The following is a 72,089-nucleotide window of genomic DNA, read 5'->3' on the forward strand; positions in this document are numbered from 1 at the left end:
CAAAGATAACTAAAACACTCATGGAAAACACACATTTGACACTGCACACACATGTTCTCGAATGCACATAGACAAAAAGAAAGAAAGCTGAAAACTGATGACAGCATTGTTTCTTTTCATTGATTTCACCACAGTGTTGCAGTCTGTAAGGCAGGACTATTGTGTTGGAATGTTTGGCTTTCTTTTATTAAATTTGGTTTTCCGCTCCAAGCACGCTGATAATAATTTGCAAGAATTAAAAAGTTTCAATGTGATATTCACTTTTAATCAGAGTGAAAAATCACAACACTTACAGCAGCTAAAGTTAGAACTGGGAATTTAATGGTTGATGGACAGAAATATCTGAAAATAGGAAAAAACAGGACACAATCAGAACAATCCATTAAAATAAAAAAACATTAAATTTTATTTCTGAAAGCTTGAATTATGTGTCTTTGTTCTTGTTTGAGATAGAAAGAGACAAAGCGGGTGAGAGAATTAGGCAGAGAGGCAGAGATAGGCTCACTCTGATGCTTGGCTGTCCTGTTTGTCCTTGTCAACGCCTGACACTCCCCTAATCCCCACTCCCGGCCACCACCATCACGACCCCCATCTCAGCTGGCCCAGTTTGGCTCAGAGACAAAGCTGTCACCCAGTCAGAGATCTGGGACCTATCCAAACCTGGTCCAGATGTAAGCATCAGAATTTGCACAGGCTCCTTCAGTCCTATGCATATGTTTACCTGCCTCCTGAGACAAATCCTCAGACAACATTGGCTCCTGAGCATTTGAGGTGCCTAATGCTTTTTTAAAGAAAAATCCTGAGCAAGTATTTACTTATGACCTTATTCATTTCAGTTTTAAACTGGGAGCAGGTTTCACAGGAGAGGAGCCTGGTAGCTGAAGGCTATGCCTCCCATTCCTCTTTTGGATAGTTTAGGAAGTGAGTACTGTAAGTTTATTAGTTTATTAGGAAAACATGTCACTATGAGGCTTTTAAGATATGATGGGGCCTGAGTGTTAATTTTAAATTCAAGTCTGGATCTAATAGAAAGCCAGTAAAGAGAAGCTACTGTGGGAAAACTATTTTTAGTCTCATTTAATACTCCTGTTGTTGTGTTTTGGATCAAAACAGCTTCAATAACTTCAATAACTAGAACTAATAAATGCAGGAACTATTTTTTTTTTTTGTGATAGTACCGTGCATATGAAAGGATGCAGTCATGGAGTTTTATTGTATTTAATTACAAGCACCACAAAAGCTTGTGTACACTTAATGAGATTTAATATTGAAGCATTACTTAATGGTAAGATTTCTTATATGGATGGGGTCTAATAAACACATGCATGGTCTGGATGAAGTCATTATTGAGGTAAACTCAGATCAATAAGAGAAAAGCAGTCAAAATAAATTGTAAATAGTCTTAGATTTATGGATTTAAAAAAAAAAAAAATAGTAAATGATCTTTCCGGAGTAGCTGAAATGTATGTGAATCTGTGGATTTCCTTTTCGGCTTATGTGTTATCTTCTTTAAGGGTCATTTCTGCTGTAATGCTGTTTAGTCAGCTATTTTCAATTAAAATATTTATTTAAATAAATATTTAAATATTACTAAGAAATGTTCAGAATGGATAGAATAGGGGTCTACTACTATTAAAGGTTTATATGTCATATGGGAGAATGAGATTGAGAACATTATTGGAATGGTGAGTTGACTTATTTGCATTTTGAGAGAAGCCAGTTGGGTCTAATAATGAATTTAGTGCACTGTTGTGACCGCCATGCACATCAAAATCCCTTTTATTATCAGAACTAAGTACCACATCACACAAAATCTCTTAGAATTCAAATAAAACTTTAAAAAATCGATGCCATTTATCATCCTCCTCAGCTTGTGCTTTGAGGATTCAACTCTTGCTTTCAGCTACTTCCTTTAGGGGTCACCACAGCAGGGGTCATCTGCCTCTATTTCACCCTTTCACTAGCATCCTCCTCTGCCACACCAACCATCTGCATGCCCTCCTTCTTACATCCATGAAACTTCTCTTTTCCTTTTTCCTGGCAGCTCCATGTTCAACATCCACTGTGCATTATATTCACTATTCCTCCTCCTGTACTTGGCTTTGAGGGTTCGGGTCAGTATAAATCAGGAGGTCACGCTTTTTCATTTTCTTTTGAAGACCACATGTACTCAAAACATCAGAGTTTTCATGGCACGATAAATAGTTAAAAAGCTGCTGATTTATTTTTCATTCACTCATTTTTGCCCCAGAACCTTCTCCAGTCTTGGTTTGGATGTTTCTGTATTACTTCTAGTTTTTTTGTCAAATTATCTGTGAGTCACATTGAGGCTATAGTGATTAACACCGTCACCTCACAGTGAGGTTGTTGGTTTGAACCCTGACTGGGGTTTTCCTGTTTGAGGTTGCATGTTCTCTCTGTGCCCATGTCAGGTCAACTAGTGATACCAAACTGGCTGTGGATGTGAGATTTAAAAGAAATTGCTTAAAACGTTTAGAGTAAAGCATTGTATCAGTGTGTGGTCAAATGATAAAACTACATTTTAATCAAAACTCCATTTAATAAAGAAGTTACCTCATACTTCCATTGCCTGTGTTCCTTGATTGTCCATTAAAATTTCTCTGAACATCAAGAGTGTGAGACATCAACAGCAGCTCTATGGGACTATAAAAGCAATATATTCTTGATTATCACTTGCAGTATATTTTCTCAGTGATACTCTGCACACAGAGAGCTCATCTACTTTGTCATGCCTATTGTTTACCAGCCCTTGCATTTTAAATGTAAAAAGTTCTGTGATGAGCAAGTTCTTCCGGAGCTGCATTGGCAGAAAGAAGTGGGCGGTGTGCCCTTTGAATTTAATTTATTCTAGACATTTAGCTCTTATCATGAAATTGATATGCCACTGTCAGATTTCTTAAAATATGCATTGTTCTGTTTTGTAAGAAACGTATACAAAAAGAAATCACACATTCATATCGTCTGGCACAGTAAATGTAATCCTGAAAACCAACAAAACATAAAGCGTGCTATAAATTTAACACCTATTTCAGGGAAACTGGAAGAAACATTGCTATCTGTGCACCTGCTGAGAGCTGACTTCTCATAAAAGTGGAAAATGTGAGGTCAAGCAGTTACTGTTCACAGTTGGTTTATTTACCATTAACAGTACACAACTCATTAACAGTAACCAGAGGAGGCAGCTGGGTCCACATGCCTACAGCTGTTCTTGAGTTTCAAAGTCAAACACATAAAAGCTATGTAAAGGCCCAGCCAGGATGTTTTTAGCATATAAATCAAGGTCCAGTCTACTCACATAACTAAAATGTAAAATAATTTTTTTTATGCATTTGTCCAAGTGAAACACGATAGATCTCCTTTACTCATCTTTTATCAGAGAGCATGTATAAATTAGATTTTTCTGAGTAGGCGGAGACTCTATGTGCTAAAAGAGTTTTCCCCTGAAGCACTGCGTGTCTGTAACAGTCACACCCAAAATACATGAAAACTGATTCAGCTGAACTAAATATTACATTTCCTATACTGTAACCAGAAGACGTTTATTACATTTTGTATCCTGATGTGTTTCTTTCCTCAATGAGAGGTGCAAAAAGTTTTTAGACGCAACCTTTCACTTCAGTGTTTGTGTGTGTTTTCAAAAAATGTTAAAGTGTGAGTGTTGTCCAATATCACAAGCTGTTTTCCTCTCCTAGTGCCATTAGCATTTCATACTCGCTGTGGATACCTTTTGATCCCAAATTGAATTGATTGTGATCATCCCACAGAACACAGGCCCTTTATTAGGCACACGAGCTGTGCAGATTGCAATCCTGTTTTTAAACAAGATTAAAAAACAGAGACTGAACACAAAACTAAAATTTGTGCAACTATAAAGGAAGGTTGGTGCAAAACAATTTTGGCTTCACTAGAAGCTCATTTTTGTATTTTTTTCTCTTCTTTGCACAGCTTTATAATAATAAGATAAACATGTATTTTCTCAGAGGAATACGGGGGATAATCAGATTCTGGAATCACCGACTCCCTGATCTCCTGTGTTTCTGTCGCAGTATGTGGTTGCATTAACGAGGACATAACAAGTTTGGATCTTGCAGCTGAGAAGAGCCATCTGAAATTACATCAAAACCACACATGCACATATATTCACTCCTAATGTCTAAAATTATTTCCTCAGAAGTTGGTTTATGAGAACACACACACTCAAACAGATGTACACCGAGGGGGTGTGCATGACTCATTCCGTGTTCATTAGCAAGGAAGAGAAAAATGCATCACCAGCGCTAGCTGAAGGCTGGATGTGTAGCGTTAGATGCATGTTTACTTAATGATTACATTTCTAAAGTGTAACATTGCACCCCTTGTTGAAAGTTGAGGTGCTCCGTTTCCTTACAATCACACAAAGAAAGGGAGGTGTGGTGTGTTGCCTTCATTTTATACGTTCTGAGATCTGTTATATGAGTGTGGACTTGATACATACTGCTAAAAAAAATGAAAAGAACACTTTGAAAACACATCAGATCTCAATGGGGGGAAAAAACATCACGCTGCATATCTGATATTGACTGGATAATGTGTTAGGAATGAAATGCTGCAACATCGCTTGATGGAAATGAATGTTATCAACCTGCAGAGGGAGAATTTAACGACACCTCAAAAATCAAAGTGAAAAAATGATGCAGCAACCTAGTCCATTTTGCTGAAATTTCATAGCAGCAGGTCAAAATGGTACTGGAGTTTGTAGAGTGCATGCGTGCATGCCTGACAACATGGGAGCATGCTCTTAATGAGACCGCAGATGGTGTCCTGAAATTCTTCCATATCCAGACCGGAGCATCACTAAGATCCTGTATAGTGGTCTTCTATTGGATTTAGCTCAGGTCAGCGCAGAACCAGTAATAATATCGGTTTCTTCGTATTCTCAGCACATGACGACAACCATTGTCATGCACCACGAGAAAATCAGGACCCACTCCACCAGCATAGTGTGTGACATTTCATCCTGATAACTAATGGCAGTCAAGGTGCTGTTGCCTTAAGAGGTCCTTCCATGGATATATCTGCCAAGACCATCACTGACCCACCACCAAACCAGTCATAGGCAACCCCAGAAAGTTGCTTCCGTTTATCTGTGGACGCATTTAGTCAGTCATCGAAGTGACTCCTTCAGTCTCAGCTGACTGCAGGTTTCCCCAACCTTAAAAACAGCACATTTGCTTAAAGAAAGAAAGAACACTTTATTGATCCCCGTGGGGAAATTCCTCTCTGCATTTAAACCATTCACTCAGTGAAGCAGCGGGCAGCCGTTGGGCGCCCGGGGAGCAGTGTGTAGGGACGGTACCTTGCTCAGGGGTACCTCAGGGTAGCCGTTCAGTGGATTCGAACCACCGACCTTCCGATCGTGGGGCCACCACTCTACCTACTGAGCTATCCCTGCCCCCTTAATGACCAAAAGGAGCACCACTAACTAACAATAGGCCACGAGGTCAGTTTCATGATCATTGATATGAAAATTGTCATGAACATTGATCAGTAGCCATAAGTACATGTATATATCATGGCAATCCTTCTGGCACTTAACAGCATACTATATTACTTGATTTTTAACACAGGACCAGATCCTTGGGGTAGATCAATTTTCAGTGCAGCTTGTTTTGGGGTTTGAAAGCCACAGAGACGCGGTGTTTAGAGAAAATGTCAGCTGACACATAAGGGATCACTAAGGTTTTTTGCTAAGGCTGCAGTCTTTTCTTCTGGACCGCCTGGAGCTTTCTTTAGGTGCCTTCCCAGCTTTGAAAAATGTCCAGGTGGGATAACCACATTTACTCAGGGCCTTCTTGATATGTTCTTCTGCTTCCCTGGCCGCTGTGTCTGTGGAGAGGGTGTTCGCTGTGTGTTGTAGTATCCTGATGACACCCAGTTTGTGCTCTAGTGGATGATGAGAGTCAAACCTTAAAAATACTAATCCGTATGCATTGGCTCATGGTACACATCGTCTTTTAAATGTCCCTCATGTCACTGTCACTTTTGTCACTTTTCATATCCTCCCTGGGAAACTTGATGTGTTTGTAAACCAGGGATAATGTGATCAGTGAATTGTGGTACCACCATGAAGCCAGTCGGGCTTCATGGTGCCGGTCAGTGAGCACAGGCACAGTGAGGTTTCTTTGTGTTTTAATGATCATCACTACATTAATAAATTCAGCAGTTAACAACCAACCAGACCACTTGTGTTTTAAGTGTTTCATATAGACATTTACTCTGGTTTAGCTTGTAATGAACTGCTGGCATCTGGGGTTTGAGCACATGGTTTTGCAGGTTTTCTCAATTTCTCAACAAAATTCTCAGCACAGAACTTAAAAGTCAGACATGTCAATAAGCCAATGAAATTTGACCACATATAATTTCATTGTTAATATAGGTAATGTTGACCTGCACTCTATTAAAAAGAGAACTTGGCCTAAACATTCAGTATAACAGCTGCTGGGGCTTTTATACTGGACCAGAAACTAGATGTGTTGGAATTAAAAAACCGATGACCACATGACACACTGGATTTAAAGGTTTTGAGGTGTGTTTTTGTAGGAGAGATTTAAGAGGTCTTGTGTCATGGCAGCATCTTTTTTATGATGCAGATAAATCAGTGCCACTGCCGCTCACAGACTGTATATCCACAGCATCATCTTAATAATTAAACTTCAAAATAACTGTCAGAAATGCGGATGCAGTCATCCCTGATGGGTATAAATATATTGAAAAATATTGGTATTTAAACCTTTTCAGTGGAATAGATGTGAGGTTAGATTCTGCAGGATAAATGCCTGTTGTTTATTTGGTGACATTTCAGTGTCTAGCTGAATATCAAGCCTTTTATTGAACAGCCCGCATAAAAACCGGTGTCATGAAACACTGAACACACACAGACAAAACAAACACACCATCAGCTAACCTAGAACACCATATCAGCTTTTTGTTAATTAAAAGCAGAGCAATAAATTTTCCACGCTTTGTCCTCCCCAGGAGTAAAATACTTCCTGGAATAATGAGTCAGTACAAATCACTTAACATGCTACTTAGTGGTGTTAGTGTATATGTGTGTTTGTTAGCGTGTGTTAATGTGAAAAATCGTGTATGTGTTATTGATTCACATTCGCTGTCTTTTGAACTTCTGCTTCCTGTTTTCAAGCAGATGAAAGAAATAGCTGTTGGCCAAGATGAATGAGATTATAGATCTCTATGTTTCTCTAAAAGCTGCCCTGCAGTGTAAACCTGAGGGAAACATGACCACTTCCTTTTCATCATTAAAGGCAGAAATTCACATATTTATCCTGTGGACTCTTTTGAGATAACAGTGAGAGGTGTTTGCTAATGTTATTACGTATAGTTCAGTGCAATATTGTAAGGAAATTTAAGGCCTACGGCATTTCAATATTTATTTTTCTGACCCAATAACAGACGATTTTAAACAATTCTATGTTTTCTTAACAGTTGTTTAACAGGAATGAATGAGACTGAAAATGATCCCAAATTAAATGGTTGTGGGGGTCAGAGTATTTATTTATTTATTAGCAATTGTGATGGAAAGATTGACAGATGAAGTCAGGCAGGAGTCTTTGGGGACGTTAATTGTTAATTAACAGCACTGTGAACTGTAGTGAAACACATGTGTGTAAATGAGAGGGAGTCAAGTAGAGGCAGTTAAGGTGAACAAGTTTAAATATCTGGGATCAGCTATCCAAAGCAATGGACAGTAGTGGTGAGTGATACTGCAAATGTTATAATCCATCCAATACTGAATAAATAAAGGGCCAGTACTGCTGATACAAATATTGATGCTGATAATTTGAACTCACAAAGTCAATTTATGTAGTGGAGATCAGTGTGTCGTGATTTATGAATCATTATCAATTTGTATATTCTGAACACATTAATGACTATAAAATAACAGATTTTTACTTTAATAATGAGTTAACACAGTAAAAGAAACTTTTTGGCTTAATGTACTTTAGAAATAAACATGACAGTCAACACTGACATTTTTCCTGGTGCACGTTTGATGTATTTTTTCATTTCCAGAAACGAACATTTGTTTAACACAATTCAGTGGTCTACTTAGAGAATAGAAACAATGTAACAATCCTATCAAGCTAGTATCAATCCGATACCATTACCAGCGTTGGTATCAATACTATTGATATTTGGATCAATATGCCCATAATGGACAGTGCACAAGAGAGGTGAAGAAGAGAGTGCCGGCAGGGTGCAATGGCTGGAGACAAGTGTCAGGAGTGATTTGTGACAGAAAGATAGCAGAAAGAGTGAAAGGGAACGTTTACAATATGGCCTGCTTTGATGTACAGTATGGTTAGGAGACAGTGGTACTAAGAAAAGACAGGAGGAAGAGCTGGGGGTGAGATAGCTGAAGATGTTATCATTTTCACTGTGAGTTACCAGAATGGACAATGTTAGTAATGAAAAGAGGAAGATTTAAAACTGATACTTAAACTGATCTTAGTATAAATAGCCACATCAAATAGCCTACAGTTAGGCAATGAAATGTAATGTACCGCCGTTTCACTGTGTTTAGTATATGCATACTTTTGTGCTTGATGTATGCAAGCCATGCCTAAAATGTCAAAAACACAAACTCTTTGATAGGTTACATATTGCTTTCAGTCTGTTGTGGTACAATGTTACACAATGGATTGTTAATTTTACCATTTTTGGAATGGCAGATGGTAGGCAACACAAAGCAGCCAGGCTAGAGGCTACTGGAGAAGTTCTGGTCCTTACCAGGTGATTTAAGGTCCCATTGATTGGATGTGAGAATTTGTTAATCAGGGCAAGGCTGGCAACTGAAAACAACAGATGCATGTAAATTAATCTGGGATTAACTGTATTACTTCTCAGAACACATTCAGTCCAAAGACTGGTCCAAGCACCATAATTATGGAACAGCAGTGAGACAGAGAGTGTGAAATCTGCCCGTGAAGGTTAGGCCAATATATCAACACACATTGGGAATCTGACAGGTCTCTGAGCACTTTAGTTGAGTTTATTTTCCCCCTTTCATCACATTTTTTTGGTACCTCAGTTGGCTAATGTCTGACCTGGCCTGCAGGAATTTGGGATTGATAGACTACAAGCTTGTCTGGTGTCAGAGTTCTTTTTATGAATTTATGAAACAGGTATGAACTCACCATTCAACACAAATATGGTTTTTCAAATGCTATGAATAAGAAAGGAAACGTGATTTATGAGCATTTTCTTTTCACTTTTATAAAAAATAGAATTCCAAGGTGTGACTGACCAAGATATGAATCATTACTGCTCTCATAAAAACTGGGAACTGTTATTTTAATGATTGCATAATGGCTGTGACACATCTAATGCTGAAAAAGGAACATGAAAAGCATCAAGACATCATTTGGAAATCATTTTTATATAAATTATATATGTCATAACATTTTAATGAAAATGTGACGAATGCATCAGCAATATCTTCTTCTCTGATGCCAGTTTCATGCTAATTGCTTCAGTTAAGGTTAAGTTTAATGCAGAAACATGATAAAGTTGTAAAGCAGTTGGAGAAGTTATATAAATCTATCGTTTATATACACTTTTATGTTCAATAGGTGATATCTGGAAAAGAAAAGTGAGTTTAATGCAATGACCTCCTTCAACATGTAATGAATGGTAAGCTAATGAAGTTAGAGCTCGCAAAGCACTGCACCGTGTAATGAAAGAATACTGGATGACTATGAGAGAAAAGAAAAGCAAACTTTAATGATACAACAGATGATTTCAGTGAAAATTTCAAACCAACATTTAAAGTAGAATTACACAAGAATCACTCATGGGCAGAGTTGTGCCTTTGTGACACACACACACACACACACACACACACACACACACACACACACACGTGCGCGCGATTTTGATTAGCTGACATGAGATTTTGTGACATTTCACAATTTTCTCATGGGTACAAATTAAATCCATGAGTGCTCCAGATAGAGTCTTGCCATATGAGTCATGAAGAGAGTCAGCCTTTCTCTGCAGTCTTAAGATTATCACCAAAATGCCTGAAGATAAATTCAATTTGAGTAAAGAATTAGTTACTAAAATAAACCCCCAAAAAATCACACAAGTGAAGCAAACTTAATGTAAATTTAACCAACTTCTACTCAAACCATTTAGTCCAAATGTAACTTCACAGCACTATATTTCTCTGTTGGTATGCAGTCGGCAGTGCCTACTGGCAATATTTATGAGACAGAAAACAGATAACAGCTATTCAGGGGTTTATAATATTCCCATCATATGAGCTCTGGGTAGAGTTACTTGTCATTATGGATGTGGCTTAGACCTCACAGGGTTATCACAGGTATATTTTGATGTGATTTCCAACATTGCAAAAGGGTTTTTTTGTTTTGGGGGTTTTTGTGTGCTTGTTTTAACACTGATATTTTTATGATTAAAACAACCAAAATGTTTCTGGGCTTCATGAATCTAACTTTCTGAACAAGTCTTCCAGCTCAGCAATGAACAATAAAATCGTTCATGATCTCCACTGATTTTACAAAAACAAAAAAAAAGAGCAGAAGTTAAACAGTGCACTTTGTAAAAAGCTTCCTACGCGAAGGACTGACATTTTAAAGCATATGGCACCTCTTTAAGTCTGCGGTAAAGAACAGCCGGTTGAGCACTTTCCTCTTGACTCCATCAGAAAGAAAAGAAAGCAACCACTGAATATTCATGACCATATTCATGACAGCATAAGGTTTCTGCTGGGATGTCGGAGGGGCAGGTCACGGCTTTGAACGTACTTAACTCGGCGAGGATTCTCTTAGATAGCAGCCCACAAGAGATTTCTGTAAGAGCCCAAATTCTCTGAGCCTCCATGTTGTGCCAGAAGTCAATGATCCGTTGACCCCGGCAGGTGGGAGGCTGCTGGGAGCCAAAGGCCAATCAAATCAATTCCACCTAGCCAAGACTGAGGTCAAAGGTCCTGTTTGTGTATGTGTGCATAGGTCAATGTCAGTATTCAGTCACACAAATTAAGGGCACTGAATCTTCATAAATCCCACACCAATAGCCCATTAGCTGCATTGTATTCGCTTGTTACCATTCAGTCTCTCAGTAAAACCTTGTGAGGAATTTTTGTCCCAAAGAATCTGCTCCCTCACCCCCTCTTCTCTTTTCACTTTGTATGAGTCAAGACAACAGACTAATTGGTGCATTAAAACAGCCTGAAGCCTGAAATGAAGCAAGGCAGGGAGTACAGTCTCTGAGGCACACAAGGACTTGAAGAGAGAAAAGAGTTGAAGAGAAAAAGAAATAAGGAAGCGGAGATAATGAACAGAGACAAAAAAGACAGAAAATTGCATCCAAAACAAAATAAAACAAAAAAAGAGAGATGATAAGAACACAAACAAGCAAACAAGCAGAATGAAAGACACAGCCAGATTTCAAGCTTGTACAGAGATTTGTGAGTGCATGTGTTAAATTTTTCTTCTTGCTGGAGACAAATTGCAGCACAGACTGAGTGTCTGAGCCAGGATCAGACACCAAAAGAAAAGATGGGGGAGGCCAGACCTGCATTTCCACCAGAACTGGCAGGAACCCCACGTGTTTGAAATACGAGGCTCTCATATCCAGCTTGTTTGTCTACTTTTCTATTTTCATCCTCTTTTCATCAACACAGTATCTTGGCTTATACATCCCATCCTTGTTGATCCTCAACTATAATTTTTGTTTTCCCCGTGACTTCATGTTGCTGTAAGCTACTCTGTGTTTTGTGGACAATGATAAATTGTTTCAAAATTAAACAGATCTGATGCATCTGCTGTTGTTTATAATTTGCAATGCCTCCACTGCACTGCACTCAAATCTTAATAGTCTATGTGTGACCGAAAGATGCGAGCCTTTGCTGCCTGAAACCACTAAACCATTTTTAAAGTGTTTGTCAGCAAGTTTAGTGGAGTCAAATTAGATTTAAAAAAGGGGCAAAGGGCGGTCAAAAATCATACTGTTCTGTCAGTCTGATCTATTTAGTGGTTTCCTACCCACTTTACTGTGCCATAAGGTAGTTTTTCTTAAGAAAAAAAGCAAATCTTCCCTTTGGTCATCTCAATTCAAATTCAAAGGACAGACAGATAATGGGGCAAAATGACTGAGCGGCAATCGTGGTTGATTATAGTCATCCTCCTTCTTTGTAATAAAACTGATGTTCTGATGTTAGCATTTAGCTGAAAATGACAGCTGTGTTCTAGTACAGGCCTTTATCATTCAAATGTGTACTTCATACTAATTCTGTAATGTGTTTGGTATGGATTTTTGGTTGCTTTATACCTTGCATGCTTTTATTTTGAAATGTAGTAACTTACTTCCAACCTACATCTCCTCTAATGAATTACATCTCCCTTGTGCGGCACTTTAAAGAATGGAGACAGGAGGCCAACACAGGGGGTCGCGGGCACAGCAGAGCAAAGGGGAAGGAGCTAAATGAACATCAAGGAAATGTGGGACTGGGAAACTGTGGGGTTGCTCTTTGGAACCAGGGCTAGACATGGAGGGGGAGCCAGACCCAGCAGTAACAGTTGATTTACAGTTTAAAAAAGACCCTAATGAAGCTAATAAAGATATATCTTTAGCAAATTCCTGGAATGGTTTCTATAGTATTTGTGTTAAGGCTGCCAGCCATGGGCACAATATATTGTTTGACTACCAATTGTGTTCTGTGCAGTTCTGGTTTCGATATTGTTTTTACTGCCTTGAGATTGTTTTGATTGATTTTTAGAGTTTTAATTTGGTAAAACTCATATTTCTCTTGATTTTAGGATTTAGGACTTTGGTAATTTTTTGTTTAATTGGTACTGTGGTTATTGCAAATTCATTGGTTACAGTCCGTCTTTTAACTGCTGTCTGCCAAATGAAGGGAAGTCCTATACATAGTCCTATACACAATAGCTTGAAACATGTTTTATATTTCAGAATCCTCAAAATAGCCACTCTTTGCTTTGATAACTGCTTTGCACAGTCTTGGCATTCTCTCAGTGAATGTCATGAGGTAGTCACCGGCTGAGCATTTGTTGGCTCTTTTGCCTTCACTCTGCGATGCATCTCATCCCAAAGAATCTTGATTGGGTTTTGGGCAGGTGACTGTGGAAGCCAGGCCATCTAGAGCAGCACTCCATCACTCTCCTTCTTGGTCAAACAGCCCTTACCCAGTTTGGAGGTGTGTTTGGGGGTCATTGTCCTGTTGAAAAATAAATGGTGGTCCAACTAAATGTAAACCGGATGGGATGGCATGTCACTGCAGGATGCTGTTGTAGCCATGCTGGTTCAGTGTGACAGTGTCACCAGCAAAGGCCCCCCACACCATCCCACTTACTCCTCCATGCTTCATGGTAGAACCATACATGTAGAGATATTCCGTGTCTTTCTGCTGTGTCATTATACTGTGTCTTTGTGCAACGCAGAAAGACACGGTAGGTGGAACCAAAGATCTCAAATTTCGACTCATCAGACAAAAGCACAAATTTCCACTGGTCTAATGTCCATTTCTTATGTTTCTTGGCCCAAAAAAATCTCTTCTGCTTGTTGCTTTTCCATAGTAATGGTTTCTTAGCAGCACAAAGGCCTGATTCCCGCAGTCTCCTCTGAACAGTTGATGTAGAGATGTGTCTGTTCCTCTAACTCTGTGCGGCATGTCTCTAATCTGAGGTGCTGTTAACTTGCTAACTTTGTGAGGCTGGAGACTTGAATGAATTTACCCTCAGCAGCAGACGTGACTCTTGGTCTTTCTTCAGACCAGAGGCGGAGCCAGACATTTGAAACACCCGGGGCTTAGCCCTAAAGGGTAGTATGCATGTGGGATTTTTTTTTTTTTTTTTTTTTGGAAGAAATGACTGAAAGATTAATTGGCTCTGTTTTGAGTTTTGTTCAAAAAAGAATGACTTCATATAGGGAAAAATATATATCACATATGCAGGACACCTTAAACTAGTTTTTTAATTAAGCAGCAAGGCAGAACAAAGTCGGGGCTGTATCAAGACACGAGGACTAAACCCCAATTCAACCAGACCCAGGACTGATCCGGAATTAAAACAGGACTACAACAGTTCAAAATCAGGACTACTTAGAACTTAACCAAGACAGAACCAGAATCAGAACTAGATGATAGTAGCACTAAAAATCATCATAGACCTGAACTACACTTATTTTTTTAATTCTACCAAAGTACACTATTTAGATTGAGAAAAGTTTATATAATCATTTAGCCTTGTTGTGCAAACAAGCCTGCATAACTTAATAAATGTAGAATTTGAAAAATAGCAAACCTAAAAAAGAAACACCAGGTACGAGATACATGAGTACCTATGATACGGTGATACTTTTGGTAAACAACCATTTGACTAACATGTGTGTCTCACCTGCTCTTGTTCCATCTCTGTTCTGTCCTCATTCTCCTCTCTCTCCCTCTTTGTGCTGACCAGTGTTGGTCAAGTTACTTGAAAAAAGTAATCAGTAACTAATTACTGATTACTTCCCCAAAAAAGTAATCCCGTTACTTTACTGATTACTTATTTTCAAAAGTAATTAATTACTTAGTTACTTAGTTACTTTTTAAAAACACTATTTACAACCTGAATAGGTGATAAAGCGATAGATCTTTCAGCCCAATTCTACTTTTTCTGCATAATCCATCATACAAAATGTAATCAAATGGAAAAGTCTCTTTTTAAAACTTGTTTTGTTAGTTTTAATCTTTTAACTTTATGCATCAAGCAAAAATTTAATTATATGCAACATTCTCTGACTTGAATAAATTAGTTTAACATTTAAACCTATTTTCTGCACATTCCAGCATATAAAATATTTTTTGTGTGTGTTTACACTCACTCTTTCAAATAGATGCAAGTAAAACACAGCAGAAAATAAATAAAGTCACAGACTAGCGGTCCTGTTGCTCTATTTTCACCTGTAAAGCAGGAGTAGGGTAGGCGGAGGTTTACCCTGGTGCAGGTGAGCCGCAGCAGTCAGTGGAAGAATCCGCGAGTTTCTCTGTAAATTTCCCATTACGTCATAGCGCACTCGGTGCTTGCTTGGAAGTTTAGGGGTTTTTTTCGCTGTAAAAAGAAGTTTTCTTCCCACGCACAACGGACACTAATGTTTTTGTCACTTTTTATGGAATCAAACTCAAAATAAGGTCAGTACGTCCACGCTTTAAACGCTGCATGCTCATACTCTCTCCCGTACTCGATATATGATCCATTGTTGATCTGTACACAGCTGTTGCCACGAACGTTGCACTTGCTTACGTCACTGTCATGAGACATTCTCGCAAAAAAATCACGGTTTTAGTAACGCAGTAACGCAGCGTTCCTACGGGAAAGTAACGGTAATCTAATTACCGTTTTTGCAATAGTAATCCCTTACTTTACTTGTTACTTGAAAAAAGTAATCGGATTACAGTAACGCGTTACTGTAATCCGATTACTTTTTTGAGCCCATCCGATTAATCCGATTACTTTTTTGAGCCCATCAGTTAAACAATATTGTTTGCTCTGGGTCTAAACAGCGCGTTGTGTGTGGCATCCTCTTTTGCGCATGCGGGCCGCTTTGAGGGTTCACACTAGAGCGCGTTTGCTGTCGCATTTTATTTGTAGTGTGAACAAGCAGACAAAAAAATCGGATTTGATAAAAAAAAATCGGAATTGAGCATTAAGACCTGCAGTGTGAACGTAGCCTAAGTCTGTGTCCTTGCATGTGTAAGTTCCTGTTTTATTTTGTAGGTCTGTGTCTCTCGTCAGTGTTTCTAGTTTCACTCCCCTTGTCTTGTTATATCCAATTACTCCCAGCTGTGCCTCCCTCCTGTTTCCCATTTCCTGATTGCCCTGTGTGTATTTAAGCCCTGTGTTTTCTTGTGTGTGTTGCTGGTTCGTCTGTGTATCTTCCTCCGTCTTCCTGTAAATTCTCCCCGCGTTGTTCTCCCTGCATCTCTATTTCATGTTTCAAGGTTTCAGGTTACTCTTAGGTTTTGGTTTTGTCCACCACGTTCCTGTTTGTTTCACCTTCATGTTAATAAAGCTCGTTCACTTCCGAAGCAGTCTGCATCTTGGTCCTTTAACAATTCACACGCGGCTTGCCCCGGCAACCCGTGACACCATCAGACATATGAGAAGGGAAAGGGCATTTGTTGAAGGTTTTAAGGGGGCCAGGTATGACGTTATTTTCTTATTACTCAGCCTTTACCTACATGGAGTCACCGGAAGCAACTGCAGGCTGCAGCATGTGAAAAATTAACCAATTCATTAGTAATATGCAGAAACCCGCATATCTGATTTAATTACTCATTAACTGAAGCTGTTGGTATGATGTTCCAGATCATGGTTACACTTACATAAACTCCACAGAAAGACCAAAGCTGACCGGGTGACTTGAATCATGAACCTTCTTCCTTTCAGGTGACAGAACTTTAACAATAATCATATTAAAAGTAATATTATATTAACATTGCCATTAAAACAACTGTAATATTAAGAATAACATTCTCACAGCAAGAATGTTAGTTGGAATTCTTAATTCATATACAGTGTAGTACAGACCTTCACCTCAGTCCCTCTAGAATTTCCCATGTGAGGACAGTCTGGCAGCTGGCATCTCGGCAACTGTCTTGCATCGTCTGGCATTCACCCTGCCTGCAACAGCTGGAAGGGAGCAGACTGACAGTCACAGACAGCAAAGATCAAAGAGACGTAAAGATGGAGGGACAGAGCCCATCTGTCAACCTAAGCAGTCACATCCTGTTCAGTGCTGTACAATGACATCTGGCCACAGCCTTCTGCTGCAGCTTGGCATAAACTCAACAAATGTTTTAAAACTGATTATTAGCAATTACCAATGCGAGGTCTAACAGTAATTCAAGACAAGAGAGCCAAAAGAAAAATCCCTTTATTCTTAAAGTGACTGTAAAGAAAGATAACTTGGGACATCACTTGCTCAAATGTGCTTTGCACTGAATAAAGGTGCAAGTCTGATAAAAGAATGTGCACAAGCACTGCAAAAGTTAGAACCCAATCTGATACCTGTAGCTTTATTTGAATTTCTAACTAAATTATATAGATTCCTAAACTGTAAACTCTCTCTCTCTCTCTCAAAAGTAATTTATGGTATGGAGTGTGTGTGTGTGTGTGTGTTTCAGCAAATCCTCATTTACAGGATATCATCTAACCTTCGCCTTTTCAGGGAAAACATTGACATTTATTTACTGGCAACTTATTTTTTTTGTACAGACTACTAAACAAGAAAACATACTCAAAAAGTTTTTGTCAAATATTTGCAGGTTTATAGAAGCGACACCCTAGTCTGTGGATTAATTTTTGAGCATATCTTTGCACTTCCCTACATGCAACACACGCTGCTATAGTAGCCATCAACCATGCCTGCTGAGATGTAGCTGCCTCCATCTACCTGGCCTTTCCGTTGCATCTGTGTTACATGGATGTATGACAGCCCTGAAGCAGTCCACTGCCACCAACTCGAATCACTTGACGTCTTCATGTATTTATGACTCTATTAAAAATCTGCACAAGGACAACAGGGTGGTGTTCTAGGACATTTCCATCGTCCTTCTTGTGCTCCCATCTTACTCCCTCGGTCTCTTCACAGCCTCCCCGTCATTAACTGAGATTTATGTAACCACCCGCTGATGGGAAGTAGATAAATGTGTGGTTAATGTAAAAATTAGTTGGACAATTTGTGGTCAACATGGAAATTTTCTGTCTTTTTTCATTTTTAGATGGCATGTATGTCACTTATCACTGACATTTGCTGGATGAATTATTGCAGGTTGGAGTCTGTCTTCCTTTAACCTGACATTTTAATGAACTGTCTTATGATAGCAATGAAAGGGGAATGTTTGAGGATTCATTACATCCCAAGAACAATTATATATTTGTAAGCATTTCGGAGTAGGTTAACAACACAGAGCATATGTTAAGCTGCAGTATTCTTCACAAAGCCGTTTTCCTCGCTGTCGACAATTCTCTAAAAAACAAAAAAACAACAACACCGTCATGTGAAACGCTCAGCCTACGCTCAAAGTTGCTGAGTTGATGACCTTTTCACACCAGAGCTAAAGTATGTGAACAAAATAGTTTTCATGAGGTCAAAGCGGTTACAAATTCATGCCTCTCACATGTACACAAATACATCAGTGCAGCTTTTTGTTGCACACTGAGTTCAAATGTGCCATTTCACCTTCAGTCATGCTTAAGAAGCTGCTGAAAGCAGATGTTTCAGTTAGTGTTGTAAATCTAAAGCTTTTTTTTTTTAAGATTTCCTGCTTGAATTTATTTTAATGTCTACATCCAGCTTTCTCATTTGATACAGATAGCGCCTGCTTGAGTTGACACAAAGTACTGTCCGCAAGTCTTTATCAGCCCCTCATTTCTTTATATTTTTCTTCCAAGGAGCCAAACTTTCTTGTAATTTTAAAAAAATGGACTACAGGAATACTTGTCTAAGCTTTCTGGAGGTCTTTCGAAGTTTGTCTTTACACATCAGGTACTTTTTCACTCATTTTAAGAAGAATGAAATCTTTTAGTTTATTAATCCATTTAACACTGACCTACGAATCATTCAAGCATAAAAAAGCACTAAACTCGTGATAAACCAGTCTTCTGTCTACACATAACTGACAGCTTAGAAAAGAAATCAGAATCAGAATCAGAATCAGAATACTTTATTAATCCCTGGGGGAAATTATTTTTTGTTACAGTGCTCCATTATAAACCAACATTAAGACAAGACAGACAATACGCTAACTAAGAATAGTACAATATATACATATATATACATACATAAGTCACTCATAAATAAATAGCTGGAAAAGAAACGTGTAGTTGTAGCAGTAACCAGTGTGTTAAGTGGATGCGTTGTACAGGGAGATGGCCACAGGCAGGAAAGATTTCCTGTGTCGTTCAGTGGTGCTTTTCGGTAATCTCAGTCTCTCACTGAACGAGCTCCTGTGACTGACCAGCATGTCATGGAGTGGGTGGGAGGTGTTATCCAACATTGTCTTTATCTTGGACAGCATCCGCCTCTCCGACACCACCTTGAGGGAGTCCAGCTCCATCCCCACAACATTACTGGCCTTACGCATTAGTTTATTAAGTCTGTTGGCATCTGTGACCCTCAGCCTGCTCCCCCAGCATGCAACAGCATAGAGGATCGCACTGGCCACAACAGACTCATAGAAAATCCTGAGCATTTTCTGGCAGATGTTGAAGGACCTCAGTCGCCTCAAAAAATAGAGACGACTCTGGCCCTTCCTGTAAAGTGCTGTGGTGTTTTTAGCCCAGTCCAGTTTATTGTCAATGTGTACTCCAAGGTATTTATAGTCCTCCACAATGTCAACACTGACCCCCTGGATTGAAACAGGGGTCAAGTGTTTCCTGGTCTTCCTGAAGTCCACGATCAGTTCCTTGGTCTTTGCCACGTTGAGCTGCAGATGATTCTGCTCACACCACGTGACAAAGGAGTCGACCACAGCCCGGTACTCTGTCTCATCATCCCTGCTGATGCATCCAACCACTGCAGAGTCATCAGAAAACTTCTGAAGATGGCAGGTCTCTGTGCAGTGGCTGAAGTCTGTGGTGTAGAGGGTGAAGAGGAAGGGGGAGAGGACAGTCCCCTGTGGTGCCCCTGTGTTGCTGATCACCTTGTCAGACACACACTGTGGGAGACGTACATATTGTGGTCTTCCTATCAGGTAATCAACAATCCAGGACACCAGAAAAGCATCCACCTGCATCGCTGCTAACTTATCACCCAGGAGGGTCGGCCTGATGGTATTGAAAGCACTAGAAAAGTCAAAAAACATGACCCTCACAGTGCTCGCCGGCTGGTCCAGATGGGTGTAGACACGATTGAGCAGGTAGATGATGGCGTCCTCAGTTCCAAGACGAGGCTGATAAGCAAACTGAAGGGGATCCAGGTGTGGTCTTACTATGGGTCGCAGCTGGTCTAGCAGCCTGTCACAAAAACATATCATTTGTTCTGATTATTTTAGTTGAATCTTTAAAAATACCAAAGATAACACAGTTTGACAGATGTAAAACAGTATTTTTCACAAACAAAAGTATTGCGTTCAAAAGAGCTATTAGAAAATATCTCAGTAATGTGTGCAGTGGCTTGTTAACAAAATCTATGGAAACCAGACAAATGGAGGCCAAAAGAAGAAGTGGCAGGCCTAAAATCTATCAACAGCAGATAAACGGTGGCTGAAAATCATGTCCTTAAAAAATATCCTCACACAGGATCTGAGAGTGTCACAGTCCTGGGTCTTTAACACGTTGTGCTGAATGTTTGGACTTTCAAGTTCTGTTTTTAATGAAATATTTTCTGTTTCATTATTGGTTTTGTTGCTTACATTTTTCATATTGTTCTTTAATATTTTCAGGCTTGAGTGTTTACTGTTACTGTTACAGTTACTGTTTGTGTTATCTTTTTAACTGCCATAAATGTAAATTATGTCAGTTTGTTTAATTTATTTTCTTTATTTATTGTTGTTCCTTTTGGGGTAGGAACTAAGGTTCATTCTGTGTTGCGCACAGGCCTTTTTTAAGTGACGTAAAGGGAAGTAAAAAGCATGTGCAAAGAAGCTAAGTTAATAAGTTAACTAAGGCAGAAGAAGGAATAAATAAGCAGTTTAAAGTAAAAGAAAGCTGCAAAGAAGAAGAAATTGGGAATTATTTTCGTTAAGTTTTTGTTCCTGAAGCGTACTCATTCCCTCACGGTTACGTGCAGCCAGCGAGGTACGTTAACTGTGTTTGTTTATCGCGTATTTTGTTAACTTGGGTTTAAATGTTTATTTGTAATATTTATGTTTGGTCATTCTGTACTTTTTTGTAATAACAGTTTGACGGTGGATTTTATGGTGTTTCGGAGGAGAAGTGTGACGGAAGAATAAATCCATCTGTGAATGAAGAACCGTGGTGTCGTGTATTAACTGGAGGGAGTGATAGTCAAACTCGGACCTGCCCAGACTCGCCCTATCAGCGCAATTTCGACAGCTCATCAAGACGGGACACAGATAAGCCACTGTTTAGGACACACAGGTTCATAAGGTTTTCATGAAGACGTCTATAAGTCAGACTCTAAAGTTTTTGGTCTGAAAAGTGACACAAGAGTTGGAAACTAAAAGGGACTGTGTATAGCCTGGCAGCCACGGTGTTTCACGTATATGAATGTGCATTTACGTAAGAGATGTAAATTCATGTTCAGCTGAATAATTATAATTGGCTCTGAAAGGGCAGAAGTAAACTTTGTACATTTTGACAGAAATTCAGTTTGTATTTATGGTTCAGTGTCTTTTAAGAACTCTGTTAAGTGTACTTACTCTGTAATATTCTACATGTATGGGCTAATTTGAATGAGAGTGACTTCATTTAGTTAAGCTCATTCTTTCAGTATTCACAAATGTTGTTGCAGCTTGCTCTTGTATGCTGTCTGTGTATATCTATGTCTAAATAATCAAAATGTCACATACAAGTAAAGAAGCTCAGGGTGCAGCAGCTGCTCTGGAAGAAGAGACAGAGTTAGAGCAGACAGGTGAATCAAATATCGGGCAAAATATAGCACCACCTGAAGAGCCTCGTAGAAGTGAAAGAGCCCGGACATTAACAGAGAAAGGAAAGGAGTTTCAGAAAGAGCAAATCAAAGGGCTATTGCTTCGCTTTGACAGCAAATATGAACGATGGAAAGCTCTGATTAAGGTAGCTAAAAGATCTGTGTTAAAACAGGATCCTAGTGACATCCTACAAGAGCACATCACCAGTATTCAAAGGGAATTATCTGAGTTGAACATTGCTTATGATGATTACAGAAGAATTGATCAACCAGCCCATGACATGCGTCGCAAGATGGATAACTGCATCTCGATCACAAAGACTGTAGTGCAAAATGCTCAATCTGAAATGCAGGGAACAGCGGAGGAGTTGATTTGGCCAGATCATAGTTCTGTATTCTCATCCTCAGCCTCCAGTGTTTCACGTCCTGCCTCTAATGGTTCTAAAGCTTCTTCTATTCACTCAAGTGTATCTTCACTTAGAAGACAAGAAGCTGCTGCCGAGTATGCAGCTACACAGGCTGTACTGCAGATTATGGCTGAACAAGAGGGCCACCAAGAGAAACTGCAAAACCTTGAAGCTGAAGAGAGGTTGATCATTGCAGACCAAGAAGCAGCAGCATTAGCTCGTCGTCTTGAAGGAGAAAGGGAAGAAACTGAACGTAGGCTAGAAAGAGAGAAACAAGAGGCTGCTCTCTTAAAGAAACAGCAAGAAGAGAATGCTGCAAGAAGAAGGTCTGTAGAAAACCTAAAGAGAGAACTTGAGCGTTTGGAAAATTTGAAAAGGCTGAATGCAGCCAAAGCAAGGCTTCAAGTATATGATGAGAGTGAGCTCAGTCCAGCCCAAGGGAATGCTCCACAGAGCCTGGATCTACATAAGGTTATGCAGCCACTCAATCTGGTGAAGCCTGAGGACCAGCACTCACAACCACCAAAGGATGCAGTGCTAACACATGTGCTTCAAGATAGCACAGGAGAGCTTGTGAAGGTCTTAGCTGAGGCTATATCAGCAAATAGGCTACCCATTCCAGAGCCCACAGTTTTTAGTGGTGATCCACTCAAGTTTAACCATTGGAAGTCATCCTTCCAAACTCTTATTGAAAAGAAAAACATTCCAAGCTCAGAGAAAATATTCTTCCTCCAGAAATATGTTGGAGGAGCAGCTAGAGAGGCGTTAGAAGGTTATTTTCTGATTGGTTCAGATACTGCATATGTTGCTGCATGGGAACTCCTCAATGAGCGATACGGCCAGCTTTTTATGATTGCCAAAGCCTGCCGAGACAAATTACATGCCTGGCCAAAGATAGCGTCAAGAGAGAGCGCTGACTTAAGGAAATTTGTGGACTTTTTACGCAGTTGTGAATGTGCCATGGCTCACAATGAGAGTCTGCGTATTCTTGATGATGGCATTGAAAACCAAAAACTGACAGCCAAGTTGCCTGATTGGTTAAGCAGCAGATGGAACCGAAAAGCCACACAGTATCAGCTGGAGCATGGAAGGTTCCCAGATTTCAAGTATTTTGTAACTTTCCTGACCTTGGAGGCTAGTATTGCTTGTAACCCTGTTACATCTTACTATGCTTTGCGGCAAGGGGAGCCGGAAAGGACAAGATCTAAACCTCAGAATGTAGTGACCTCTAAGAACCAAGCAGCAAGTGCAAGGATTTTTACAACTAACACCACTGAGAAGAACATAAGCACATGTATGTTTTGTAAGAAAACAGGGCATGTCTTGCACAAGTGCCGTAGACTAACTGCAAGGCCAGTTGCTGACCGAGTGAAGTTCATACAAGGTGAGAAACTGTGCTTTGGCTGTTTGAGTCCTGGCCATCAATCCAAGAATTGCAGCAACCGGATGGTCTGCGACACCTGCTCAAAGCGCCACCCCACATGCTTACATGAGGATCGCTCAAAGCAAAAGGAAAATGACGAGACAAGTTGCAGTAAGGAAAGAAAGCCACAATCGCCGCAAGACACCACTCAAGAAACCACATCCAATAGAGTTGTGCATGATGGTAACAGTGCTCAGACTTCAGCAATAGTTCCTGTTTATGCATCAATGCCAAGTGATTCAAACAAAGAAGTCCTCGTCTATGCTCTGTTAGATTCACAAAGTGACTCTTCATTCATTCTTGAAGAAGTGGCAGATGCTCTTGATGTTAATGCAGAGCCAGTCAAGTTGAAGCTGTCCACAATGTCTTCCAAGGAGACAATTGTACCATGCAAAAGACTCAAAGGTCTACAAATAAGAGGGTTATCTTCTTCTAAGAAGATCACAGTGCCAATGGTCTACACTCGTGAATTCATACCTGCCAATCGTACACACATTCCAACACCAGAGACTGCAAGGGCATGGCCTCATTTAGAGCATCTTGCGGAACACATTGCCCCGCCAAAGAAATGTGAAATCGGTCTTCTTATCGGGTATAACTGTCCACAAGCACTAATGCCTAGAGAAGTTGTATGTGGTGAGGACAACCAGCCCTTCGCACAGAAAACTGACGTAGGCTGGAGCATAGTGAGCTATGGTGATCCAGGCGAACACTACAGTGATGCAATAGGAGTAAGTCACCGCATCATTGTAAAGCAAGTGACTCCTGAACCCAAAGTAACAAGTAAGTTGAAGAGCGAAGTTCATTATGTTTGCAAAACAAGAATTAAGGAGATGACTGCTCCAGAAGACATACTTAAGGTGCTGGAATCTGACTTCAGTGAAAGGCTTGGAGAAGAGGCAAATCTCTCGCAAGAAGATCTCCGGTTTTTGACTAAAATGAAAGAAGAAATTAAGCACAAAGAAGACGGACATCTTGAAATGCCTCTGCCTTTTAAACAGAGCAGGCCAGAGCTACCAAATAACAAGCCATGTGCTGTTCAACGCCTCATGTGCTTGGAAAAGAAGCTCAAGAGAGACCAGAAATATCAGACAGATTACATGAACTTCATGAAAGACATTATCAGTCGTGGTGAAGCAGAAAAGGTCCCAGAAGAAGAGCTTGATAAACAATCAGCTTGGTATATTCCCCACCATGGCGTATACCACCCTCAAAAGCCAGAGAAACTGCGAGTGGTCTTTGATTGCTCGGCAAGATTTCAAGACATGTCAATGAATGACTATCTTCTTACAGGACCAGAGCTCACAAACACCTTGGTGGGAGTTCTTTGTAGATTTCGAAAGGGCCCAGTCGCTATTATGTGTGATGTGGAACGAATGTTTCATCAATTCCATGTAAAGCCTGAAGACCAAGACTACTTGAGGTTCTTATGGTGGGAGAATGGTGATCTTGAGTCTCCGCCATCAGTTTTTCGGATGAAAGTCCATTTGTTTGGAGCAGCTTCCTCACCTGGCTGTGCCAATTTTGGACTTAAACATCTAGCCACAGAAGGTCAGGATCGATTTAACCAAAGCACTGTCAAGTTCATCCGAGGAAATTTTTATGTTGATGATGGACTGGTGAGTGTAAGGTCTGATGCTGAGGCAATCGAGCTGATCAAGGAAGCAAGAGAGCTTTGCAGCGTAGGCAAGCTTAGACTACACAAGTTCATTTCCAACAGCAAGAAGGTATTGGAGTCAATACCAAAGGAAGAGTGTGCAGACAGTGTCAAAGAACTGGACATAGATTTAGGGGAGCCACTCCTAGAAAGAGCACTGCGCGTGCAATGGTGCGTATCCTCTGACGACTTTCAGTTCAGAGTAACTGTCAAGAAACACCCAATGACGAGAAGGGGAGTGCTATCCACAGTAGCTTCCATCTACGATCCTTTGGGTTTCGTAGCACCGTTTGTTTTACGTGGGAAGTTGATCTTGCAACAGTTGAGTCGAGCGAAAGCTAGTTGGGATGAACCACTTTCAGAGGAGTGCAGATCACAGTGGCAGTCATGGTTACAAGATCTCCATAACTTGTGTCAAGTAAAGATTAAGAGGTGCTACATACCAGCAAGCTTCATAGATGTCAAGCAGTACGAGTTGCATCACTTCTCAGATGCTAGCTTCACAGGTTATGGGGAGTGCACTTATCTAAGAGCAGTGAACTCTAATGGCAGTGTACACTGCTCACTTGTCATGGGGAAAGCGCGTGTTGCCCCCACTAAGGTCACAACAGTTCCAAGGCTTGAGCTGTCTGCAGCAGTGGTTGCTGCAAAGATGGGTGCCATGTTAAAACATGAGCTTGAAATAGACAACCTTAAGGAATATTATTGGACTGATTCAAAAGTTGTTCTCGGGTACATTAATAATGATGCCAGACACTTTCATGTTTTCGTGGCAAATAGGATCCAGAGAATCAAAGCCACCACAGATGTCAACCAATGGTATCATGTGCAGTCCGAAGACAATCCGGCGGACCATGCTTCGAGAGGGTTATCGGCAGATCGGCTCGTTGCTTCGAATTGGTTCACTGGCCCAGACTTTCTGTGGGAAAGGGAGCTACCCACAAGAGATGCTAAGGTGGGAGAGGTTAGTGATAATGATCCAGAACTTCGAAGGGCTCAGGTGCTCAACACCAGCGCAAGGATAAATAGAACATTGTTGGACCGCTTGACTAAGTTTTCTGACTGGGAAAGAGTTGTTAAGGCTATTGCTTGTCTTAAACGTCATGCTAAGCAAGTTAAGGGTCTTAGTCCCAAACTCAATGGAAGTACAAGTGTTGAGGAAAGACAACAAGCTGAACTTTTCCTAATCAGATTGGTCCAAACAGAAGTATTCAGCAGTGAAATCAAGAATTTACAGCAATGCAAGGACGTAAAATCCAAAGACAAAGTAAACAAGCTATGCAAATTAAGTCCATTTTTGGATGAGCAGGGTGTGCTGAGAGTAGGCGGGCGCTTAACAAGAAGTGATCTTCATACACATGTTAAACATCCTGCTATTCTGCCAAAAACAAGTCACGTGTCTTCTTTATTGATCAAGCATTATCATGAGAAAGTACAGCATCAAGGAAGAGGTATGACTGTAAATGAGTTGCGATCTAATGGGATATGGGTCATTGGATGCAGCAGTGCAGTTGCCTCACATATCTTTAAGTGCGTCACATGCAGAAAGTATAGAAGGAACACACAAGATCCAAAAATGGCAGATTTGCCAGAGGACAGAATGGAAATGACCCCTCCATTCACATATTGTGGCATGGATTGCTTTGGACCATTCTATGTGAGGGATGCAAGAAAGGAACTGAAGAAGTATGGTCTTCTCTTCACTTGTATGTGTTGCAGAGCTGTACATATCGAAATGCTTGATGACCTCAGTTCAGATGCTTTCATCAATGCATTGCGCGTATTTATTGCAATACGTGGGAATGTAAGACAGTTGAGATGTGATCAAGGTACCAACTTTGTGGGTGCAAAAAGAGAGTTCATGGACTCAATGAAGAACTGGGATCATGAGCAGGTGAAGAAATATGGCTGTGAGTTTGTAATGAATCCCCCATCATCAAGCCATATGGGAGGAATTTGGGAGAGGCAAATAAGGACAATCAGAAGTGTTCTAACAGCAATTCTTGATCAGTCTGCTAAAAGACTTGACACCGCCTCACTTAGGACTTTTTTGTATGAAGTGATGGCTATTATAAATAGCAGACCGCTGACAACAGAACACCTGAATGATCCAACAAGTCTTGAACCGCTCACACCAAATCACATTCTTCTGATGAAGTCTAACATCATATTGCCACCTCCGGGTCAGTTCGTGAGTCAAGATTTATACCTGCGTAAGAGATGGCGTCAGGTGCAGTTCTTGGCGAATGAGTTTTGGACAAGGTGGAGGAGGGAGTATCTTCTTAATCTCCAGCAAAGACAGATATGGCATGGGGATAAAAGGAACACCAATGTCAATGACATTGTTATTCTTCAAGAGGACAGTGCTCCGCGAAATCACTGGAGACTAGCAAGAGTCACAGAGGTGTACCCCAGCTCTGATGGAAGGGTCAGAAAGGTAAAGCTGTTGGTTAGTGACTCAACTTTGGACAAACAGGGAAAACGCACAACTAGGCCAGTTTATCTTGAAAGGCCAGTGCAAAAAATAGTTCTACTTGTTGAAGCAGAATAAGCATGTGTTAAACTGTTGTAAATGCTTATAACTTGTAGATTCAAATCTGCGAGGAAATCTCAAGTTGAGATTTGGTGGGAGTTTAACTGCCATAAATGTAAATTATGTCAGTTTGTTTAATTTATTTTCTTTATTTATTGTTGTTCCTTTTGGGGTAGGAACTAAGGTTCATTCTGTGTTGCGCACAGGCCTTTTTTAAGTGACGTAAAGGGAAGTAAAAAGCATGTGCAAAGAAGCTAAGTTAATAAGTTAACTAAGGCAGAAGAAGGAATAAATAAGCAGTTTAAAGTAAAAGAAAGCTGCAAAGAAGAAGAAATTGGGAATTATTTTCGTTAAGTTTTTGTTCCTGAAGCGTACTCATTCCCTCACGGTTACGTGCAGCCAGCGAGGTACGTTAACTGTGTTTGTTTATCGCGTATTTTGTTAACTTGGGTTTAAATGTTTATTTGTAATATTTATGTTTGGTCATTCTGTACTTTTTTGTAATAACAGTTTGACGGTGGATTTTATGGTGTTTCGGAGGAGAAGTGTGACGGAAGAATAAATCCATCTGTGAATGAAGAACCGTGGTGTCGTGTATTAACTGGAGGGAGTGATAATCTTGATTTATTGTGTGGATGCTTTAAGGCATCCACACTATTGTTTTCCTGTTTCTCTTTATTCTTTATCTTTATTATTATTCCGGGTGTTTCCGTACACTTTTCGCCGTGGAACTACTTCCACAATTTTCAGCCGATTTTCACCGTTCAAATTTTAAACTATTCTGCTATTTTTGCTAATGCCGGCTATATCTTTTGGTATTTTTCACTATTATACTTTTTAAAATATTCCACTTTTTTCCTTTAATTTGTCCCATTGAAATGAATGGGAAACTTCCGCAATTCTGCTAAAACTTTCTTGTTTTTGCAACTTAACTACTTCCTCATATTTTCACGTAGAACAACCATTCAAACTTTAAAATGTTAACAAATTATTGGGCTATTCAGGTATAAATCAGCTTTTTCAAATCTTTTACCGTTTTACTTTTATGCCTCTTAAAGTTTTGAGTTGCAAAATTTAGATTTTTCACAAAATACATGCGTTGTTATGGTTGCTATGCACTTGGCTTCCAGTGTGCCACTCTAGGTTTTGCAGTCTTCTCTTCATGTCCAAACAACTGTTTGCTACTTGCTGAATTTTCACTCAACTTCCACAAATTATACATCAAAATGTAGGTATTTTTGCTGGCTTTCAGAAAATGTCACTATCATTGTTGTGGGATTTATAGAATTTTGGCAAATCTCCTCAGACCAACACAAAGTCTCAAAACTCTCCATAGAAAGTCAATGGAGAGTTTGTTCAAAATCACCGCTGGATTTCTGTAATGAGAGGCATATTCGAATCGTCATATCTCCTTAACGAAGCGAAGTTAAAACATGAAGCTTGTCCCCGTATATCTTCAGACACTCCTGACGCTCACAATTCAAGAATGTTTTTCTCACCTATTACCGTTCTGAAATGAGTTGGACTTGTTTGAGGGTAGGAAATTCGTCCTTCGCTCAGATTTCTTCAGATTTCAAACTCTGGAAATGAACCACTTTTTTCTCTCGTCATATCTTTTTAATGGATTTCCACAGAGACCTGAAAATTTCCATGACTGTTCACCAAAGCCTGCTGTCTCTTACGGTGAAAGAATGATATCGATACTCCAAATAGATTTAGAGTTACAAAGCGTTGTTTGAGGGCAGGTCAAGGCAGTTTTTGCTTCGCTCTACTCAGTTATGGTGCATTAGAAGTCAAATATCTTTAATAATTCATATTTTAATGATAAATTGTCAACACTGAAAGATTCCCCCATCTCTTCTGAACAAAACGGTGTAAGAATGACCGTGCTAGCGCCTACGGTTAGGAAATTATGGTCATTTGTTTGAGGGGAGTCGTCACTATGAGAAATAGACTGCAAAAGTCCTGTGTCTCTCTGTGCTGCATGCACCTGTTTTGGCGGGAAAAAGTGCACAGGCTCTCTGATTGGTGGATTCAAATTCAGCAGCTCCCAGGCTTTGACCTAGAAACATACTTCTCTCTCCCTGTGTGTGTGTGAGTGTGTGTGTGTGTGTGTGTGAGTGAGTGTGAGTGTGTGTGTGTGTGTGTGTGTGTGTGTGTGTGTGTGTGTGTGACAGAGAGAGAGAGAGAGAGAGAGAGAGTCTTTTTATGGGATGATCTCATTGTAAGATTCAAATTCAATATATTTAGACTGGTTGACTGAATTGGATCTTGTGTGTGTGTGTGTGTGTGTGTGTGTGTGTGTGTGTGACAGAGAGAGAGAGAGAGAGAGAGAGAGAGAGAGAGAGAGAGAGAGACTTTTTATGGGATGATCTCATTGTAAGATTCAAATTCAATATATTTAGACTGGTTGACTGAATTGGATCTTGTGTGTGTGTGTGTGTGTGTGTGTTTGTGTGTTTGTGTGACAGAGAGAGAGAGAGAGAGAGAGAGAGAGACTTTTTATGGGATGATCTCATTGTAAGATTCAAATTCAATATATTTAGACTGGTTGACTGAATTGGATCTTGTGTGTGTGTGTGTGTGTGTGTGTTTGTGTGACAGAGAGAGAGAGAGAGAGAGAGAGAGAGACTTTTTATGGGATGATCTCATTGTAAGATTCAAATTCAATATATTTAGACTGGTTGACTGAATTGGATCTTGTGTGTGTGTGTGTGTGTGTGTGTGTGTGTGTGTTTGTGTGACAGAGAGAGAGAGAGAGAGAGAGAGAGAGAGAGAGAGAGAGACTTTTTATGGGATGATCTCATTGTAAGATTCTAATTCAATATATTTAGACTGGTTGACTGAATTGGATCTTGTGTTTGTGTGTGTGTGTGTGTGTGTGTGTGACAGAGAGAGAGAGAGACAGAGAGAGAGAGAGAGAGAGACAGAGAGAGAGAGAGAGCCTTTTTATGGGATGATCTCATTGTAAGATTCAAATTCAATATATTTAGACTGGTTGACTGAATTGGATCTTGTGTTTGTGTGTGTGTGTGTGTGTGTGTGTGACAGAGAGAGAGAGAGACAGAGAGACAGAGAGAGAGAGAGCCTTTTTATGGGATGATCTCATTGTAAGATTTAAATTCAATATATTTAGACTGGTTGACTGAATTGGATCTTGTGTGTGTGTGTGTGTGTGTGTGTGTGACAGAGAGAGAGAGAGAGAGAGAGAGAGAGAGAGAGAGAGAGAGAGAGAGACTTTTTATGGGATGATCTCATTGTAAGATTCAAATTCAATATATTTAGACTGGTTGACTGAATTGGATCTTGTGTTTGTGTGTGTGTGTGTGTGTGTGTGTGTTTGTGTGACAGAGAGAGAGAGAGAGAGAGAGAGAGAGAGACTTTTTATGGGATGATCTCATTGTAAGATTCAAATTCAATATATTTAGACTGGTTGACTGAATTGGATCTTGTGTGTGTGTGTGTGTGTGTGTGTGTGTGTGTGTGTGTGTGTGTGTGACAGAGAGAGAGAGAGAGAGAGAGAGAGAGAGAGAGAGAGAGAGAGACTTTTTATGGGATGATCTCATTGTAAGATTCAAATTCAATATATTTAGACTGGTTGACTGAATTGGATCTTGTGTGTGTGTGTGTGTGTGTGTGTGTGTGTGTGTGTGTGTGTGTGTGTGTGACAGAGAGAGAGAGAGAGAGAGAGAGAGAGAGAGACTTTTTATGGGATGATCTCATTGTAAGATTCAAATTCAATATATTTAGACGGGTTGACTGAATTGGATCTTGTGTGTGTGTCTCTCTGTGCATGCGTGTTTGCATGTGTGTCCATATTTGTGATTCTGTGGCTGTTATATTTTTTTTGCCGATTTTTTTCATTTAACAAGTATATTTTAGGGACCCTCAGCATGTTCAGCATTTTTTCAGCTGTCCATTTTGCTTTTCCAATTTTTCTGTTTAAGTTATCACTATTGTGCTAAATCATACTATTTCTGCTATTTTATAAGATTTGTGTTAATTTAGTATTTCTGCCAAATATAGTATTTCTTATTAATTATAGTTTTTCTACCAAATCATAGTACAGTATTTTTGCCTTTTATAGGATTTTTATAGGATATTTATATTGCTTAATATAGTATTTTTGCTTTTTATTGGATTTGTGCTTAATATAGTATTTGTACTTTTTATAGGATTTGTGCTTAATATAGTATTTCTGCTTTTTATAGGATTTGTGCTTAATATAGTATTTCTGCTTTTTATAGGATTTGTGCTTAATATAGTATTTCTGCTAAATGTAGTATTTATGCTTAATCATACTATTTCTATATATTTCTGCCAGGCAGCCAATCCTCTGTGAGGACTCAGACATTCAAATGCACATATCAGGGCCTGCACGGCTTCCCAGCAGCCAATCATGTCTGAGGTCTTCCGTTTCTTCTCTCGTCATATCTCAGCGACGGATGTACAGAGAGCAATGAAAACGCGGTCAAAGTACACCAAAGTCCGCTGATTCAGCCAGTACAAGAATTATGCTTCTAGTCCACCTAGTTTTTGAGTTGCACAACGTTTTGTAACTCCAAAAAACGGCGCTTTTTGCCTCTCACTGTGATCTAATTCTGACTGCTCATCACCCTGTTTTTCAAGGCGCCAGCTCTCTTTCCCAGTGGCGCAGTTGGTAATGACACGGGTCTCCAAGCCAAACGTCGTGGGTTCGATTCCACCTTAGTCAACAGGTTTTTTCCCTACAAATTAATACACTATCACAGACCAGTAATTCATATTCATCATTTATTACAATTATGCAAACTTTTAGCATTTTACCAGCTTTTCTAATATGGACCTCACATTCTTGTTAACACTCCATGGCACAAATACTCTTCCCTTTAGGCTCTGTGTATGTGTGTGTGTATCAATATTTCTCCCATTTTAAAGTATTACTCCTCCATAATTGTATTTCTGTTAAATCAAAGTACTTTTACTACATCTTGGTACTTCTGCTCAATCATAGTATTTCTGCTAAATCATAGTATTTCTGCTACTTTTTGGTACTTGTGCTTAATACAGTATTTCTGCTTTTTATAGTATTTGTGCTTAATATAGTATTTCTGCTAAGTTATAGTATTTGTGCTAAAACATAGTCTTAATTTAAAATTACAATATTCATAGTTCATCACAGTGTCTCTGGTAAATCACAGTATTTCTGCTCTGTTGTACTATTTTTCTAAATCATAGTGTTTCCGTAATGTTTAAGTATTTTTGGCTAAATATATTCTTTCTGTTATCTTATACTATTTCTCCTAAATTCTTGTATTTTTGAGAAGTTATCATGTTTCTGGTAAGTTACAATATTTCTGCTAAGTTCTGCTGTGCTATTGTATTTCTGCCAAGTATTATGTTTCCTCTAAGATATTGCAGTTCTGCTAAGTTATTACATTTTAGCAAAGTTCCTTTGCTTCTGCAAAGTTTTTACAATTTCTGCAACTTTTCAGCTTTTTCAGCTAGTTTTTGCATACAGCTTCAGCTTTAAAGCATCCACACTGCATTTTCGCAGGAAATGCAAATTTTTCTAGTTTTTTTAGTGTTTTCCATCTTATCCTGCCGTGTCTGTTTCCCTGTGTCCGTTCTTGTGGCTGTATTTCCTCATTTACCTAAGGTTTTCACTTCTTGTTTTATTTGATCAGTCTTACAGTGTCTTGTGTTTTGTTTACTTCCCTGCTGTCTCGTTGTTTTAGATTATTACCTCCACCAAGGAGGTGTCGTCATTTTTATCTGTAAATTCAATAGCTTGAGGAGTTTTGAATGAATTCTCATAAAACTTTGTAGGGGTGTAGAGCGGGGTTATGTTAACAATCCATTAAAATTTGGCTTACATCCACCAAGGTCTTCAAGGTCAACCTAACGATTTATTGGTCAAAAATTGACGAAAAGCTTTACAGCTTAGAAACTTTGATTCTTACAAGTGTGGTATGTATTGTGTACATATAGAAAGGACCTAAAGGTCAAACTGATAACGATTTTGTATAGAGCTATTTGAAACTTACTGAGATTGTTTTTATTGCCAACATAAGGGCATATAGGGATATTAGATTTCAGATTAGACCTTTGGACCTTTGGCCTCTTCTTCGAGGTCATATAAGGTCGAGCTTTCATAAAATGTCTTTCATATTTACAATGGTGCTTAAAATCTGCTGTCTTTCTTTGTTTTGGCAACATTTAGGAAATGATACTGGCATATGGGGATTTTAAATATCACATTATAATTTGGATCCAAATATTATGTCACATTTGGTCTCTAATCCCATTTTTGGATTTCACATCTGCTTTTCTTTCAAGTTGACTCCAAAATATATCTTGAGACAAAGAGAGTGAGCAGAATTGGTGGAGGTTTGTGCTCTTTGAAAAATTCTTGTTGTCACCTGGACCTCGTTACACTCCTGTGTCCATTTCTTCTAATGACCTTTTGTGTGTTTAAGTCCTGCTTTCCTTTATCCTATGATGTTGTGTCTGCTAACCTCCTCTCTGTTTATCCAGACAGTTTTAGATTCTGTTGACTTTGTTTATGGACTTTTAACAAGTCAAAATTGAAGCTCACTTTTGGTTTCCCAGTCTCTGCATGTCTGCATTTGGGTCCTAAACTTTGCATCCATGACTACTTCAAAATGGTCTCAGTATAAGGGTGGCTGTCAACAAGCCATTTTTAAGGAAGGGAAACGGGGAGAAAAGGTTGCGCTGTGCCAAATTACGTAAGAACAGAAAATCAGTGGCAAAAGGGCTTATGGAGTCATAAATTCAAATAGTTTACAGCACTCCTTAATAGATCATGTAGTATCTATTATGGATCGTGTCAAAACGCATGGAATTAAGCAGAAAAGTGCTGCCAGAATGAAATTCACCGTGAACCATCTGGGAAAACATCTGACTGACTTCATTTTTCAACATGACAATGATCCCAAAACACAATGCCATGACAGTAAAAACATACCTAACCTTGGAAAAAAAAAAATAAAACCACACACAATGAAGAGCTTTGAATGTCCTTCAACAAACCTGGAAACTATTCCTGAAGGCCACCTAATAAAATGACAAGAAAGCTTGCTTATGAAAGTTCAGCCTCTACTGAAGAATAAAGGTGGTTATACTAAACATTGATTAAGCTCATTAGAGCTTTACAAACTCAGTTTTTTGTTTGTTTTTTTTTCTTTATATCCCGTTTCAATAAATCACTGGCCTCATGTCCTGTTTTTTCTAGTAAATTAAAAATAAATGACTGGGTGGCCCAAGACTTTTGCAGAGTTCTGTAGAATTTTTTTACAATCACAGAACACTGTCACAATTCAACCAATCAGAGCCAGAGTACTAACATCTAATTCCCACAGATTTGATGGTAAAATGTAGTTTTCTTGATTTATGAGATAAATATTAACTCATTATTTTCATTATGCTTAAAAATGGAAGATATGCTGTAATATGTTTTGAGCCCACATATAAAAACAATAACTGAAAAAAGTAAAACTTAACAAAGTATGCTTAAGTAGAACATTCTGTATATATTAAATAATGTTTCAACAAACTTCTCAAGACCCCTCTGAGCACCTCAGCAAGTACAATCATTATGAAAGTAAGAAATATCAATGGAGGTTATAGCAGCCTATTCACCAGTGTACTCATTATGTTTGTCTAAACATACTGGAGAGAAACATCTTGGAGCAAATTAGCGTCTAAATTGATGCAACTTTGTCATTATGTAAAGAACCTCAAAATCTAAAGATTTATTCATCCGTGCTGTCAAAAGGAGAGTAACAAACTGCAAAGAAAAAGCTATTATTTATAAGCGCACAGTAGATTGTCAGCAATACTGCTGTGAAATGGCTGTGCTGACATAAGTTTTGTGTATTCTTATGTGCACTGGATGGGGAAAGACTCGAGGTTTTGTGCACAAACAAACTTTGAGGCTTAAAAGAGCAGTTGCAGTAGCTGTAATGTCTAAAGTTTAATCTGAATAGTTCATGTTTTTACCTGTTTGAAAAATATCTGAATATAGCCAACATCACACTTATTTAATAATGCCACAAGGGACATATTTTCTAATAGCTTGGGCAACTAAAGTCCCTTTGGTTATTTGTCACTTGTACTCTTTAATAACTTGCATCAAAATCATGTTGTTCCAAAGGACTAAAAAGAGATTGAAGTCACCCCAGTCTAAGTATAAACACAACAGAGCCACCAACAGAGGCGTTCACAGCTGGACAAGTTAAGTAAGATATATTTAAGAAAGCACTGAGCGTAAGGTGATCCAACAACTGTTTAACAGGCAGCTTCCACCACAGGTTCACAGACATCAAACAAATAAAAAATCCCCATAAGAAAACACATTTCACAAATACATGGTAGAGGCATGACTTAAAATGCACAAACACATACACACACAATATTCTCTGAAGGCCATCCACCAAAGCCATTAAAAAGCAGTGATAATGACTACACTAGCCATGCTTGCTTTGGGAAACCAGGCCTGAGGGGCCCCAGGGACCTACTGAAGAGCTGCTTCAAAGCTGCGCCAAAATAAGTTACAGAGTATTATGTATGAGAGGTTGCAGCAATGAACAAAATATTATACTAAGTGTGAAAAAAAGTTAGGACATACAAGGAGTGGTTCCACCACCTCATATAGTTGGCATCTTTGCACAGGGGTGTGTGCAAATGTCATGGATGATATGTTGAAAAGAAAATTCAATGAAGAACACGGGCCACGGACCTGTGTTATTTAGACCCAGAGTGAATACCTGTCTAATCAATCAATGAGAAACCCTTTGGCACGTGCTTTCATCCAGATACACACAGACACAGTGCAGAGAGAGTCCTCCCTGCTCTTCCCCCATATTCTCCATTTACAAATTAAGACAATTATTACTTCCCTTGTGCTTAAACTTGCATTGATTTGGCTTACATCCCATTTTACCTCCAACCTATATGCCTTATGGACACGCTTTAATGTGGACAAATGCACAAATATATCTGAACCAAATAAGTGCAAAATGCTAATTAAAGCCACTGAGACCATATAGAGCACGCTGGCAAAACAGATGTAGCGGCCAGCCTGAGATGAACGGAGATACATACACACACACAGCCTGATCATCGCTTCGAGGCACACAATCTTTTACAGCAGCGTATGTTAAGTCGTGGCTGTACATCAATCTTTTTGCCTCTTAATGTTTTTACCTGTAAACACACAGGCATGCACTCAAAATAAACAAAGCTGTATATGCACAAGTACTTTGACACACGTGAGTACAGCCTTGTATAATTGGCTGGCTTCTCTGGGACAGGGCCTTGGGTGGGGCTCAGATGATGGGGAAAAATGTTGATGTGTCTAAAACACCTCAAGAAATGATCTATTTTCTCTCTACTTTATATTCCTTTTGTGTCACTCCCTTTTTATGCTCTTTTTCTCTCAATGTTCTTGTGATAAATGAGTCTCTTGGACCGTGCGTGTTGCAGTATTAAATCATATGCACCCCTTTTCCAACACAGCATCTAAACAACCTTCTCTCAGAGAGCGAATATGGCTTCCAAGGGCAAACACAAACTCTTTTCTCTTTATGTCAAATGTTGTGTATTGTTGAACTTGACTTCTTCACATTAACCAGCAGTTTCCCCGGGCTATCAGCACAGTGTCCTTGTAAACGTGTGCCCTAGGAAAATGTGAAGTGGAGAGTGTAGTGTGATTAGGTCTGAGTCAAAATACCTCTGGCTGCACTGCAACTGACTTCTGCCAGTAAAAGAGTAGGAGGTACAGAAAGAAGTGAAGCAGATAGATTATCATAGTTAGCGTTGTATTTAGCACTATCACTTACATTAACACAGAATCCTGGAAAGCTCAAAGTTCCCTGGAAAGAGTTTATTGCTGACAGCAATGATTGAATTTTGTGCCGCTTGAAGCTCATTGGTTTCTGGTGTATGTGAGGGCAGTGTAACAGAAAAGCTAATTTATGTAAATATCTTTTATTAGGCTTAATTGCTTTTTTTTTTTTTTAGAAAAGGCAGCAGGTCAAGAACATGACTGATTTCAGTTTTCAGAAGTAAAGGTAAGGAGGTACTTATCACTCCATGAAAGGCTCTGTGGGCAAAAAGCCCAAAAACATGATAATATTTTTTCTACATGTAGGATTTTTTGTGCTATATAATAGTAATTTAATATATATATATATATATAAACCCTGTATAAAAGAACCAAGCCAAAATCTCAAGTGGAAAACACTGCATGGGGTCAGGAAGACCTTTGTCTGTAAACACAGTTCTGTGTTGCATCCACAGCTGTGAGCTTGATATCAAACTGCTGCCTTCTCATGGTCTTATATCAGATGCACTGAGGATAACGGTCCTGTGGTCTGAAAAGTAAAATTTGAACTTCTTTATGGGAATAACTGCTGAACATCCTTTAGAATAAAGAGGAGACGGTCCAACGGTCTAAAATTCAGCATCACTGATGTTACTGAGATGCATTAGTCCACATTGCATGGGTATCTTGCACATCTCTGCTAGCGCCATTAGTGTTCAACAAGATACATTAAATAGAAAAAAAGAATTGAGCCATGATTCTTAATCTTCTAATGTAATTGTTTTCAATCCCAGTCCCAGTGCCACAGGTGTATAAATGACAGTGGTAGTTTACAGTACCTACAGGTACTGTAAAAAGATGCCACACTTGCAAATTTTGAATTCAATTCACTTTTATTTATATAGCACCAATTTACAACAGCAGTCACCTCAAGACGGAAGAGCAAGACAGGACAACAAGTTAGTTGGTGAACTTTCATCCTCCTAAATATTCCACGATCAACTGTGAGTAGTATCATGGCAACGTTATAGAGCGAGGACGTCTGTAATTGCTGAGGCACGCGATGCGTAAAAAATTGCCAACGTTGACAATGCCAAACTAATCCTTCGTCACCCATTGAAAACATTTTTTAGCTTTATGAAAGAAATAAAAATATAAAGTGGGCCTTCAGCAGATAAGCAGCTTAAATTTCACTTTCAAAACTATAGCCAAACACTTACAGAGTGTTAAAGGAAAAATGATGCAACACCGTGATAAACATGCCCCTTTAAAATTTTCTTTGAAAAGTGATATTGACATCAAATTTAAAATGAGCATCATGGGTTTCAGAATTGTATATGCGGTTGTTGTCCTATTTTCAATTATTGCGTTGTGGTTTTTTTTATTTTATTTTATTTTTGCCACCGTCAACTCTTTTGGAAACAGTTTCTTTTAAAGTTATGAAATAGAGCAGAGAATGTTAGAGGGAAAAACTGTCTTATTGAACCTGTCTCTGTAATGATAACACACCAGTATGAGCGTATTTAGACACTCATTACTCAGCCATATTGAGCCATTTAAATGGAAGTATGGTCTTTATATGAGCTTCATCTCACTCTAATTACTGTCACATTATGCTTAAATATTTGGTAGGAAGATAAACTGCACACTTTATTCCACACTTATCTGTGAATTACCTGTGTGTCCTGATAACTGACCTTGTTTCTCCTTTACTTGTTTCAAATAGAAAAGAAAAAAAAATCAGTACTGTACAAAAGTTTTGAGTCACTGTTCTTTAGATATATTTTGCTAGGAAAATGGGAAATGTAGTAATGCAAACAAAGTTTGTGCAATTCTAATGAAAATGTTGAAAATCAATACTGTGTATGAACACTTTTATTCTTTGTTCAGAGATTGAACTTTCTTAGCAAAGCTTTCATCTAATTTCTTTAAGTTTTCTTTAGGAATCGTTCTCCTGGCTTCGTAAAGGATGTTCAAAGCTCTTCTTTGGATCTTGGCTATCTTTTGTTCTGTTCTCTGTCAAGGTGATCCCACACTGCTTCAATAACACTGAGGTCTGAGCTCTGGGGAGGTCATTTCATTACTGGCAGTCTTTGTGTGCTGTTCTATCCAGGTGTCCTTTTCTTGCACTGGCAGTGTGTTTGGGATCATTGTCATGCTGAAAAATGAAGCCGTTACCATTTCTTAAGGACATAACTTTCAGATACTATTCATGTGCACTGGATTGTTCGTTTTTTTTTCACCATACTTGTCCACTTTCCTCAAATCTGTTTTAGGGACATACTGCACAACATGACAAGGTATGCTAGGTTTCTGTCAAAACACTCTTTGGCTTCACCTTGTTGCAAAAATACTATTTTATACCTGCCAACTTATGTTATCTTTGACATTTTTCATAGATTCTGTGAAAGAAATTGGATAATGTGTTTTTGTGACATGCTGCTAGTTAGAAAGTGCCTAAAGATACAAATTAAAGTTGGTTCAGACACAGATTGTCTGTTGCATAGACACAGCACTGGTTCATCCCTTTAGAATGTGTCTGTTTTATACTTGAATTGGTCAGTGTAAGTGGCTTACAAAAAACAAACAAAACAATCTTCTGAAAATGGTCAAGTACGAGGATTAAACTGAAAATGAGTGAAAATGCAGCCAGTGTTTAAAGGCAAACTTTGACCTTCAGGAAGCCTGGAGCGCCATTGCTCCAGTTTTTAAACACCATTTTAAAAACTATGGTGTTTGGTGTACGGTGTTTAAAAACTAATAGATGCATACAACATTTCTATGTTCATATTTATATTTTTCTGTCAATCCGGGCTAAATGTGTGTCAAAGATACTGAACATTTGATTGTAAAAAGGCCTCTATTCACTTCATTCATAACAGGAAAACATTTTAGTGATTAATGTTTTCATTTCATTAAACATATATGGAAGGTTTTATAATCTGGACAAGTTAAACAGTGCTCTCCATCACCACGATAACAACGCCAAATAAGGGAAAATCTTTTGCAGGTTTTCTTCAGAGTAAGCCGTACAGGATCATTGGCTCAATACCTTGCAAAAGGTGGTTTCTCCTTTAATCTTTTAAAGCTGTTTGAGACTAGGCAGATAAAATGAATGGAATTTATTTATTGTATTATTGATGTTTTTATGATAAAGTAAATTGTGTAAATCAGTGGAGTGGAAGCGTCATAACCACCATTTGAAAATCAATATCATAGTAGGTGTGTTCGTTAATAACAATCACCAGATATGCCTGATTAATATTTTTAGCCAAGGAATCTGACAAATCTGTGCCTTAGCATGGCAAAGTACTAAACAACCAGACTCACTCATAGACAGAATAAACTGTAGCAACATCACTATTTCATTCATATGCTTTTACTTTTATCCATCAAAAAAGATTGTACGTGTTTTAACTCAAATTATTAATTACTTTTAGAAGTATTATCAAAATGATCTGCACAATGCTTTTTGACACACAGATACAATTCTTTGAACTTTGGCATTAGCTGTACCTTCTTTGGAAACACATGCAGGAAACCATCAGAGGGAGGAGAGGAAGAATGACAAAACACCCTCAGTCGGTCCTTCTCCCTTTACTCCTGGGGCTGTGCCATTGATCCACCTGTAAGCAGTGCTTCTAGTGGTTTGAGAGAGAACACAAGGGGAGCAGGCACACAGACTAACTGAAGAGCCAAATGAAAATTGAGAGGCAATTTAGGCAGCCAATAGCTGAATGGAGTTCTTTATAAAACACTCTGAAGTCTCTGCTCGTGTGTGTTAGTCAGAGAAGAAAGACTATGGAAGAAAGAAAGAATTAGAGGGAAGGGACAGACATCAATTTGACACATTAGAAACTTGGTCATCTCACCCTTGGCATAGAAAGAACCCACTTTCTTTTTTCTCATTGGCTTTTACTATGCTTCCACCATTCTACTTCATCTCCACATCTCATCTTACTGTTCTCTTAGATCTGAGTGTTTTTGTGTTGCACTACTTTTTTTTTCCCAGTGGCAAGACCTGTGCCTGCAGTGGACTTCCCAGTGGCGCAAAGCCCCCATTAATGTTAGAAGGTTGTATGAGGCTTCAGTATGGTGTAACAAGTACAGTACAGTGGCATAATGCTCTCATCATCAATCAGAGAGGCAGTTTAGCTCTTTGGTTGTCATGCCACAATTTTCATTAGCTATTGTGTGTGTGCAGCTGTGCCATATTCAGTTCTTCCCTTCAGGGCAGCTATTGAAGGTACAGCGGTGTCATAAAACATAGTTCTCCTGTCCTTGGTCTATGACACATTACCCAGTGATGAGTGACATGACACAGGAAACATGTGAACAACTACATATCATATACTGTATAGTGATGTCAAACATATATGAGAAGACTGACACCACCACACAACTTTGTAATAAACCATGTGACCTGGCTGCTGACTTTCTATCTTCTATACCAGCAGTCCAGTACCAGCATTTTCTAACTGATGGGCTCAAATAAGGTCACTTTTTAAAATTTTGACCTTTTCCTCAAAATATGATTAAAGGTTATTTTGACATTGATTAAAGCAAAATGCCTATAGGTTTGGAGAGTTAAGCAACAAAATTAGTAACACGAAGGTCTCATTTTGGCCTGTAGGGAAATGTGGAAAATACTATAGAACTTTATTCCTACAAATTTGTAATGTTCAGCATGTTATTAGTTAGATGTATTGATGATGACAAAAATAGTCACAGTTCCTAAAGAAACCAATTTTGAGCTTTGGTTAGCAGTTTAAAAGTGTCAAATGTAATTATTTCATAGCGGCAAGTATGCAGTCATTTGAAAAACTAAGTACACCCCGTGATTTAGCAGCATGTCGAATCACCTTTCACAGCAATAACCAGTAATTCTGGTCTACTCTTCTTCAATCTTACTTCATATCATTGAGATTTGTGGACATTCATTCATCCACAGCTCTCTTATGGGCCCACCACAGCAGTTCCATCATGATGAGGTCTGGTCTGGAGGACGAGCAATGGTGTTGGGGCATTGCAACACCATTATTATTTTCTTTTAGTAGATTTGGGATAATTGCCTTGTTGCATGACTCAGTTTTGGCTTTAGCTGATGGACAGATGGACTCAAGTTATTCTCTAGAAATCTTTGGTATGCAGAGGGATTCAAGCAAAACAAGCTTGGCTGTTTTGCTTGGTCCTATGGCTGCAAAACAAGCCCAAATCATCAACCCGGCCACTGTAAAATATTTGGGTTTATATGCTGCGTTTGGTTTTTGCTAATGTGATGCTGTGCATTTTGGCCAAATATCTCCCCATTTGGTCTCATCTGTCCAAAATACATTATTTCAGAAGCCCCGTGGTTTGCAAACAGCCATGTGGTGTTCGGGGGTTTTTTGAGACAAGAGGCTTTTTCCTGGCAACCCTTCAAACCATACTTGTTAAGTCTTTTTCTAATTGAACTGCATGAACTTTAACATCTAATGTGCTGAATGAGGTCTGTATAGTCTGAATTTTCCACTCTTGGCAAAAATATGGCATTGTGCTAATACATCTGAGTCCTCCAGACGAGCAAATTCCCCAAACTTCCACTTTTATAGAGGTGATCAGACTTGTTAATAATCAATTAATCAATTTCGTCTGATTAGGCACACTCACCTGTTACCTACCCTCTTAATTCTAATGAAGCAGAAAGGATGCACTTAGTTTTTTACAGGACTGCATAGAGTCCTGTGAAAACTATATTTTTCACAAGAAAGTCTGCATCTCTAAACATTCTACTTTCTCTACCCTCAAAAAGAATACTTTCCAATGGTAATAATATTTTATTTATATCATTGCTCTGTATGCAACAGAGCTCCTCTCCTCAGCAGGATGTCCTAAGTAGAACTATGCTCTGTAAGACAGAAAAGTTGCTCTATTCAGACATGCATCCCTGCCTACTGGCTATTATAGCTCCACTAGCTAAATCATTAGAGTAATTTACTTACTAAGTGCTTGCTACTCTGGAAGAGTCAAACTCCCCCACCATTCCCCTCTGGCATTGGACCAGCACGCTCAGATTTCGACCCAGTCAATACAAATGGTCATTTTCTTGCAGCACCAAGCTCTGAAGTTCTCTGCACTCAGTTGTACTGTTTGCAATACTCCCAGCACCTGCACTGTAGCCAGCACACATGAAAGACTTTATATTAACAAAGGAAGCGAGATTGCATATTCATATTTTACAGTATTTTGTTTTCAGTGATTTTTTTCAGTAACACTATCTACTGTTATTAAAAGTGAGGAAATGGAAAATATATATTTTTTTTACTTATTTTAATCTATAACTACTGACAGTCTATTTATTGGGCTCGTTAGTGGTATGCTAATTGTGTTCCATTCAAGGTAAGACTCATTCTCAGTGAACCTTGCAGTTATTACCCACATAAAGTAAAACTCCACCAGTAAATTACAAGCATTAACTTCAGCACAGATGCCTGCAGTGGAATGCATGGCAAATGTCTCAAACACCTTCTTTTTATCTTGTGTTTTATAAATATCTAAACTACTAAATATTGACTCACTGCTCTTAACACATGAGCCTCAGTGTCTCAAGCACGGGTCAGACAGGAGGGAATTTCTGACAAAAATCAAATCAAAATGATGCATGCACATTTCATAGTGAGAGCTGATGTCTTTATTTATCAACTGAGCAATAATAGTACTAATACCGATATTGATAAAAATCCAAAAACTATCCATCCCTTTGGGTGACACAGCTGACATTTGGTTATGAAATGGCCTTTCAGTCTGTTTTCCTTTCAACTCCTGGTAATTTACACTTATATTAGCAATATATTGAGTCATTCAACATCAATCATTATTTTTATCCAACATGGAGGTATATATGTGGTCACTCAGGTACTATTAGTAATAATGAGCTACGTTCTGATAGGCACACTTTCCATTAAACTTTTCCTTAAAATAGTAGTAGTAAAGAAAATGGTAATCTTACTATGCAGAATATTGCATCATTTATATATCAGATTAACAAATTCGAATGAACAAGATTACTACTAAAAAGACAACCGTCATATTAATGGAAAGGCACAAAGAAACCACCAAACAGGAACTGAGAGCAGCAGTACTTTCAAATTCTAAACCACATGTTCCTTCACAGTCGTCTTTGTTCACCACCACAGTAGCATTTCCACACACTGATAAGACTTGACAAGTGTCAAGTACCATTTCCTCTCTGTCGCTGTCACATAAGGAGCATGAATGTGAATGACAAAAATCTGAAATTATGATGCCAGCAATGTTGCATATAAAGTTGATATAATCAAAAAGGAACAGTAGATTGCTGTAATTACAAACCATTATTACCAGTTTTACAACAGTATTTTTAATTTAACATATTAAATATGGATTAAATGTAAAAGATTTTTCACTTAAAATTGCATGATAAAACCCAACAAATAACAATACTTCTCTGCAATTTTAAGACAGATTAATTGTAATATAGTGATGTTTAACCATATTATTAGGTAATTTCATTGTTTTTCTTCTTCTTCTTCCGGTTATTGCTCTGTTTAGGGGTCGCCAGGGTGAATCAGCTCCATCTCACCCTGTCTCTAGCATCCTTTTCTGTCACACCGACCCTCTGTATGTCCTCCTTCACTACATCTATGAACATTCTTTCAAGTCTTCCTCTTTTCCTCCTTCTTGGCAGCATTATTGTCAACATCCTTTGTATAATATATCCACTTTCCTTGCACATGTCCAAACAATCTCACTCTTGGCTCACTAACTTTGTGTCTCAACTGCTCAACCTGAGTTGTCCCTCTGAAATACATATTTCTAATTTTGTCCATCGGTTTAACTCCTAATGGAAATCTTCAAATTCGCCACCTCCAGTTAAGCCTCCTGTCTTTTTGTCAGTACTACTGTCTCCATACCATACAATCATAGCAGGTCTCACTACCATCTTGTAAACCTTCCTTTCATTCTTGCTGGTATCCTTCTATCACAAATCACCCCGACACTATTCACCAGTCACCCCTCTCTGCCTGCACCCTATTCTTAACCTCTCTTGTGCACAATCTGTTGCTTTGGATGGTTGACCCCAGGTATATAAACGCGTCTACCTTCACTACCTCTGATCCCTGCAGCTCACTGTTACACTGTCTCCCTCTCATTCACACACATAATCTGTCTTGCTTCTATTTACTTGACTTTCTCTTTTCGCCAGAGCATACCTCGGCATTTCCAAACTCTCTTCCACCTGCTCCCTGCTCTCACTACAGATCACAGTATATCTTCTGCAAACATCACAGTCCATGAAGATGCCTTCCTGTCCATTTGTTAACCTGTCCTTCTTGTCCGTAATCAAGAAAGGGATCAGAGTCGTTCCATGATGTAATCTCACCCCCGCCTTGACCCCATCTGCCACTCCTACCACACACCTCACTATTGTTTTTACACATGTAAATACCGTTTATTAAACTAGAACCTACAAAAATATAGAAAAAAATACAAGATTTAATGCAGATTTAGGGCTACAGTATTTGAATATAATTTAATATATGCGTTTCAGATTTTCAGAACATTTTAATTACTGAAAATATCTGCATTTTTACAAGATGGTACAATTTTTTTCAGTATATTCAGCTGAAAAGGTAGCTCATCCTGATTAGATTTGGCCCACCCCCTCAAACACACACACACACACGCACACACCCACACACGCACACACACACGCACACACGTGCACACACGTGCACACAGATCACACATTTATGACATTTGCCAGTAAATCATTTAGTCAATTAATCAAATGTCAGCTGGGAAAAGCAAATGGCAGGTGCTGGCTGATAAGAGTGATTGCTTTTGGCACAAAATTAACAGATGGATACCCAGTCATACCTGGAGAACTTAACTAAGGACTGGCATTTTAGAGGAACATAGTGTAAGCACTTGAAAAACAGCACAAGTGTATTTGGCCTTGGATACTGACAACAAAGACATTGCAGTGGGCTGCGCTGTGTGTCACGTTCACCTTACTTTTTTTTTAACTGTCACAGAAATTCAAAAATATCTGGGCTTTTTGTCTAAATTTCTCTTTTTTATGTTTTTTATAACAATTTATAACTCTTTAAACGACACACCATTGATTGGAGTCTAAAATACAGAGAAAGATGTCTACAGGCATCACAGTTGCTGTTTGGCAGTTTGTTTTTTCTTTTTTCCATCCACCCTCTCTCTTCCCCTCTTTCCACTCTCCTCTCAGAACTAAGATTTGGTCCACAGCAGTGCGCCCATTGGCAGCATGGGGTTTTCATCCATATTCAGAAAAGCTCTTCTCTTGGGTTGAAGCAGTGTGCCAGGAGAGAGAGAGGAGAGTGATGCCATGCCTCAGGGGACTGCTGTGAGTGGCTCCATAGTCAGACTGGGCAATCTCTATATGGCTTTATTAGAAACAATGGCTTACTGCCACTGGGACATAAAGAGGGGTGACAGATGAAAGGAAAAAAACAGCATAAAATGTCTTAGTAAGTTGTGGATCAGCAGCAGCGTCAATGTACATGCGTTGGGGGCTGGCACACTATTGTCTAAGGTACTCCATCACTTGGTGCTTTGGCAATGGAGGTAGAGCGTATCACCTAAGATTCCTCATAGGTGCTCAGATTAAATTATATATCATTTCTTATCTAAATGCATCTGTAGTTAGAAAACAAATGTTTCCTCATACGATAAACATGATCACTCAGAACATCCATTAAAACCATGCCAGCATATCCACCAGATTTCGACAGATAAGGATTAAGGGTTCATATTTTTCATTTTTAACTGTTATATCTCTGTATAGAGAAAATACTAACATAGATCCAGTGTTAAGTACACTTGTATCTGTGTGCATAGAACTGTGAAATACATTATTTTCAACAGCCAGTTTGGGAAGCAACAAAAGAAATCTGGACGAGATCCGTGTGCACCCTCTAGTGTGCAAAAGACACACAAAACACCTCTGTAAATTTGAAAAAGATGAATGGCAACTGGATAACAGATGGCACCCTCAGCATTATGCACTGTTAGTAGCAGCACTAATTGCACCAATCTAAAAGATTAAGCTTTTTTGTTTTTGTTTTGGATAACTCGCACTTATTCAGTGAAACTAGACCAATTATTTTAGAATTATTGGCTTTAGGAAACTGTCAAAAAGCCTTGCTTCTCTTGGGTTACAACAGAAGAGCCACAGCACTACAAATTTACAAGATTTATAAAGTGACTTATGACTAAATGGAAAAGTCGTTTGGTATATTTCCCAGAATATTACTGGGGCGCTGAAAGAGAAATGATGCTAAGAAGTAATATAAATCAATACAGCAAATTTTTTAATATGTATATATACAGAGGATATATCTCAATGATCTCTAAACAACAAAATAATGGGATGGGATGATAATAACCCTTCCTGCAACACATCTTCCATTATGATTCAGTACAATGCTGACATATGATGCGTGGGTGTCACTAGTCACTCATGAAAGCTTGTAAATGACTGTTCTACAGCAGCTATCTTTGTTTTTGGCACTCTTCTGTTGTTTTTCTTTCTCTCAATTTCGCACACCTGTGCAAACACACTAACCCAATGAAACACTCGTGCATGCACACACATCTTTTATAATTAGCTCACCCCCCACCCCGTCCACCCCTCTTTTTTTGCAGCGTTGATGGGCTCACCTTGACAGGCCCATTAGCACAAAAACACTGAATCTGAATTGTGCAGAGAAATTATTTCCTCCAGCTATAATACCGCCTGCCCTTTTTACGCCTACCTTCAATAATGACACATTCTGGCCATATCAACCATATTTTCCAGCATTCTCACTTTTCTGTTTCCAATTTATTTTGCCCTGTCTCACAGGCGAGAGTTGGAGGAGTAAAAAAAGGACTGATATAAAGCCTGTTGGGTTGTGTTTTTCAAAAGGTGCAAAAAATCCTCTATAAAAGAAGATGTCTAAAAAAAGATTGAGAACCATGAAACCATTCGAGTTATATTACACAGCATACAAAAGCATACAGGTACAAATGAAGACAGTGCCAACTTATAAAGGCTTCACGAGTAATGTAGTTTGTTTTAAAAATGCAGATGACCCCCCCCCCCCCCCCCCCCCCCCTTCCTTTTTTCCCCAAGGCTGCTTTACATTCATTTTAATTTATATGTGGGCTTTTATTGTCGAAAAACATAGCCAGTTGTTGTGGATTGATAACAGTTTTGAAGGAATGCCTCTAGGGAGCTGAAATGCTTTGCCTTGCACAACAATGAGCCTATGGAAAAAAGTGTTTGTGTACGATGCTGATTCATGACCCCTGTCTTTTTAAAAAAAATCATCTCCGTTTTTAATCCATTCATACCTTTTTTATTTTCTTCTAAACAACTGAGGATGCACAGATGTATTCTTCGCAGAAGTGTTTTTACGCATAATGCATGAAGAGGCAAACACACTGTTGGATAAACCATGGAGGGAGAAGGACTTTACAAATAAGTGTCCCTTTTGTATTCACAAGTTGTTTTAGGTTTTCAAGACTTTAACTTTCTTTCCTTCACAGTTTGTGTGTGCATGTACAAAAAGGTATGATTTTTCTTTTTTGTCATAGTGTGCTATGTTGAAAGTTTCAATAAAAATAGACCTAAATGTAAAGCACCCACTTTATTAGGTACACTTACTTAGTGTCAGATAATTAATTCTTTGTGATAACATTCTTCATAGATTTTGGTCCATATTGACATGATAGGATCACACAGTTGATGCAGATTTCTTGACTCCACATTTTCCACCACATCCCAAAGATACTCTGCTGGTTTGAGATTTGGTGATTTTGGAAGCCATTTGAGTACAGTAAACTCATTTTCATGCTGAAGAAACCAGTTTGAGAACTTTGTGACATGCTGTGCCATTGGAAGTTTAGCACACTGCATTTATAAAGGAATAAACATGGTCAGCAACAGTACTCAGGTAGGCTGTGGTGTTTGGGGGAATGCTCAATTGGCACTAAGGGGCTCAAAGTTTGCAAAGAAAATATCCCACCCATCAATGATTTTTATGTTGTTTGCACCAAGTTTAGATCATACCATCTAAATGTTGCAGCACAAATCGAGACTCATCAGTCCAGGTGAAGTTGTTCCAGTCTTCTATTGTCTAATTTTTGTTAGCCCGTGTGAACTGTAGTATCAGTTTAATGTTCTTAACTCACAAGAGTGGCACCTGGTTTGGTTTTTGCTTATCCGCTTCAACGTCTGATGTGTTTTAAATGCAGAAATGCTTTTATGCATATCTTGACTGCAACAAGTGGTTATTTGAGTTATTCTTCACATCTGCTTCAAGCAGTTTGGCTATTCTCCTGTGACCTCTGACATCAACAAGAAGTTTTCAGCCAAAGAAATGCTGCACACTTGATATTCTCTCTTTTCTGGACCATTCTCTGTAAAGCCTAGAACTAGTTATGTGGGAAAATTCCCATAGATCATCAGTTTCTGAAATTCTCAGACCAGCCTGTCTGGCACCAACAGCCATGCCAGGTGTGAAATAACTTAAATCACTTTTATTTCACTTTTTGATGCTGAGCTCAGCAGGCCATTGTGACCATGTCTAATGCCTAAATGTACTGAGTTGCAGCCATGTGGTTGGCTGATCAGATATCTGCATTAATGAGCAGTATCTATCCATCTCAAGAAAAGACAAAACATAGAAGAGTGCTGATATATTCATTAATGAAGCTATGATCTTTGAAAAGCTCGACAGAACTTGTGCTTAGCAGATTAGAGTAACCTTTAACATGCAGCACACACACACACACACACACACACACACACACACACACAGAAGCACAAACAAGTAAATTTCATTGCCACATTGTACACACCCAGCTTGGTGAGGGATAATTAATTTAGTGACATATGAAATAATAAATTGCTCACTTGCCACCTGCCTCAGTTCAATCACTTCCAATATTCCTAGTAATAAGAAATTATGCAGATCAGATGACCTTTTCCACAAATCCCTGCTTCAGGAGTCTCAGCAACCACCTGTGGGCATGGTAAAGAAATACATCAATAAACACATAAATGAGCAGTATGGGGGAAATCAAACACAGTATTCTGCATTTCTTCTGGCACAGTAAGGATCCTTGATTGATACTCGTTATCATCAAGCTTATGCATTAGTTCAGTAAGTCAAAGGAGCTTGCAAAGAAAAGCGTCTGGACTTCTTTAAGTTACTTGAAGACGTTTCACCTCTCATCCGAGAAGCTTCTTCAGACTGCATGTACTGTAATGCATCGTGTGTTTCAAGCTTTTATGTCCAGGGTGCAAATTCCTGTAAATCATTAGACACACATTTACTTTTACCACGTTCACAGTGGTTCACACAAGCACATGCAATCGTATTCAACCACACACACACACACACACACACACGATCCCCTGAAAAGCTGCCTAGACAGGCCTCTTCAGTTTAAGTAATGAGGTGTTTTGTAGTGCTTGATCCAATTATAAAACTTGGAATGCCATAAAGTAGAAAGAAAGAGGGACTCCAAAGAGCTGTAGCTTGTTGCCTTACAATCTACTTTTGCATGGGTCACCTAGAATGATTGTAGATACAAACCGTTTTTATTTTGTGCAGTCATGTAGCTTCTGTCCACTCTGAATGCACAATTTGACTACCACCAACTTAAACCTTCCGGTTGTGGAGTGCTCAAGGTCTGTGGCCTCTGCATTCACAGCCTATTAGCACAGGCAGGCTACATCACCCAGCTTACCCATGCATGAGATAGGCCCTCTGTAATACAAATTGTCTGCACCACTTACTGCAGCTCCACCACAGAGCAACATGACAGCCATTAATTGGCACAGCCCTCGGTGTGGGACAAGCTTAGAGAGAGAGAGCGCACTACTTCCCAGTCAGGGAAGGGGGATGGGAGCGGGTATGAGAAGACAGGAGTCAAAAGGGTGGGGAGATGGGAAGAAAGGAGGAAAGAAACAGTAATTGAGAAGATAGGATAAATGGGCAAGGGTGGCGAGTGGATGGAGGAGAGGAAAGGATTACTGTCACCTTTTAAAAATGGGACAGCAGAAAGGTGTTAAAAGGTAATTTCCCACCAAATTCTATTAACAGTTTTCACAGAGAAAGTTAGTAGTTAGGAAACTCTTCTAAAACTAGGTGATCAAGTATGTAAAGCACAAGAGAGAGGGTGGGTTTACAGCCAAATTAACAGGAGGCTGAGACTGGCTTGAATAAATTAATCCCAGGGCACTAATTGTCTTATTTAAAATGTTTTAAAGAAGTCACTGCCATCCAATGCAATGTCTTGCAATTAACTAAGATAGATAGATAGATGTTTCTCACTTTACTTTTGGTGATACAAGTCAAACAAAAAAAATACAGGCCTGTAACGATCAACAAGCAGGAACACGAGGAATCAAACATACAACATCAGAAGAAGGGTAAGAGTTCAAAAAGGCAGACTTTACTCGAGGTAAAGTGGCTTCTGAACACAGCTGTGGAAGAACAGTGCAAACAAAAGCAGAGGGAGAAAGGAGAGTCAAAAAACAGAAAAACAGGCAGTCTCAGGCACATGGGAGGACTTACACAAGCCTGCTGGAACGCCTGACTCATGGCACAAAGACAATCTGACACAGAGGCCACAGAAGGAGGACAATTAATACTGGAAGATGTGAAGTGAAAAGAGAGATAACAATATAAATGAATATAGGAAGTAATAATATGATAATCACTGAGTGAATGGGTTAAATGCAGAGAGGAATTTCCCCACGGGGATCAATAAAATATACATTGCTATTATTATTATTATTATTACTAAAAAAAGAACACAATATAATTTTAAGCACACAACCAGACATGACAAGATAAGGTTCTTTGTCTATTTTTTGTATGCGTGTCCCCAGTTTAAAAAAAACAAACAAACAAACAAAGAAAATTAGATTAGATTTTGGTGAAATTATCTTTCATCATCAGGCATTAAAGGGATGCTCATACTGAGGGGAAACTAGAGTTTCCTGTATGGACTGTACACAGAAACACGCAAGTTAGGCTCACTGTCAAGCCTAAATGTTCAGCAAATGTGAATGTGGGTGACTGGCAGCCAGTTCAGTATAGACCTCATAGTTCATGTTTGAATCAGTCTTGTCAAACCCACCAGACTCCATTGACAAAAACATTAATTTTACCATGTAGAACACAAGAGATGACAATCTATTGCTTACTCAATCTCTGCGTCGGCGAATGACTTGGGATCATTGGTGTTGATCTTGGTGTTTTTAACTAACATGTTCGCAGGTTTGTGAAAACGCCAAACAAAAAAAAGCAGACGAGAGAAAGAATACAATCATTAATCATCAGTCTTTGACCAGGAGAACTTCATTAGCAAAGGGACTGCCATGAGTCTGCAGGTCTCTGTTGTGATGTAGGTTCATATACCTCCTGACAAGCTCTTGGATGTAAGGTGTATAGGAATACACTGAAATGGCTATTGGTGGTTACTACTCCAGTTGAGGCCAAATTTAAATCAAACAACCAATATGATTGTAATGCTTACTTTCAGCTTTAATTCACATACATTCACACATATTTTTCAGACATATTTTTAAATATTACCATTTCTTTTCATACTTGGATAAAAATCTTTTTCAGTCAATGACTGCCTGAAGTCTAGACTCATGGGCATCACCAAAAGCTGTGTTTTCACCCTGGAGATGCTCTACTAGGCTTTTTCTGCAGCCACCTGCAGTTGCTGCTTGTTTGTGGGTCTCAGATTTCTCTTCAGTGACAGAAAAGCTGCTCCTTTTGGGTTGAGATCAGTTGACTTACTTGACCATTGAAGAATATCTCTATATATTTCTTTCCCCTGAGAAGCTGAGATTTGCTTTTGCAGTATGCTTTGGGTCATTATCCTTTTGCACTGTAAAGCGCTGTGCAATCAGTTTTGCAGCATTTGGCTGAATCTGAGCAGAGAGAAGAGCCCTGTACACTTCAGAATTCATCCTGTTACTTCTATCTGCAGTCACAGCATCAGTAAACACTAGTAGCCTGGTGCCATTGGCAGAAATACTTTTGACCAGAGGTGGAAAGTACTGTACTTACAGATTTCAGGTATCTGTACTTTGTTTGAGTGGGGTTTTTTTTTTTCGGACAGCTTTATACTTTTATTTCCTACATTTTAAAACAATTTTCTTTACTTTCTACTCTTTACATTTTCAAAACAGGATCATTACATTTGGTTTAATGGATTTGCGGGGAGTTATTATTTCACGTCACTCCGGGCCTTCATACTTCAAACCGATTTGAGCCTAAACACTAAGACATGAAAGGTAGTCCTGTTTGCGTATTAATCACCAGGTAAAAAGAGATGAAAGAGGCAAAACCGTGTGCCAAAGTCAGGTCAGTGTTATTTTCTGATATTTAACAACTGCAGTATTGCGGTTGCAGTACTTCTGCATCTAGCTAGTGGTAGAAAAGAGGAGCGAGGAGCATAAAGGGAGTCATATCTTTTAAGTGTCAGGTAACTTCAAATGCAGTGTTTCTATCAGCTGAGCAAACACACAAACTGTTTGTGTGCAGTTTCTCGCACAGTGTGTTGCTAGCTAAAGGTGCAGCGAGAGAAAAGAAAGAGAGCTAACTTCACTCAGAGATGGAGAAAGATAAGAAAGACAGGACAGGAGAGGAAGAACAGAGGTTAGATTTAAAGGTAAGGACTGCTCAGTGGTGTTTGATAAATTGGAAATGTAAAGCTTACATGTAAGTCCTCATGTTTTTAAATTAGATATTGGGTCTGTACATGTGATATTATGTTTTTTCATATTGTGAAACATACTGCAAATCAAACTGAGGTATATTAACTGTGTTATTTAAAGGTGGTATGGTAAATGGCAAATGGCCTGTATTTGTATAGCGCTTTACTTAGTCCCTAAGGACCCCAAAGCGCTTTACACTACATTCAGTCATCCACCCATTCACACACACATTCATACACTGGTGATGGCAAGCTACATTGTAGCCACAGCTGCCCTGGGGCACACTGACAGAGGCGAGGCTGCAGGACACTGGCGCCACCGGGCCCTCATGTATGAAAACACTCTGCAGGTTAGTGCAGGATAAACAGGTTAGTTTCCTCTACTGTGGTGGATTTAAAGGTTCCTTCGCCCGATGAATCTCATTTTAGCCTCTTTCCTGCTGATTTTCCTGTTCAGAGGCAAAGTCACACTCTACAATGTAGGTGACCAAAAATAAAGCCATTTTTTAAATGTTCCTTCTTTTTCTCTGCTCATGTTCTACTTGACTGATTAACGCTGATTACTTTTATTAGAATTACAATTTAGACTGAAATAAAGTTTGTATTCCTATATACTAATATTATTTTATTATTAATACATTAATATAACACAAGGTTTAGTTAGCTTTGCACAAACAAAGCTGGAAGAAACGCCCTCCGAAGAGCTACTTTTTACTTTCTTGCTTTGAGTACGTTTGAGAGCAAGTACTTTTTTACTTTTACTCAAGTAAAGATGTTAAACCATTTTTTTAACACTAGTATCTGTACTTTTACTTAAGTACAGAATGTCTGCACTTTTGCCAATTCTGCTTTTGACCAATGTAAATTGTATATTGCAGGCTTTGAAAATGATGCATTAAAATCCTCAACAGTGGTCTTCATCTGGATGGAAGTTGTGAAGGGGTGTTCTTAACTAAGGAAATTATTAAGTCAAATCCACTTCAATTGTCCTATGTACTCTTATGGTATTTCTGAACTTGCCAGTGCATTCATCCACTTAAAGAATAAGTCAGCTTGTTGAATTGGACATCTCTAATAGGCTTATTTTATCTTTTATGATAGTCTCCGTTGTGCGGATCATTATCTCTTTGGAACTCATGTCAAGGGTTCCAGTTAAAAGATGCCAAATCTAAGTTGAACATGTCATACCAATAAAGATCTGCTTAATTAACAAATATTAATGACAGTTGCTCAAAGGTAAAGGACAGTTGAGGGATCATACATATACATAAAAAAAGGTCTGTAATTCATTTAACAGTTCATGCAATACTTTTGTTTAACCTCTTAAATTAAATGTGAAAGTATTGATTGTTTGATTATCAGATGCGTACGTATAAGAAACAAATATTGTAAAGTCACACAGTTAAGCAGTGACCAGTGTTGGGAAGGTTACTTTTAAAATGTATTCCATTACAGAATACAGAATACATGCCCTAAAATGTATTCTGTAACATATTCCGTTACGTTACTCAATGAGAGTAACGTATTCTGAATACTTTGGATTACTTAACATATTATCATGCATTTTACAACTACGTGAATGTACTATTGCTGTGTGATTTATTACTATTATTGAAGGTCCGCGGCTCCGAACCGTAGTAAAGGGACCTCTGGCTAATACGGGTTCCGTGTCGGGCTCGTAGCCGAAAAATAGCTTTACTTTGTTGTGTGGGTCAACTCTGCTTGCAAGAGACAGAGAGGCGTTGAAAGACTGCTCCAACGGAACTTATTGTTTCGGAGGAAAACACGAACGAGCTTACTTACAACTGGGCTCGTCAGGCACTCTTCTTGGCTGCAGTGGTTATTATTATATTTACATGCTTCCAGCTCCCGTTTTTGCTCGATGACAACTCGTACTTTTCGACTCTCCTTTTTCTCCCACCTCACGCTCACAGACACATAACGAGTATGGCAGTGCATTCTCCCTGCAGCACGGACTACACTGCCCATGATGCTACATTCTGCATTCTGCCTATTAGCTTAGCACAACAACAACAACAACAAGGCGCTCTCTCGCCCAGGAAACACGCAGAGCGAGAGCGTCACCCTGTAACCATGGCAACTGCAACGCTGCCGCCTGGAACTACAGAACATAGCTGTCAAACAAAACCCAAACAGTCCTGACCCGCCACAGTATGAAACAGGAAAGTACCGCCGTGTAATCCATTTATGTCAACAAAGTAACTGTATTCTAAATACCACCGGAATACAGTTACTCATATTTTGTATTTTAAATACGTAACGGCGGTACGTATTCCGTTACTCCCCAACACTGGCAGTCACCTCCATGAAAACATATTACCAGTGTGTGCCAGTCAACATCATCTCAATGCAGTACAGAAAGAATGAAGCTGCAATGTTTGGGAGAGGACAGCAGGGGTCTCTGCAAGCCTAAACTTTCTTCTAGGCCCTTTGTGACATACCTGCTTTTCATACACATAAAAGAACTCATTCTCACGTCTGACACAAAGAAGTTCGAGGAGCGTGTTGTCGCTTCTTATGTCCTTGAGCTTTTGTGTTATTTTCTCTTGAAGTTGTGATTACACTTGACGTGTCCTTCTGCTTTAACGTCATCACCCATCTCCACTTCAGTGATGCAAAGTTTCTGTACAGCACGCACACTCAGAAATAAAAGGCTGTTTAACCATTATTGGAAATGTGATGATGAAAAAAGCAGAGACATTTGTGTCAGTTTAGTAGATGAGAAAAATGAAAAGGGCCTGTACTGATTATTACTGGGAATTTAATATTGGATTGTTTAATCAATCCCTTAAAAAGCACAGAAGAAGTTACAGATGAACTCTTTTGTTTCAAATATCCATATGTATAAAACAGTAGGTAGATGAACCTGATACTTCCACACATTACAGACTCATTGCCACATAAAAGGCACATCTGATTGTATAAAAAGAGATAGATGTGGGTTGAAAAGATGAGAGGCCAGAGATGATCGATACTCCTGAATAGATGTAGATATAAACATATCAATCATATCTGTCATGTAGGTGTGTAAGCACTGAAAACCTGAAAACTGAAATAAAAGCTCTGACAGACAGGTCCAACACAGGATGCCCCGCCCACGCACACAGGCAAAGGAACACACAGGCATACACAACACACACATACACACACCCAGCGGGAGTTCTGTAATCTCTTAATCTCTCCAGTGCGAATCGGGGTGGTTATGTCGTGTAGAAGAGAAAGTAGAGCTGTTTGAGGGAAGGTGTGTGTGTGTGTGTGTGTGTGTGTGTGTGAGAGAGAGAGAGAGTGTGAGAGAGAGAGAACAGCTTTGATAAGAGGAAAGTGCGCATGTGTATGAGGGACACATGTGTGTGTTTGTGCTGTGGGTTTTTGCTTAAAGGCTTGCTTGGCTGACAGGCCTTCAGACAAAACTCAATAAACTGAGTAAAAAGCAGAAATGAAAATAGAGTTTTTACAATGTACTTCTATCTCTTTAAAGCAAACAATTACAAAGTGCAAGGATGCAGCAACTTCAAGCAATGCAAACAAAACTGTATCAAAATAACAAAAGTAAAAGTGAACAAATGCTAGAACCTTGTAATTAGTAGCTTTTGTGCTTTGGCTGCATTTTATTTATTTGGACAAATAAATCAAATCTATCTGCTTCATGACTGTTCAATAAGTACAGACAACGCGCTACAGGTGTAACAGGAGTCATGCCTGTTACAGTGCTGTGCAAAAGTCTTGACCCCTCCTTTTCTTAATATGTTGCTCAGAAAATGTGATATAGGTTCACCTATTTAGTGATAGATGCATCAACTTACATACATACAGGTATGTCTTTATTACATTGGCAGTGTGTTTGGGATCATTGCCATGCTGAAAAATGAAGCTGTTGCCAATCAGATGCTTTCCAGATGGTGCTGTATGGTCGATCAAAATCTGATGTTACTTTTTTGCTTTTATAATTCCATAAACTTTGAAAAGATCCCCAGTATCACTGGCTAAAATGCAGCCCCAAACCATGACAGAGCTTCCCACGTTTTACAGATGACTGTAGACACTCACTGTTATACGTCTCTCTTGTCCTTCTATCTACATAATGTCAGAGGTGTGAACCAAAATTTTAAGATTTGGTTTCATTACTCCTGTTGCCACTGATTTTCAGTCTACTTTGTCCCTAATTTAGTACAACTCTTAGCACTTACGGCTCATAGCTCTTCCTGGTGCAAAAATACTATTTTATGCCCATCACTCTGTGTTATCTGTGGCATTTATGTAGATTTAAATAAAGAAATTGGAACAAATCAAGTTGTCTGTCATGTGTAGACACAACACTTCCCTTGATTTTATGACCATCATTTTTATACTTCAGTGATTCATAGATCAGTGTTCTGATGAAAATAGTCAGATATGAGGATTAGACTGAAAATGGTTGTAAATGCAACTGATGTCATCTTGTAATTTACAGTTTACAAGAAGTGCACACTACGTACACTATGTACGTCAGCTCAGCTGACAATCAAACAGCACACAGACCCGCAAGACGTAATACAAATGTGAAACACAGAGCTGGAGCAAGAGACTATGATGGAGATGTTAGGTGGTCACTGTTTGTTTTCTATAAAGTTCCAGCCTCACATGCTGCATGCTTTGTAAGCTTGGGCCTGCAAACCTACTGAATAAAGTTTAAAACTGAGAAATGCCCCAAGCAAGAAAGTACAGACAGGAGGGTGGGATCTCTGCAGATAAACACACCTCCATCCACCTTCAGGCATGAATTTTTTAAGAATCTAGAGATTTTTTTTCTTTATTTTGTTTTTAGGAAACCCCTGCCTTTTATTCCTTTAATAGCCAAAGCACTGCCTGTACATGACATCAGCATCAAAACAATTAACATACACTGTATCTAAGAGCATCTAAGTATGTGGGAAGAGAGTCCATTTCAGAGTTCACTTAATTCCATCCGAACTCCTCACTTTTGAATAATGTAGAGCATCTTATTACTTCATTAAGTATTTCATTGGCTGATCTCACAGGGCAGAGACATATTTAGTTTTAGCTTTATTATTCAGGATGCACACTCTGTAAGCAGATATGGCTCTGAGTGTGCCCCCCTTGTCTGTCTATGCATGTTTGATAGAGATGCAGAGAGACCTCACCCAAATCTTAGCTGCAGGTGATGAGATGCCGAAATAATGGCTCATCCTTGTCTTACTTGTGCACTAAATCGCTTCACTTAGGAGGATGCCTTATTTATGAAATAAGGGAACGTTACACCGTGGGTGGACGGCTTGTTGCCTCAGTCAGTTTGGATAGCAAGGGGGAATTTGAAGATAGGATGAAAAAGGATCATGTCATCGTCATAAAGGAAAATGAATGAAACACGTCCCTCTGCTCAAATATATCCAAAAAGAGCAGCTAGCCTCCACACAGTCCCACTGCTTAGATTTAAACAAATCACCCACATGATGGAGGGATTTTTTTGTATGTGTGTGTGTGTGTGTGTGTGTGTGTGTGTGTGTGTGTGTGTGTGTGTGTGTGTGTGTGTGTGTGTGTGTGTGTGAAGGAGGACAAATTTGTGGATCATCATTTTAAACTCAATTTTCCCACGTTTGCCCAAATAGCCCATATTGAAGTAATTACTTCTAATCAGTTGTGTAACACCATGTAAATCTGTCTAAACTCATTTTCCGCATTCAAATGAGGAAAACAATGTTTGCCTCTGAGTTGTTAAAAATCAAGTCAAGTGTTTATTGCAAAAAAATAATGAGATTAAAATGATTTCCAAGAGGGGTATACGAAATAAACACACAAAATTTTTGCGACGCAACAAAAATGCACAAAAAAAACAGGCGCCCGTATGTGTATCTGTGCATGCGTTTCTCTGTGTATACAGAAATCAAAGGGTCTTTGAGGCGGTGGAACTGCGTGTGCATTGAGGCCTTTGGTTTTTTTAACCAGAGACTGTTGTGTTGCCATGGAAACGCCTGTTGAACGAAGGTTCTATGAATCTTTCAGCAACCCCCTTTTTTGTCCAACCACTTGGGATCTTTTCATAACCCACACAACATACAAAAGTTTTCATGGCGGGGAGGGCGTCCAGTCCCCAGTAAACTGGTCAAAGTGTCTTCACAGGTGAGCGGTACACCGTCTCAATATCGGTTTGTTGCATCAGATGGAATGAATCCCATGCCTGAAACAAAAGCACAGAAAAACAAAAAAAACAATTCATGCAAAAAGATACAGCGTCTACACAAATGCAAAGAGGTCAAGGAAGCACCATGCATGCTAAAAAGATATTTGTCCACAGCTGGGGAGACAGAAGCAAACACGGCAACGACCTTCTCCTCCTTCTTTCTCTCTGTCTCTTTCAGCAGACCATGAGCTCTGGGTAATGATGAGAGTGTCAACAAATGTGCTCTCCTTTATCTTGTGTCCTTACTGACATGAAAAATGAAATGCTGTTGAACGACAAAGAATATCCAAACTCCCCTTTTCTCTCTCTTTTTTTTCTCTGCACTTCAATAATTTACCAAAAAATTAAGCTCATCATGTTGATGCTAACCCAATTAAACTAGAAATGAATCCTATATGGGCAGCAATTCACAGAGTCTAGAAATAATACAGTTTAAGAGGGTTCTGACAAGCAGCTCACTGGTTAGTGGTATGTTTATGATGGAAATGCACATATGAAAGGTAATCAATATTTCAGCTTAGTGTAAAGCCAATGGACAGTGATGGGAGACTTTCAAAGGTCCCAAGGTTTTCAAGCATAGACATAAGACATTGCCATTGCTGCCTGGTACTTCAGGCTGTTGCACCTTTGACATGAATGATTAATACACTTCAGCTTTTATGTATCTAGAGAGATGGCAAAGTGTTCTGACTAATCAGAACTTCATCCAAAGGTGCTTTGGTACTGATGGTGACACATTGTTACATTTAAAGAGGAACCTTTGTCCTAATCAGCTATCCTGTATTTCCCTTTTCCTGGAATCGACGTGCTGTATATTAATCATGAAAAGAAAAGATGTTTAATTTTGCTGCACACTATGATAAAATAGGACTGCACATCATAATATTTCCTTTTGCTACGGCTGAATTTGACTGCGCTGGTTTTGCATAATTATATATTCCGCATGTTGCCAATCTTGTACTGGTTGCGGTATTTGATAGTTTTCCAGCAAACCATCAAACAGAGATCATGCAGAGTTACCACTGAGCCTTGTATGACACAGAATGACTAAAAAAATCCCAGTTTACTCTGTTTGGAAATGTAGCAACAGAATCCCAAGTAATAACTCAAAGACAAATGGACTTTCTTTTCTGGTCCTGAGGATGTTTCATGTCTCTTTTACAATGATCAGCAGCAAAAAGCAGGTCCAACTGCCTTCTAAGTTTCCACTTGTACCTTTTCTAACCTAGTGGACAGAGCATTTTAGACACCCTATAAGTACATTTCAGAGGTTTTCCTGATGAAAACTGAAATGTTTACCAAAACCTTAACTCAACCGGTTCTTTCCTTTCCCATCTTGCCTTTACCATCAGGCAGAGCTTTCTGGGAAATTCAATTTCTCTTTTATCAGAAAAAGCAAGATTTCATTTTGTAGGGCGACTACACTCAGGAGGAGACACCTGAAGATCAAACTCTGATCAAGAGGCAGACTGTTGGCAAATGTTTTTCATCTTCAGTTTTGCGGTTTTTCATATGGCATTGCTTCAGGTGTTGTGGCGCTTCAAAGTGCTAGACATCTGTACCAGTTTTGGATATAGATTACCACAACTTTCAACTTTGAAATATTTTTCTTAGTCATAGTTATCTTTTTGTGGCAGTTGGCTGGTGCATATCTCAGCTATAATAGCGTGAGAGGCGGGGTACACCTCAGACAGGTCCCCAGTCTGATTCAGGGCACGTTGCATTTCATCTGACTGAAATATTTCCAGTTTTCTGAACTTGACCCCTTGACTGCGTGTCTGTTTTTTATTTTTCTTTAGCACTTTAGCAAAACCTGACAGATAATATGGTTATGCTTTTTTATAAATTTTTTCACACTCCACCAAAAAGTTTGTACTCAAATGTTAGTGTGTGAAATTTTAGAATATATATTTTACTTAAGTGAGTAACACTTATCAGCTTCTGTGTGTGTCTGTGATGCACCAATACCGAAAGCAGCTTGCTAATCAAACCTAACAATTTTGCTTCAGGGTGAAAGGTATCAGTGATTACAATATTAAAAGGCTTTGAAATGTGAGTCTAAAAACCAGTGGGTGATATCTCAGTAGTTATGTTCAATATTCATATACAGTATATGGTTACAACGAGTACCAATTTTTTTTTTATACACAAATAATACTGAAATGTCATAAACATGTTACCAGTTTGCCAAATGACAGTTTAAGGGCCAAAATAAACTCAGTATTTTCTGTCATCAAATGATGATGCCAAGTCTTTTATCCTTTACACTTTGATTGTGTTCATTTGCTTTACAAATCCCATTTATCAGCAGCATTTTTCTGTTAAATAGCGCAAAAAACTACACATATGCACAATGACATTATATCACGATGATTTTAATAGAGCTCTTTTTGTAGAAAGCTTGGTTTCAGCCTCATGTTTGTGAACCATTCACTTCAGTGTAGGAGTGTGTGAATGGGACCATTAGTAACACTGGATTCTTCAAGCCTAGTGCTGAAGTAAAGGATATTTCACTTTCAGGTAAAACTCATGAAATTTGCAGAAATTCTGTGATCAGTGATTGTTTTCTTGCTATAGAGCAATCGAAATGAACATTTTCTGTCAAAAACCTGTCAATCAAGAAAAACAAAAAAATGACGCATTCCCAAAGATCAAGAGACACATGTTTGTCTCCCAAGACAAAATTTGTTCAAACAAGGAGAGAGGCTAAGATTCTAGGCTCACTTAATTACATTGGATTTCTTCTCCAGCCAGATATGTCACCTTGTCATGAGAATACAATATTTTGAGAAAGTGTGTCGAAATTGTGGTTTTTAATAGAATGGCATCTGACAATGACATACCAAGGTGCACCTGATCCCTTTTTGCACAGTTTCTATTGCCCTGTAACAAACTGTGAACTCAAAATAAACATGCTATCTACAAATTCTCACCAAAGATTAATTTTGGGTTAAATACCAAATTAATAACTCTAATTACTTGCTGACAGGGCCATATATTTACACTGAATGACACTAAAATGACAGAAAAATATTGGTCATTGCATATTCGCTCATAATGTAAAACCATAACTAAGGAACGACCTTTTGACTGAGAGGGACAGGATAAAAAGTGACCAGAGAAGTATGAGAATTCATTAGCTGGCAGGTGCTCAGAGGTGATGGTAACTATAGTAATGAATGAAGCGCAGGAGGGAAAAAAATTAATCAGGCATCATAAGTGACCTTCTGTTGATCTATACTTAACATTGAGTTATGACTTTTTACAGTAAACACTGCTTTACAAAAGGTGTTTGGACTATTTTTAAGACTATAAAAGCAGGAAAATCAATCCCTTGACTGAACTGGTCAACAGGAAGGTCAGAGGTCTACAGAAAACATTAAGCACAGTTTCAATGACAGGATTTGAGTCACTAATAATGTCCAGCAAGCTACCTCGCTGTCAATAGTACCTGTCCAGTCTGTTAACTTAATTGTAAATGGTGGATAGCAGAAGAGAAGATAAATGTTGCTTTAGGACTGCTTGTTGTCAAAGGATCTTTCTAAATGGCAAAACATCTAGGGTTTAACAATCCTTAACCCTCAATGGGTTACAGTGGCAGCTGTCTAAGCAAAGACAGCCATGAGTCATGAGAAACATATTGAGGAACCCTTCATTTCTTCATAATTTGGTTGTGTATATTTGAATTATATTCGCAAGGCCTTGATCAATAATTCCCCATGTTTTGGAAGGTCTTTTGCAGTTTCTCTTTGGACATTGCATGCTTTTTAACACATTTTAAGTCCAGTCCTCGTACCTCACCATTTTCAAAGGAATGTTTTGTTTTTTGATGTTTGTTAAAATGCCTAACATGACCTATGAATCATTCAGGTATGATAAGGAAAATGAATCTGCGTTGTGTTTACATAGTTCCTAAGAACCCCAAAGCCACAGCCACCCTGGGGCGCACTGACAGAGGCGAGGCTGCCGGACACTGCCGCCACCGGGTCCTCTGACCACCACCAGTAGGCAACGGGTGAAGTGTCTTGCCCAAGGACACAACGACCGAGACTTCCGATTACAAGGCGAACTCCCAACTCCTGAGCCACGATCGCCCGATATAACACACAATGCAGCAAATAACCAATTTTAATCTGCATCTGATATGCAAACCACATGCATGTGTTCCCATTTGAGTGTATTAAAAAAGCCTAAGGTAACACAGTTATTGGTATAAATAAATACTAGGGGTGCAACGATATTCGTATCGATATTGAACCGTTCGATACAGTGCCTTCGGTTCGGTACGCATATGTATCGAACAATACAAAATTTGTAATTTATTTTATCAACTTTCCTTCTGACGATGCTGTCTGTGTTGAGCGCTCAGTGAATCTGCGTTCGACTACTCCGCCTAGGCTGCACTGTCGAGCGCAGATCCACTGAGCGCTCAACACAGACAGCATCGTCAGAAGGAAGAGCGCAGGGCAAGCTAGCGAGACAGAAGTTAAGCTCTCCTTGCAACGTGGCAAATTGAACCTCCCCCACCCTCATTCGGATGTGGCGTTTGGAATTATTTTGGTTTTCATGTGACGTATGACCCTGAAGGTAAGCGCGTCATGGACTAAAGTAAAACAGTATGTTGGATGTGCCACGCAATGCTTAATTACATGGGTGGGAACTAGTGTGTTAGCGCAGTTAGCTCGTTAATGTGTTGGCCGTCTAGCCCCATGCACGGGGCGATCAGGGGTAGCTCGTTAACGGAGATTTGCCGTGTTGTGGCGTTAAGGTCATTTCAACGAGATTAACCTGAAAGCACTAGTGGGAACACAACGAATATGACTGCACATTTACATCATCCTAGTGCAAAGACAAGTGGAAGCAGACAAAAACAATAAGCACGCATGCTACAAACTTTACCCGAGTCATTTAGACAGCCGTTAGCACATGATTCTCCTTAATGGGACCTGATATGTTTAATAAGCTGCTGAGAATATAGCCCAGAAGAAGCGTATAGTATAGCTTTTATTTTGGAAAGAGCCATTTCTCTGTAATAAACTCTCTTTTCCAAAGATGAGTGATTCCTCAATCAGATACAGGGCTCGCAATATCGCTAGCCCGACGTCCCGGGGCTAGCGATTTTTCCAGTCGGGCTACCAAAATCTATCTCTGCCCTGCCCGTCGGGCTATTGTAGGAAGGAAAAATATATGTCAATGCTTTTGCATTCTTTCGGAAATGTAGCTGGGTAATTATGTCATTGGCATCGGTGAGCCACTGTCAATATGTGAGGTATTGAAATCGCGTTTGAATTTGCGCTTGTTTTTTGCTTTCACTTTGCAATCGCGCGAACTGTGTATAGAGAGCGACAGCACTGATTGGTGTGTGATGATAATTTGCGCACCAATTCCTCTGACATCGTCTTATCAATCGTTAGCTTACTACGCAAACATGACAAGTGAAATCTCCCGCAGCAAGCTTAAACATGCGAGAGGTTGATCGCGCAGAGAATCGCTGAGCATTATGTGAGTGCGTGTGTAAAAGCAGCAGGATATATATTTTAGTTCTGCTGAGCCAAATAAGACAGGTCAGGGTGAAGAAGTGACAGCCAAAGAAAAGCCTACCACAAAACGGAAAAGTTATGACAAATCAGACTATAAGGCAAAAAGAAAGTGCAGCTTTATGGTTTCATGGACAAAATAATTTCTGTGGCTGCGATATGATGAGCTATATAACCAGGGGTGCACATAAGTGGTCCGCAGGTGCGCATTCGCTGTCAAAATAAAAAACACGCACAAGGGTTAGGGTTAAATTTAAAAACTGTACTTTTGAGTTAAAATATATATTTATAATTTTAATAAATGACAAATTAAAAAGGCATGAACATTTTTTTTTGTATCGAAAAAATATCGAACCGTGACACCAAAATATCGAACCGAACCGAACCGTGAATTTTGTGTATCGTTGCACCCCTAATAAATACATAATATTTTTGCACCAACAGGGTGATTCACAAACAGCTATTAGCCAGAAACTTGGCATAGCTCAGCATCGTGTCCTTAAAAATTCTAGGAAACTGGATGAGTTGGAACACACACACAAAAAAATGGTCTCAGTGGATTGGTGTCTGTCAAGAAGACATTCATAGGGAAGGGAAACAGGGAGAAAAGGATGAGGGATGCCAAATTACACAAGAACTACACTGAGCATCAGTGGCAACAGGTCTTAAGGGGTGATAAATCCAAACTGAAATTTTTGGTTCAAACTGTCATTAGCATAGACTATATTATATGTTCGTTCAACTACTTTCACAGTCATATGAACTTGAGTGACATCCTGTTCTTAATCCTTAAGGTTTAATATAATGTCAGCTGACATTTTGCAGCCATAAGAGTTTCAACATTTCTGGAAAGGCTTTCCAGAAGGTTTTGGAGTGTGTTTATAGGAATTTGTGGCCATTCTTCAAGAAGCACATTTGTAAAGTTAGACACTGATGTTGGATGAGTAGGCCTGGTTCACAGTCTAAACTCTAATTCATCCCATTCTATTAGGTTGAGGTCAGGACTCTGTGCAGACCAGTCAGGTTTTTCCACACCAACATGCTTATCCATGTCTTCATGGACCGTTTTTTGTGGACTGGGGTGCAGTCATGTTGGAACAGGAAGGGCCCATCCCCAAACTAATGCCAAAGTTGGGGTGGCTGTAGCTCAGAAGGTAGAGCAGGTCATCTACTAAATGGAAGGTTGTTGGTTCAGTCTATTCACCACTTACCAAAGTTGTGAGCATGAAATTGTCCAAAACGTCTTGGTATGCTGAAGCATTAAGAGTTTCACTGGAACTAAGAGGATGAGGACAGCTGGTGAAAAACAATCATATATCATAATCCTCCCTCCACCAAACTTTACACCTGCTACAGTGCAGTCAGACAAGTGCTGTTCTCCTGGAAACCTCGACTTGTCCATAGGATTACCAGACATAGGAACAGGATTCGTCTTCGACCTTCACTGCTCTAGAGTCCAGTGGTGGCATGCTTTGCATAACTGCATCCAACATGTTGCACTGAGCATGGTGATGTAAGGCTTGGATGCAACCATGGAAACCCATTCCATGAAGCTAATCTGAAGCCCACATGAAGTTTGAATGTCTGTAGTGACTGTCTTTGCAGAATGTTGGCAACCTCAGGACACTATGTGCCTCAGCATTCACTGACCTTGCTTTGTGTTTTAGGCTAAGTTGCTTTTAGTATTTAGTAGTGAGGAAATGTCACAACTGGACTTGCTGCACAGGTGGAACTCACTGAGAGCGACCCATTCTTTCACAAATGTTTGTAGAAACAGTCTGCATACTTAAGTGCTTGCTTTTATACACCTGTGTCCATAGAAGTGATTGGAACACCTTAATTCAATGATGAATAGGTCAGTGAATACTTCTGGTAATATACTGGATATGGAGGAGGTCAGGAGAGAGGTGAGTGTCTGCAGCCATCAGCATCTTACATATGGCTCTGTCATGCTCTGTGCCCAGCAACATTCTATGGAAAGCATCTCATTGACAACTGCTTCATTTTTCAGCATTGTAATGGTCCCAAACACACTACTCATGCAATAAAACCATACCTAGATAGAAAAACATATAATGGTCTCCCCAAAGACCAGACCTCAAGAACATAGACTTTGGCTTTTACAAACTGTACAACTCTTCTTCTTTTTTTGCCTTAATTATTATTTTGATAATTTTAAATGCTTGGGTATTATTACTGATTACACTACATCAGTACGTGCCATAGTCCAATTGAACTGTGCTCAGGGACAACCTCTGTATGTAGGGCACATTACACTTAGTCAAGCCCAGGCACAGCACACAGCAATCACACGGTCCAACTAACTGAACTTTTGGGGTCAGACATGCTAGGGTACAGTACAGATTGCCTAGTGTGAAAACACCCTTGGTGCAGAGGGATGTAGTGCCACGAGATATCAATCTCTTTCACATGGAAAAGGTCTCCATAATTATTATGCTAGCTTCATGGCACAGATTCTTGTCTCTTTGAATATTGAGAAATGTATTAGTAAGGAGTGTATTACAATGTGCACCTCTTCTCTTACATCGTCTTACGACAGCTAGAAGAGGCAGACGGGAGGAATTAAGAGCGTAGGAAAATCCCCAAGGAGCCCCCAGTGTGAGCAGAGAACACAGTGAAAGATGAATGCATTTACTCTAATTAAAGCAAATGATTGCCCATCACGAGCGCTATATGCTATCATTCACACACTAGGGGCCTAATGAGCTATTATCCCTGCACGTGCCAAACATCAAGAGACTATAGCAGCTATATTTGTTTGTTTATTGCTCAGTGTCAGACATTTTGAGACACACATTTTTGAATCTCCACCCCCAAGAGTAAGAGCCGCTCAGAGTGTAATTGAAAACCAACATGTCAACATGTAAACCGCACAAAAAATGCTTCAGGAAATGAAAGGATATATCAAGTGATTAAACTCTGTCAGCCACTTTGATTGGCTTCAAATGCAGAAAAGGAATTGCTAATCAGTTCGTTGAGTAGCCATGAAAAGGCGAGCTCTCCAGGCATTGCTACTTGTGTTCATTAGTAACATCCTGGCATTTCTCTATCCAGACCTTCACATGAAACACCGACACTAAAGCCTTGAAGACTGCTTTTAGTATCTTTTTTTTTTAACACAGAGTTGGCCTGGTAAGAACATCACAGAGTGACTAGAGTTTGATTAGATGGAGTGTAGACTCTCTTCGCTTTCATATATATTGCAAGTTTAAAGCATTTATACTGACCAACCTCTGGACTCAATGCTGAAGCCTTTGCAAATCAATGATTTCTGTAAAACAAGCAACACAGACAAGTTTGAGGAGCTTATCAAGTGTTTTACATTGATCTAAATGTGTCAATAAATAAATAAATAAATGCTGCATAATATAACCTATTACTTCAAAGTGTGTTTGAAAGTGTGTATGATGTCAATGAGTAAAAAAAGCTGTTTAACCATATGGAACTCTGAGTGATGGATCTGCAATATAAATGACAGAAACAATTCATTGTTTTCCAACATAATCCATATGTAATGTAAAAATGGATTTAAACCACTGTTTCATTTCAGTGAGTTGCATGCACATAATATAAAAATGCAATAAAGATATAAACAATATGCATAGTAACAAGTACATTTGACTAAATACGGGCATCACTTTCTGTTACAGTTGTGGTAATGGTGGGTTAATATAAGGTGGCTAGTAATACCTTGTGAAAATAAAGTAATGACACAGAACTAGCAAGTTGTTACTACTTAATTTACCCCCCCCCCCCCCAAAAAAAAACAAACAAACAAAAAAACAAAAAACAAAACACTGTAAGGTATTTTATCAGCAGTTGTTATTGCGTAGTAATATTGTGATATATGTGGTATATATGCGGTGGTGTTTATAATTGCAAAATAGCAGGACAGAAACTGAGAGTAATAATGTGGACACAAACATATGCCTATGATGCAAAACCATTTAGTAATACTACACAGTAATACATTGTTAATGATACAATAACCTACAATGATGATGATGTAATTAGAATTTAATAAAAGAAGAGTGATAAGCAGGCAATCTTTGAGCAAATAAACAGCTACTTCTTTTCTTTTAGCTTGGGAGGGCCAACCCATTTTTCTACATAAAGTAAGAAAATAGAAAGGAGAACAATCACAAATGATAAATTGTAATGGGAGGATGAAGTTAAACCAAAAATATTTAAGCCACAGTAAAGGGGAAAAATACTATTAATTAGACCTAAATATTCAAAGGTACCAGTTAGCACATATATAGCCAGGTTCCTGGTTTGAACTTCTTGGTCAGTTGTGTTTCCTCCCACAGTCCAAGAAACATGCGATGTTTGGAAATGATTCTTCAGATGTTAAAGTCAAATTGGACAGTGGTTTGTCTGTCTCTGTGTTAGTCTTGTGATGGACTCTCCTCATGACCTAGATATTGCTATAAAGATGGATGGATGGATTATATGAATAATAATAACTTAGTAATAGTGGTTTGATACATTGATTAAAACACAAATCTCATACAGGGGAGCATTAAATCAAGCATGCTGAAGGCAGCAAGTCTCTGATCTTTGCATGTATAAATATAGTATCTTAATAATCTAAAAAGTATTCCCAGCATAGCTTTAATATATTAGTCAAAAAAAGAAGTGCAAGTTTGTGAAAAACAGATTTTAGGTCCACACCATAATATGTGTATATATGAAACAAGGAATATAAGGAATGACCTTCTCTGTGCATGATGCAAGCAGACTGTGCAAGTGTCCAGATCTATTGTTTGAGAATTGCACAGCATTCCTGGGTGAACACTGCCTGCAGTTGTGCAATGTTCCTAGGTTGTGGCTTCTTCTGAAGAGCACATTGGACCAGCATGTACCAGACGTGTTCAAAAGAAGACATTTTGAAAGGCCTATGTCACTCTGCCAGTGCTGGGACAGGCATTATCCTTCTGAAACAACCACAAGAATGGCACAAATACAAGTTTGAGCACCTCATCTCAGCACCTCTGTTCAATCCACAAAGAACACTCAAGATTGAAGATGATGCTCTTATAGAAATGCAAGGCTACAGCAACAGCTCAGGCATATATATCAACAAATGTGAATGCCCATTGACTAAAACCAATCAACTAGAGCCACACACAGAATGTTTGGATTTTCTAAGAGATTAAAATGATGGATTTAAAAGATTGAAAACACATTTTACTACATAACCCTGCCATTTCTTTTATTGACTAGGCCCAGACAAATCTCCTGCCACTTTCTTTTTTTTAATGAAATCATGAAAACAACTAGGTTTAACTCTAGCACCTCTCCCACAAACTTAGTTGGGATAGACACCAGTCTCACCCCAACCCTGAATAAAATGGATGGATGCTTCTTTGTGGTGCTAATTTATTTGCGCCTTAATTGATCCATTCTAACCCCGTGATGTCATGTTTTTGTTATTTAATGCTCTCAAAATGAACTCAGCAAATGCTGTGTCCTGTTTATTTACAGAATCGCCCACTTGAAGTGCTCCTAACACACTCTCTGTTCAAGCATCCAGTCGCAGCAGGGGAGCTCAGATATTGACAACACTAAGCAATGTTCTAATATCAAGCGTGCAAATTAGCGAGTGATCGTTTTCCCTCTTCACATGTGTCCAAGTAAGTTTTCAGTCATCTACTTTATGTCCTCGCATTGCGACGTTATGCTCGTTTGTCTCGTACTTTCCTTGAGAATAAAACTCATTTTCGATTCATTTACACACCTGCAGAGATGTTTCATCACCACCGTTTCCTCATAACCACAGTATAGCACATTAACATGCCACACCACTCTGAAGCAGCATTCACTGCAGTTATCTTTTATCAAACTGTTAAGCAGTGATCATTGTGCACTTAGTAATTTTCTTTACTCCCTGTAACAGCCCTCCACAGACGTCTCCCACACACTCTCGCTAACCTGACACTCGTGCTGAATTGACAATATGCCTGCTTCATTACTAAAACTGTCATCCAGTTACAGTAAGACAAAACAACAGCAAGAGCTCAAATTAATAGAGATACACTGATGGA

At 39.1% G+C, this 72,089-nt stretch overlaps 1 protein-coding gene across 2 annotated transcripts; it reads left to right on the top strand.

The window, feature by feature from the left end:
- Positions 1-20,540: 20,540 nt before the first annotated feature.
- Positions 20,541-28,285, top strand: LOC146388669 (uncharacterized). 2 transcript variants are annotated; one of them, XR_014800067.1, is made up of 2 exons: positions 20,541-28,081; positions 28,185-28,285. XR_014800067.1 is itself a non-coding variant. In XM_084926115.1 (2 exons), exon 2 carries the CDS (start codon positions 21,564-21,566, stop codon positions 27,690-27,692), a length of 6,129 nt encoding a protein of 2,042 aa, XP_084782241.1. In that variant the 5' UTR covers positions 20,541-20,840; positions 20,944-21,563; the 3' UTR covers positions 27,693-28,277. The 2 variants fall into 2 exon arrangements, 1 of the variants encoding a protein (XP_084782241.1); XM_084926115.1 differs by having other exon boundaries at positions 20,541-20,840; positions 20,944-28,277.
- Positions 28,286-72,089: the final 43,804 nt, after the last annotated feature.

The sequence above is a fragment of the Perissodus microlepis genome, chromosome 4 (genome assembly GCF_051167445.1).
Source record: "Perissodus microlepis isolate ML-2025 ecotype Zambia chromosome 4, ASM5116744v1, whole genome shotgun sequence".
NCBI lineage: Eukaryota > Metazoa > Chordata > Actinopteri > Cichliformes > Cichlidae > Perissodus > Perissodus microlepis.

Bases quoted from the DNA above. Each gene is read 5' to 3' on its own strand.
- LOC146388669 (XM_084926115.1), top strand. From the start codon at position 21,564: ATGTCACATACAAGTAAAGAAGCTCAGGGTGCAGCAGCTGCTCTGGAA.